General features: G+C 35.6%; 7 protein-coding genes, 1 non-coding gene and 1 pseudogene across 12 annotated transcripts in view; 6 read left to right on the forward strand and 3 right to left on the reverse strand.

The window, feature by feature from the left end:
* Positions 1–8428: 8428 nt before the first annotated feature.
* Positions 8429–9067, reverse strand: LOC148252899 (uncharacterized; annotated as a pseudogene).
* A 1655-nt stretch (positions 9068–10722) lies between these two features.
* On the forward strand, positions 10723–24526 carry LOC110821923 (Transducin/WD40 repeat-like superfamily protein). Its single transcript, XM_088208253.1, has 10 exons — positions 10723–11225; positions 11461–11557; positions 13074–13135; positions 13506–13568; positions 14352–14411; positions 16410–16466; positions 18464–18506; positions 18788–18865; positions 23484–23965; positions 24067–24526. Exons 1-10 carry the CDS (start codon positions 11130–11132, stop codon positions 24154–24156), a joined length of 1128 nt encoding a protein of 375 aa, XP_088064379.1. The 5' UTR covers positions 10723–11129; the 3' UTR covers positions 24157–24526.
* On the forward strand, positions 19913–20018 carry LOC148252900 (U6 spliceosomal RNA). The gene has a single exon (XR_015813758.1). It is a non-coding gene; the product is annotated as a U6 spliceosomal RNA (small nuclear RNA).
* Positions 24527–25575: 1049 nt separating the features above from the next.
* IRX1 (cellulose synthase family protein) lies at positions 25576–30687 on the forward strand. The gene is made up of 13 exons (XM_022051888.2): positions 25576–25898; positions 26001–26077; positions 26549–26600; positions 26689–26830; positions 27245–27511; positions 27635–27980; positions 28069–28206; positions 28406–28531; positions 28610–28822; positions 28903–29149; positions 29225–29424; positions 29507–29860; positions 29943–30687. Exons 1-13 carry the CDS (start codon positions 25721–25723, stop codon positions 30528–30530), a joined length of 2928 nt encoding a protein of 975 aa, XP_021907580.1. The 5' UTR covers positions 25576–25720; the 3' UTR covers positions 30531–30687.
* Positions 30688–32166: 1479 nt separating this feature from the next.
* Positions 32167–34006, forward strand: RLP51 (receptor like protein 51). Its single transcript, XM_022051889.2, has one exon. The coding sequence runs from the start codon at positions 32391–32393 to the stop codon at positions 33609–33611; it is 1221 nt and encodes a 406-aa protein (XP_021907581.1). The 5' UTR covers positions 32167–32390; the 3' UTR covers positions 33612–34006.
* A 626-nt stretch (positions 34007–34632) lies between these two features.
* LOC110821910 (Rho termination factor) lies at positions 34633–38633 on the forward strand. 2 transcript variants are annotated; one of them, XM_088208254.1, is made up of 3 exons: positions 34633–36100; positions 37547–37888; positions 38097–38633. In XM_088208254.1, the coding sequence occupies exons 1-3, from the start codon at positions 36013–36015 to the stop codon at positions 38414–38416; spliced, it is 750 nt and encodes a 249-aa protein (XP_088064380.1). In that variant the 5' UTR covers positions 34633–36012; the 3' UTR covers positions 38417–38633. The 2 variants fall into 2 exon arrangements, with proteins under 2 accessions (XP_088064380.1, XP_021907569.1); XM_022051877.2 differs by having other exon boundaries at positions 34635–36100; positions 37530–37888.
* Positions 38634–40857: 2224 nt separating this feature from the next.
* LOC110821911 (large ribosomal subunit protein uL5) lies at positions 40858–43028 on the reverse strand. The gene is made up of 5 exons (XM_022051878.2): positions 42885–43028; positions 42660–42767; positions 42519–42561; positions 42204–42399; positions 40858–41234 (listed from the first exon to the last, which is right to left on the reverse strand). Exons 1-5 carry the CDS (start codon positions 42885–42887, stop codon positions 41033–41035), a joined length of 552 nt encoding a protein of 183 aa, XP_021907570.1. The 5' UTR covers positions 42888–43028; the 3' UTR covers positions 40858–41032.
* An 18355-nt stretch (positions 43029–61383) lies between these two features.
* Positions 61384–64083, forward strand: LOC110824361 (uncharacterized). Its single transcript, XM_022054960.2, has 2 exons — positions 61384–62602; positions 63422–64083. Exons 1-2 carry the CDS (start codon positions 61950–61952, stop codon positions 63639–63641), a joined length of 873 nt encoding a protein of 290 aa, XP_021910652.1. The 5' UTR covers positions 61384–61949; the 3' UTR covers positions 63642–64083.
* A 776-nt stretch (positions 64084–64859) lies between these two features.
* LOC110824372 (Leucine-rich repeat protein kinase family protein) overlaps positions 64860–70570 on the reverse strand; it is a 9285-nt gene continuing 3574 nt past the window's right edge. For all 4 annotated transcript variants that reach the window (XM_022054980.2, XM_022054969.2, XM_022054987.2 and 1 more), the window contains 9 exons: positions 70189–70260; positions 69760–69903; positions 69586–69657; positions 69444–69503; positions 67084–67157; positions 66850–66996; positions 66423–66761; positions 65789–66180; positions 64860–65465 (listed from right to left, as the gene is read on the reverse strand). In XM_022054980.2, the coding sequence (XP_021910672.1) occupies positions 65148–65465; positions 65789–66180; positions 66423–66761; positions 66850–66996; positions 67084–67157; positions 69444–69503; positions 69586–69657; positions 69760–69903; positions 70189–70260 (1618 nt within the window). In that variant the 3' untranslated portion in view covers positions 64860–65147. The remainder of the gene's footprint in view (positions 65466–65788; positions 66181–66422; positions 66762–66849; positions 66997–67083; positions 67158–69443; positions 69504–69585; positions 69658–69759; positions 69904–70188; positions 70261–70570) is intronic.

The raw sequence follows: 70570 nt of genomic DNA on the forward strand, positions 1-70570 counted from the left end.
GAAAGTAAAAATATTAGAAAGTAGACTGAGGGGTTCATCCTCCAAAGCAGGTAGTTCTACACCCCTGGTACCTCTAAGAAGGTAGATTCTAGGGTTTAGTTCACAAGATAAGAGGCCTATAATGGTAACAGAGATATCTCCTAAACCACCATCAACTCCTGGTAAGGCACCGACCTGCCGTTCTTGTGGAAAGAATCATGGTATTCAGTTGTGCCATTGTGGCACTTGATCCTATTTCAAGTATGGTACCCAACAACATCTGATGCGTAGCTGTCCACTTATGAAAGAACAACTAAAAGCTCAAAGACGTGGAAGAGTGTACACATTTACTGCAGCAGATGCTGAAGTAAACCCAGACGTGGTTCAAGGTATGTATCCTGTCTTAAAAAACCTAGCTAAGATATTAGTAGATCCTGTTTTCACACACTTATTCGTGTCACACACTTTTGCACCACGATTGGGTGTTACACCTGCTTATTTAGGGCATATCTTGATAATATCCACATCAAGCGTGGAGATATTACTTTCTGATATTATCTATAAAAATTGTATAATAGAGATAGCTGGTAGGGAATTAAAAATAGATTTTGTATTTTTAGATGTAGAGGATTTTGATATAATTATAGGAATGAACTGGTTAGCAGCTCATTACGCGACTTTAGATTTCTGTAACGAGAATGTTATATTTAATATCCCTAATGAAGAAACTTTTACTTCGTACTTAAACGGTATTATTTACAATATAATATAGTTATTTAAGTTATATAATTTATTGAGGTTAACATGTAAAAATTGACGTGGTAGGTGATAAAGATAAGAAAATTAATTTTTATGATGTGTTAGTGGTCCGTGAGTATCCAAATGTATTCCCTGATGAACTTTCAAGATTACCTTCAGACCGTGAAATAGAATTTTTCATTGATTTACAACCAGGCACCCAATCAATCTCTATTGCTCCTTACAGACTGGTGAGACCTGAAATAGAAAAATTAAAAAAACAATTAACAGAACTTCAAGAGAAAAAATTCATTCGCCCTAGTGTTTCTCCTTGGGGTTCTCTTGTAACATTTGCCAATAAGAAAGATGGAACCAAGTGAATATGTATTGATTATAGACAAATAAACTGGGTCACCATCAAGAAGAAATGCACTTTGCCCAGAATTGATGACCTATTTAACCAATTGCAAGGAGTGCAGATCTTATCTAAGATTGATTTACGATCCAGTTACCATCAAGTGAAGATCAAACTCGAAGATATTTCAAAGACCACCTTTAGAACTAGGTATGACCATTACGAATTCTTGGTTACCTTTTAGATTGACGAATGCCCCGACGATATTTATGGACATGATTTATCGGATGTTTGAACCTTGGTTAGATCAATTTATTATTGTGTTCATTGATGATATATTGATTTACTCCAAGAGTCGAGAAGAACATGTTGAACACTTATGCAAGTTTTGAAAACTCTTTAAAAGGAAAAGTTATATGCAAAATAGAGTAAGTGTGCATTCTGCCTCGAACAGATCGTTTTCTTGGGTCATGTGGTTTTAAAGACGAACTATCTATGGATCTAACAAAAGTTGAGCCTATCATGGGATTAGAACATCCCACTACGGTGAAGGGTTTCTGAAAATTTTTGGGTATAGATGGGTACTACCACCGATTTGTGAAATGATTATCTAAGATTGTAACTCCTCTTACCCGACTTATTTAGAAAGATGTTAAGTTTGAGTGGATTCTAAACTGTGAAAATAGCTTCAAAGAACTCAAAGACTGACTTATGAAAGCTCTAATACTAACACTACCTAGTGGATCAGGGGGTTATGCAGTATATACTGATGTGTCAAGCCAGGGTTTAGGATGTGTGTTAATGCAAAATCATAGAATCATCGCCTATGAGTCAAGACAATCGAAGAATCATGAACGAAATTACCCAACCCATGACTTAAAATTAACTGCAATTGTTCATGCCCTTAAAATCTAACGTCATTATCTATATGGAGAAACGTTTGAGATTTATACTGATCACAAAAGTCTAAAATATCTCTTCATTTAGAGGAAACTGAACATATGACAACGTAGATAGATGGCCTTCTTAAGGATTATGATTGCAGGATATCCTACCATCTAGGGAAAGGAAATGTGGTGACTGATACACTAAGTTGCAGTACCTCTGGCATCATTGCAAAACTAGTAGCTTTCGAATGTAAGACTCTAGAGACCCTACAGGAATTATAATGGGGTGTTCACAAACGAGGAATGTACATAGCCAGTTTGAGAATTGAGCTGACATTGATTCAGAAAATTAAAGATGCTCAAGAAAATGATATTGCTTTAGGAACCTTGAAGAAAGAAGCTGAACAAGTTTAAGACTTGACTTCAGAGTTCACGATGATGGGTTGATTCGATTCAGAGGAAGATTGTGCATTCCTGATGATCATAACTTAAAAAGACTCATATTAGAGGAAACACAAAATTTTAGATTTACTATACACTCATGCATCACCAAAATGTATCAGAATTTATGACATCAGTATTGGTGGAATGGAATGAAGAAAGATATCTCTGAATTTGTTAGTAAATATCTCACATGTTAGAGGATTAAAGCCGAACATCAAAAGCTAGGGGGATTACTCCGACCTCTACCAATTTTAATGTGGAAGTAAAAACACATCACTATAGATTTTGTGATGGGTTTGCTTAGAACCAAACCGAACCATGATACTATTTGGGTGATAGTGGACCGAATAATAAAGTCAGCTCATTTCCTGTCAATGAAAGCTACAGATCCTCTAAATAAACTAACCAGACTATATATTAAGAAAATTATAAGACTTCATAGAATTTCGGTATCAATAGTTTCATATCAAAATGCTCGTTTCACCTCTAGATTTTAGACAAGTCTTTAACAGACCGTAGGCACCACTTTATCATTCAGCACAACATTTCACCCACAAATGAATGGTCAAATAGAAAGAACCATATAGACATTAGAAGATATGTTTAGGGCTTGTGCACTAGAGATGGGAGAAAATTGGGACGACTATCTACCATTGATTGAATTTGCCTATTACAATAACTATCAGCCTAGTATTAGTGCAGCTCCATATGAAGCACTTTATGGCAGACCATATAGATCTCTTATGTGTTTGGAAGAAATTGGGGACATAAAATTAATTGAACCCGAATTAATTGAAGAAACTACCTCCAAGATTATCTTAATTTAGAAAAACCTTCAAACTGCCCAAAGTAGACAGAAGAGTTATGCATATAACCATAGAAGGAGTTTGGAATTTAAAACACGAGATTATATGTTCTTGAAAGTGTCACCAATGAAGGGCCTTATAAGATTTGGAAAGAAAGGTAAATTAAGCCATCGCTTTATTAGACTGTTCAAAATACTAGAGAGAATTAGATCTACTGCTTACCGATTGGCATTGCCACAAGAATTGACTAGCGTTCATGATGTATTTCATGTATCCATATGACGTAAATACCATCCTGATCCATCACATATAATCCAATTCGAAAAGGTTCCTATTAAAGAATATTTGTCATATCAGAAAATGCCAATAGATATATATTGGACAAACAGGAGCGTGTATTGAGGAATAAGACTATTCTGATGGTCAAGGTACTCTGACGACATCATTCGCCAGCGGAAGCTACTTGGGAGACTGAAGATTCGATACGAACTCGATTTCTTCACCTGCTTTAGAGACATATCAAATTTAGAGGACCAAATTTGTATAAGGAATGGAGAATTTGAATATCCACCTAAAGATAAAAAAAAAAAGAGAAGAAATATAAATAAGAAATAAAATTAGAATTTGGATTTAAATGAAAACATGTGAGAAAAAGGGGGGGGGGGGTAAAAACATAAAAATGGAGAAGTGGAAGGGGGCAAAGGAAATTAGGAAAATGGATGGCTAAGATTCGACCACTGGAGGAGATTTAAAAGAAAACAGACGGCTCAGATCTAGTCATAAAAATCCAAGGGTTAGGGCGAACGGGTATAAAAGGGGGAAAGAGGGTGGCCGACCAGGAAGAAGGGAAGCCGAGAACGGTCGCGCAAGGGGAGAAGAGAAGAGAGAGAATCACGAAGGAGAAAGAAAAAGAAAGGGAATCGTGGCCGAGGAGCACCATGTGATGGCATAATCTAAAACTGAGACTGTTCGGATTTTTCGAGCACCACACCTGAGTTAAATGCGTTCCTTTTCTTCTTTCGGTTTGTGCTTTTGAGCAAACGGGTGTTCATGTGTATGTGTGTGCAAGTTTGGGAGCTAAAGGACCGCGAGGTGATCGAGAGGAGGCGACCGGGACCCAAATCGAGGCCGAATCGCCCCACATCAGAAAGGTAAAGCGTTTTCATGTTTTTTGTGGTTATTGAGTGGCGATGGAGCGAGGACGCTGTCGTGTTGGCTGAACGGGCTCGGCCAGGCAACTCACTCGCTCAGGAACCGAGGGGCCTTCCTCGGGTTTGGGAAAGCCGACCCATTCAGGAAGTCGAAGGGTTTTCCCCGAGCATGGGAACTCAATCCATCATTTTGGGGTTCCGATTCGTTGTCCGGAAGCTGAAAAATCTTCCTCATAAAACAAAAATTCGATTCGCTGAACGAAAAACCAAAAGGTTTTTTAGGTACGAATCTTGATAATTTCGGGTATTCCGTTTGGTAGTCATTGAAACGCATAATTTGATAAAATTAATTTTTAGTATTTTGAAATATTTTAATTAATTTATATCGTGTGTACAGAAAAATTAGGACATTCAGGAGAATTCAGGAAGATGTGTAGGAGAGTAAGTGTTTCTACATCTCAACCGGGTTTAAATTTTGAAAAGTGCATTCATTTCATAAAAATTATCAATTTTAAAATTTGAACGAACATTGACCCAATTTTTGATAAAAAAACAGAACCTAAACTATAATTAGTAAACCTAAGCAATTGGAACCCTATGAGGAAATGAAACCAGAAAGCAAACACAATTGACTGGGAGTTATTTGAACTGATGAAGTATGAAATTGAAAATTAAGAAAAGTCCCAATTAAGTGAAACATTTAAAAAAAAAGAAATAAAATAAAAAGGTAAAAATAGAAAGAAAAAAATTATTGAGGTTATGGAATGATCATTTAAATAAATTAAAAATTTTGGAATGAGAGGATAGGAATGAATAGGATAGGGACTCTAAATACCTTCTCGTTTAGTCTGAATCAAGTAGGTAAGTGTGTGTGTGGTTAAAGTTTAGCAGACATGGTGAAACTGCATATGGATAGAGTCTGAAACCTAATCCAGAAGTAGATAAACATTTATGAGTGTAGGTCACATAGAAAACGTACATGTTGTGGCCATTATAAGATTTATGTGTGTGCTATCTATGCAATGGGGGGATCCATTTCGTCTTTTCTTAATGATGACATAAACAACATCGCGCGATGAAACCTTAGAAATGATATTTCGAGTTTATCTGTGATCTTTTGTGTGTGTAATTATATTTCGAAATGACGATTGATTATCTATGACTTTCGGGAGTATGAGAATATACATCTGAGGTTTGTATATGATTCTCAAATTTATAAGATCGATCAGAAAAATGTAAAATAGTAAAAATAAGAACATGAATTTGACACTGAAATATTTTTATTACTCTTGTTCTTATCGTGCATTTTGTATGAAATTTTATCTGAGTTGAGAGAACGATAATAGTTATTGAGTTGGTGAATCTCATTAAATTTCACCCTTATATTTTTTATAGGAGAATGAAGAGCCAGCACCGCTGCGAGATAAGTAGAACTTATAAAAAGGTTCTTGTTTTTATATATTTTGTATATATTCGAGAAATTTTATTGTATTCTATTATATTTTAAATTTCGAACTTCATCTTTTGTATATAGTTACTGTACATATCACATAAGATGTTAGGTTGTTGTATTATATTTTTTTATTTATGTATGTATATATTTTATGGGCCCACTGCAGAAATGACATGAACAGAAATTGCGACTCATATCAAGTATCGGGGCGTGACAGTTTTTCCTCTCTAATTCTTAACATTTGCTTCTGTATAATTTTTTTTTCAATTTGATTGATTATTTGTATTTGACAAAGTGAGAATTGCTATTTTAAATGAAAAAAGTAAAAAAAAAAAATTGAGACAATAGCATTTTGTGTGTGTGTGTGTGTGTGTGTGTTTTCTTTTAAGTTTTAAATTTTTTGATTAATTTTAATATTTTATTAATAAAAATTTTAATATATATATATATAATTGGGTATTTATACAATGTGAATAGGTGCACAAAATTATTCACTAGAAGGGTTTTTTTTGGTATTTCAGCCAAAATTTAAAATATAATTTTAAAAAACTTTATAAAAACAATCCGTCTGTTTCGTTCTTTTGTCGGGTGACTCCCCTCAACTCTTCTCTCTTTTGTAGTGACGTTCCTCTTCTAAAACGTTTTTGGTTTTGGACGATGGAGGATTCAGAAATGGTGATGGAGAACCTGGACTCTCTCTGGTTCTTCGCCAATGTGCTTTCCCCAAGAAATGAAGAAGCACAGCTGGATCCTCCTACTGAGGAGAACGCACTAAAAGTAGAACTATCTCAAACACAAACCATGGCCCCAATTTTGCAGAATTGTGAAACCCCCTCTCCAATTTCCCTAATCTCTGTCCCAAAAGAATGCCCCAAATGTAGAGAGATCGGATTGAAACCAGTTCAGCCACTTGGAGAAGTGATGAAAGAGAATGGGGAGGAGGGAAAGACGAGTAGGAGGAGGAGAAAGCGGAGAAACAGGAATATTGTCGGAGAAGGTGGTGGTGGGTTTGGTGTTGATTTTGAATTTTGGAAGACAGATTTTTATAGGCGCCGAAGTCATTGGCAGCTTAATGAAAAAGAAGCTGAAGCATGTGAGAGGTTTAAGAGAGACTTGGCAAGCGAGACTTTGTTGAAAATGCCGCCAATGAATGATGGAATAGCCATGAAAGAGCATCTGAGATCATGGGCTCATGCAGTTGCCTGCATTGTCAGATGAAGTTCACAAAACAAACTTGTTGCAGGTTCGATGATTCTTCTACCTTCGGCTTTTAGATTGTAGTTTCCTTTTAACAGATTTTTGGGCTTGTTTTCTTATAATTAATTATGTTGTATATGAGTAAAAAGGAAATAACTTTTATCATAAATTGATTTTAAGTTAGGTGGAACCTTTATGATTTCAATTGATTTTGGTCAAGGGTCTTATTTGATTTGCTTAATAGAAAAAAAAAGAGAGAAATGCTTCAAATATTTAATTTTTTAACCTTTCCTTTTTTTTAAAAAAAAAAAATTTAAATACATAATACAAGATTAGTCTTCCTATAATTTAATTTTATTTAAATTGATATTATTAGTATTTTTATACTTTTAAAATAAGTTAAATTGATTTTTTTTGCCAGTATCATGAAATACCGTTTACCGTTTATATTGATGTTAGGTAGCCGTTAACATGATCAGGTAGCTTAATATTTTGTTTAATGAATCTTTGTGCGAGTACAGTATATCTATCATGTGTTGTCACTATTATTAAATATTATTTATCGTTTATATTGATGTCAGATGATCGTTGATATGATCATGTAGCTTAATGTTTCATTTAATAAATCTTTGTATTATTTTAATATATCTATCATGCGTTGCCATTATTGTTAAATAACGTTTACCGTTTATATTGATGTCAGGTGGTCGTTGACACGATCATATAGCTTAATGTATTATTTAATAACGTCTGTATGAATATAACATATTTATCACGTAATTGTTATTCTGGTATTTATTAAAGATTTATTTTTTTAAAACACTAGTTCTTCTACATACACTACGTATATGTTAATTTATTTTTAGAATTTTATATAACAATTCGGTAAAATACTTTTTCAATGTAACAAAAAGGAATTTATGTACATAAATCTTGCATGTCTCAAAAAAATTATTGATTTTTATTTAAAAGTTTTATTTTTTAAAAAACTAACACATTACATATTGCATCGATAGCATAGTATATAATATTAATATCTAAATAATTATGACAATTATAAAACATATAAACCTCTATAAAATTTATGGTACATTATGTTGGTAACAAATATGATATTTTATTGATACTTAAATGCGTAACATTATCACTCATTATAAATAAGTTAGAGATACGAATAACACATCAGATGTAGACCTCCTGATAACCTCATGATTTATATATTATTCAATCAACTCTTTACATGTTCTACAAATTTTAAATAAAATTAATCAAATAATTAAAAATTATATAAAAAATAAATTTGTGTGTTTCTATTATTATGAATTACCATAAGTGCTTAAACACTTGATATAAAGAGCAATTGAGGTATTAAGAGGATTTGTCTATTCTTTTCCAATATGTTCTTATTGTTGTGTCCATTATTTTGATTGGTATCTCATTTTATTGTGCATTTTTTCTGAATGTTTTGATCTTTCATTCCGATTCTGATATTGAAATGATAATGTATAAGATAAAGTTGAATTAATGTAATAGTAGGTAATAATAAAATAAGATCTATTACTTTTAACAAAAGTATTAAATACCTTTTTGAAGACATTGTTTCTTGTTTTCTTTGTGATTTGATTGTTCTTTCTCGATCAAGATTTTAATTTTTTTTGGAGAATTTACTATTGAGAAAGCAACATAAAGTTGACATAAGTAAATACCGACTGAGGTAGATATAAACTAACTTTTTAATGATTGACTTGGTTTACATTATAGTGTAACAAATTATTATTAAAAATTGTTTACGCTTGATCATAAATAGGAACTCATATCATTCGAATTACTACGTACTATCAAATTTTGCTCATTTTTATTATCTTCATTTGAATAATATGCTTCTCCAATTTGGTGATTATGAATCTTGTTCCATTATACATACCAAATAAAATATTTATATTTCTTAGAAGCATAATTGACACACATCTTTTTGTCAGTAAAATATGATTTAGAAGCCCTGATATCTTCAATATGTTTAAGAACTCTGGTGGATGTAATATTGATGGGTCTTTCATGTCTTATAAACTTTTAGATACATCATCAGTGTTTTTATATTTATATATTAATTTAAAAATATTATGTAAAAAAGTTATTTATGACATTAAGTGCATTATTTAATGAAGTTAAAATAGTTATTTTTTATAAATATTTCATATCTCCTGTGTGTTTTTAGAATTGATGATATGTTTCATTAATAATATCTACAATTAAGTTAGTTAATTGAATGAGAAATTTATCTGAAATATCAATCCAACTTTTTTCTTTTTCTCAATCTCTTGTTATTGTAGGATTTTTTATTGCCTAGTTTGATAAACCACTTATTAAAGTATTATTTTTTTAGTTATCTCAGTAGAATTTCATTTATTTTTCTTGATTCTGATACTTTTTATCTACACTTCTATTTTTTAGGAGAATGGGTAAGATTTATTTGAAATTGCCTTCAAGTAAGACAATTTTTCTTCAAAATAGTTTGTATGAAACATCTTTGCTCCTTCATCGTAAAATATCTTTTTGTATTGTATTGTATGTACAGTCTCAAAAGTGTTGCAATGACCTACTGAGACTTCATCTCAAATAATTAGTGAGTAGTGATAGATGAGTTTTGATAATTGTGTTTCTTGTTTAATTTCATATCTACCGTTTTTAAACTGTTCATAAGAATCTCATGTCTATCATGCATTATTATTATGTATTGAAGAAAAAGGATAAAAATATATACAATAAATTCGCTTGAAATAAAAGTTAGAGGCAAAATGATCATTACACAAAAATAATTAATAAATATAAAATTAATAGCGAGTTCTCCAAATTGATCATGTGAAGGGTGATTGAATGTATTTTATATGAATATTATTTTATTAGTAAAGAAATTAAATTAAAGTTAATGCATTGATTATTTAAAAAACAAAAACTCAAATAAGTAAATTGGATACAATTGAAATGGCAAATATAAAAGGGGAAAATTTTGAAAAGTAAAACCTAAAACACAAGCAAAGGTTTTCTCCCTGTTCTTTATGCATCTAATTAGATCTTGATTTCTTCCTAGCTGTGATATATATATATATATATACATGTTACACATCATGTTTTATTCTATCTTCACTAAGTTTCTTGCTAGTTGAAAACAGGAAGAACTATCGACCATGTTTGGTTCTCTTTGATAATTTATATAATGTGATTTTTTTTTTTTAATCCAAATTAACAACTTGTTTGTTTCCTCGATATAACGATATGACTAAACTTTTAATGTAACAAGTCGTATTCACGATAACAACTTTTCATTCTATAGTTGATTAAACTACGTTTTTATTAATGACAATCGCTTTTTTTTTTTTGAATTAAACTTAAAATAAGATGAAACTGAGAATGACAAAAAAAAATTCGTGACTGTCCCAAACCATCCGGTTAGTTGAAAACTGCTGTGGGTTTTAAACGAGTTCGAACTAAACCAAATTGGATTGAATCAAATTTTACCTATATGGCGGAATCCGACTCGACAATGTAAATATATTTATATTATATTTTGTAAAATTAAATATATCTATTTTATGAATGAATTAAAAGGCCAAGCCATTTATTTAGGAGGAGGGCCTAAAAATTGGGTAGCCCATAACAAATTAAAGAAATCCAATACATGATTTATATTTACGTCTCCTTGAAACTTTATTCTTCATCAGCTATTTCCCGTTGATCTGTTCGCTCACCCACTTAGATCTTCTCTCCTCAAGGCCCTCACTTTCCTTAATCTCTCATTCAATCCTTTCTCAGCCGCATCGTATTGATACAATACCTGATGGGGGCACGGGATGAGTTTAAACTGAAACCTGGATGGTCTGAGTAAAATACCTTTTTCGTTAAATAACCCCAAAATTTTTGTTCCTCATAACCAGGTCGGGTTTGAGTTTGGTAATCCGACTCATTGTCATTCCTAGATGGAGCTGAGACATATTGGTTAAGCCCACCTATCAAACTTAAGCATGCCCATTCGACCAAACCCACCTTCGCTCAGCAATCAACATGTAGAGGCAGAGGAAGAAGAGAGAAGCCACCATTGAAGAGAATAAAGCAGCGGTTCCAATGGCAGAGCCACGAAAATTAAGAGGTCACAAAGCTACAGCCACGTGCTGTATTGCCTCGCGTGACCGCCCTGGCCTTGTTGCCACCTCCGGCGAGGTATTCCTCTATCCATCTTGTATCTCTTTGATTGGTTGGAAATAAAAGAAAGAACGAGAAAGGAAACTTGGCCTATGAGAGAGCTTGGAATTTATGGGCCGAGTTTTCTGTGACTCATGCGTAATTGAAGTTGCAAAGTTACTCGAGTTTATGATTTCTCTTTATCTAACTAAATAATTGTTTACTGAATTGTCTTATGCTTTTTTTTCTTTTGGCTTTGTTTTGATGAAAATAGGATGGTTGCATTTGCTGGTTTGATATGCGATGCAAAGATGTGCAATTTATCATGGATGTTAGCAATGATCCTATTTCATCGTTGTCTTTCAAGTCAGGTGAAATATTGTGCTAAATGATATCAATATCTCCATTGTTATTTTTAGGTATATTACTCGGTATGATACTGGTACCTAGTGAACCTTGATTGCACAGAAGAAGAATAAGCAATTTTAATTGTTCAGTAAAGTTGGGTGGTAAAAGTTTTCCAAAGTGCAAATCTCTAGCAAAGAGGCCCAAATTTTCATTTAGATTCTGTCGTCTCTCATCACATTCAAGGAGTCTGCATGTGCCTTCATAGACCAGGAGGGTAGGAATTCAAGTGAAGGTCAACAAGACTGAGAGATACACTCCTTCATGGGATGGACTTGATAAGCTTGGTCAATAAGGGTGAAGTTTTTTGGAATCCAAAATGCAGGACTTGCAGCTCTAGGACCATCTTGAGAAAAATTTACAAGTCTTTTAATAGAAACTTACTCTTCCGTCAGGAGAGGGCTAAATTTTATTACTTAAATCCTAGCACTAATAAACTTGAGAAGTGTTCAACTAAAATTTAGAAAGTTGTCTCACATTGTGTGAAATAAAGGCTTCAAAATATTATTGTTTGCTGGATTTTAGAATCATTGCCCCAAAAAAGCATGTGAAGCTTGGTAGATAGAAGTTGTTGAATGGAGTTAATGTTTTGCTTGTCTGGTGCTGAGTTGTGCCTCAAATTCTGAGAGAGTACCGTTCTCAAGAGGTCCTAGCATTGGGATACATTATCTTTGAGCGTGGGTTAATTTTTATCATGGGGATCTTCTTGTAATTTTGAGTTTTTCTTTCCTCTATATAAAGGAGTAGCCCTAGTTGTAAGAGACTGTTCTTCTATAGTGAAAAATTTCATAAAGGGCTTGGCAGAGCAGGCACAAAAATGATGTTAAACTCATTGTGATCTTTATCTCTCTCTTTTTACTTCAATCTGCATGTTCTGTGTGAATAATATCTCTAGATTTAGTCACTGGATAACTTTCCTTGATTGCACGACTTCAAATAGATTTTTACTTTTCTTAACAAAGGAAATGCAAAAGAATAGAGTTGACGTTGTCTTCCACTTTTAGCATTATTGAATGTGAAAAGTTGCTTATCACTAGAAAAATGTGAGCAGTTGCTTATCATTAGAAATATGTGAAAAGTTGCTTATCACTAGAAATATGTGAAAAGTTGCTAATGTAAACATCCAAGTCAACATTGGTTTAAGACCTACAGTTTATGAGCTACCCACACAAATTGATCTTTTTGTGCACTGCAAGTGAAACACATTGGTAATAAGTGTGCACCATGGGTGAAATGCATTGGTAATGCTTGTTACAGTTGCATCTTAGATAGCTGACCTTTGTACTTGAAGTGAATGTATGCTAATAAATGTATTTTTGGGACTAAAAAATATTTTTATATATTGTTTTTGAGTTTCAAATGATATGGGAAACATATACTCTCTGAATATGATATTTATGTATGTCTTTAAAAATTTATTAGATTTTGAAAAGATAAGTAAGAAGTTGATGCATTTCTGCGACTGAGTGTTGCATGATGCAGGAAATGAAGATATTATTTATGTTTCATCAGAAAAGGAAATAAAGTGTTTCGATTTGCATAAGGTAATCCCTTCTCTATCACATTCTTATTTTGGATTATTTTGCAATTTTTCAGCATGTCTTTTTATGAAATAAACATGCATGAATAATATTTTTCAACCTTTTCTAAATCTATATCCCACTGCCTTCCACATTCTATCCATCTTTTTTGTCTTGCAAAGCTGCTTTTTTCTTTTCCTCCCAGTTATGTGCTTTAGTGTAATATTTAATGTAACCCTAGAATTGGGACTTTTTTTCTCTTACAACTTTAGTTTGGTGTGTTGTTTACATGTATACGCATGTGCATATGTACATTAATGTTTTTAGATGAACTTGTGTTTATGTGTATCTTTATATTTAGTGCAATTACTTATAGGTTGCTTTTCTTTTGTAGCTGGATGGTGCTTCTTGGAAGCCACTGGGAAGTTATAACTATAACAAAGATGAGATTAATCAGGTAAACATTGTTTTATAAAATGAAAAATCTTAAATTGTTTAAGCGTAAAGATTTATTTGTTTTGGAATTTTTGCTTCTCTAACATTTTGGCACATTATTAATGTTCCTCTAGTGAGAGAGAGAACAATAGCAAGCCATACAAGACAGATGGTCAATGCCTAATATTTAATGGGGGACCTCAGAAGATACAGTGAGCCTTAGTCCAAAGTGATGGAGCTAAAAATTGTTCCATAACTGGGGAGATTGAAACCCATCTTAAAGACTTCATTCCTTTCCTATGTTACACCAACAAAACCAGCAAACTTAGCATACTCCATCACATTTTTGTTGATTGTTCCTATTATGCCCATGCGAAGAAGAGGTAATGAGAACTTTGGCAAAAATATCTTGCCCCAAAAGTCTTAAAGACCCTGTCCACAGCCTTTGGCTTGCAAAGAATTGTAGGATCTTAGTGACAAGATCACCCCTTTCCAAGAGCTGTGGGAAACAACTACTCCTTTGGCTACTTTCTGCATTAAGGCCCATGGACATTGTTCTTAGCATCATTGACATGCATCGAAATTGGGAAGTTTTTATGTTGAGGAGCTAGTACTTTTGTTTTGCTTTACTGTTTCTAATACACATTCTCTTTATCTTAAAAAATGTTTGCTTCACTGTTTCATTACTATCTTGTGGAGGATGTCTCATTCTCCTTATTTGTACTCTTTTTCACTTTCTCTCTTAATAATATTTCTTCTTTTATCAGAAAAAAATCTCAAATGATGTCTAATTCTGTATATGCAGATTGCTTGTAATTCAAGGTCATCTTTTCTTGCTTCTGCAGATGATACAGGTGATGTTAAGGTATTGTATGTTTTTTTCACTGGTTTACATTCCATGCTGTTATATGTTTCTCTTTTTACCTTTATTTTTCTTGGAAGTAAAAATTAGGCTATCTGATGAGAACCAATAGTACAATATAGAGAAATAGAGGAAAGTATGGTAAAGAGAATAGTATAATATATAGATAGAGGGAAAAAAGAATAAAAATGAAGACTTAGAGAGAGAAAAAAAGAATATTGAGAAGGCATGAAGAATTAAAGATAGAGAAAAGTATTAGGTAGACACGTGAACTAATTTCACTAGAACATTATCAACCCAAGCTTAAGATAAGTTGTTGGTTAGAAACTATAGGTTTTCATTTAAAAAGGAAAATAACTAATAGGAAGACATCCAAACATACCTTAATACTGGATTACGTATCGATCTTCTTGTCACAGATCGTGGAAGCTAGATTAAGCGGAAAAAGTTTTTGATGTGTTTTCTTTATTCGAGTAGAACTCCTAGAACTCCTTGACCGCTTCCCAAATTTCATGTGTCGTCTTGTACAAAAAACAAAATTTCACTGATATCATTTATCATGGATTAATCAACTACGACATGATCAGATTATTTTCAGCCTTTCAAGTTTAGAATTTTGGATCTTTGGCGCTCGGTGATGACTTCTCCGATGAGACCGTTAAATGTAGTTGCTTCCATTTTACTTGTAGCTGGTGATAGGAATTTGAGTAGTTTTTGATTTGAATGGTTTGCGAAAAATAATTCCATCAGAACGAGATGTGGCTTAGAGGTCACTGGTTTTTTGTTGTGGTCATCTTGTATTTGGTCATCAACAAGAGAAAGACAAATTTTTTTTTTAGGTTTAGGGATCTTGTTTTGATACTATGAAAATTGAATTAATATTTAATTTATAACATCTTATAGATATAGGAGAAAGTTATGGAGAGTTTTAGTAGGAACTAAATACAAATTAATCCCATAAGAGGAAAAGGTCTCCTAATTATGAAAGTCGACTATGATTCTTCTTTATAGTTATTTTAAAAAAATTTCTTCTTTATAGGGAGATTTCCCTAAAGATACTAGTTTGGATAGGAATTGAACTTCTATAAAAAGTCGGATTTCTACAAAAATAAAGAGAGATAATATACAATAGAAGTCCTAAAAACAATTCTTAATTCTCATGTATAATCTATTCTTGAAGCCTTTTTATTCACAAATTAAAATCAATAAGGAAAATTATAAACTATATTTTGGGCTTGGAGGGGCATTAGTGGTAGTAGGAAACAACTGGAGATTGTCCCGTTAACTATATTTTGGGTGGTATGAAAGGAGAGGAATAAGAGGGCTCTTGATGGGGTTGAGAATGCTGATAGTTTTGATATCTTTAAGAATAGATAGTTCTAGACCCTTAGTCTTTTGTTACGGGGTCATCCTCTTTGTTCTATGAAGATATGGCGAACTTTTGTTGATTTTGATTGATTTGTAAATTTTTGTACATGAGCGGTACTTCCTTAGTGCATATAACAATATACTATTCACTCTTTTTATTTCAAGAAAAAGAAAAGAAAATGATAAACTAATAAAATAGGAAATTAGAAGTTTCTAATTTCTAACAATACTTTAAATCTATCTAAATGAACTAAATAAACTAAAATAATAAGAATAAGAATCAGAATAATAATTACATGGATTTCTCTTAATGCTGAGCCTGCTCCAGGTTGGATCTTATTCTGCGTCATATTCATTTTGTATGAATTCCTTTTTTTTTTTTTGCAAATAATTTTGTAAGCCATTTGAAATACAATGTGAATGAGCAAGAAGATAGAAGTTGAGAAATGATGTAGCACGTTATCTGACAGCAACAATGACATGTTCCTTCTGTTGATTAGGAATTGTCATCTGTAGTCGCAGTTTTTTTTTTGGGTATCCAATATTTGTTGCAACTAGAACTCTTTCTTTAAATATCTAACCTCTTGAAAACTGTTTCTTTAAGTATCTAACATCTAATGATGTTTATGACAGATCATTGACATTCACCAGCACTGCATCTACAAGACACTAAGAGCTGGCCATGCAAGTGTATCCACAAATCCATATTTAGGAATTTATTTCTCATTTACCTTCATCACGATCCATGCATTCTTCAATCTCTTGCAAAAGGAAAAAGAAATTGTTTCGATCCCCAGGATTGAGGGGGCAACTAATCTCAAATATTTTAGGCTAACCAGCTTTGTGGTGGTGTATCTACAAGCTTACACAAGAGTGCTTGCTAAAAAGGTTCAGCAACATTGTGGGTCTTGTGGTGGGTGAGGCACAATAGGCTTTTGTTGGGGCTGCAGGAAGGAAGACAGATTCTTAACGTCTCTTGGTCACTAATGAAATGGTCATCTCTATCTTTAGGAATGGCGAGCAAGGTGTTCTATGCAAACTTGATATTGAGAAAGCTTATGACCATCTTTCGTGGTCCTTCCTCTATCTGCTTAAGTGGATGGGATTCGATGACGTATGGTGTTAGTAGACCATAGTGTCTCTTTTCATTAATTTTCTGTCCTTAATAATGGTGGGCCATCGGATGTTTTCAAGCCTTCCAAGAGTCTAAGGCAGAGGGAGCTTGTTATTTTTTATCTTAGTCATGGAAACTTTTGACTTTGTAATTCTAAGAGCGAGAGAGACCGGCCTGTTTGAGGGGCTTTGTATGAGGATCGGTACTAACAAGACCCAAATCATCATCCTTGATTTAAAACGCACTCTCTTATTAGGTTGTAGAAATTTTTTTTCCCTAGAGTACCTTGGCCTCTCTCTTGGCATCGAAGTAAAGGAGAAGGCCACTTGGGATCCCCTTTTTCTAGAAATGGAAGTGGTTGTGTGAGTAAAAATGGATCTATCTCTCTGAGAGTGGAAGCCTCACTCTAATTAAAGTGCATTCTCCAATCTTTTGGATCTACTGTATGTTCCTTTTCTCTATTCACGTGAAATTAGCAAAGAGTATTGAATCTATTGCAGGTTTTTGTTGGGTGATTCCAGAAGCAAAGAAAATATCGTTTGGTGGCTCAAATGCTAAAAGTTGACTTCCATAAATTGAATCACAGACTGCCAGTAACTTGACTCTGAGCTTTTGAAGGCTGGTGGTTTAGATCCAAAAAAAAGTTGTTAGATTAGTGGTACTTGGACACAAGGCGTTACACCTCTTCATTCCTCGTCCACTAGGGATAATTGGCTTAGGATCCTGCCTGCTTATTTTGTTTAAGGGTCATCCTGTTCTGGATGAAGTGAGTTTTGCAGATCTGTTTGATCTCTTCACTCTTAGTAGAGCTCTTCTGTATGTGTGTGGCACTCCTCTGGTGGCTTGTTATAATTACTTTTTGCTCTCTTAAAAGAAAAAAGAAAATTTTGCCAATTGTATGCTAACTATTATGACATTTTTTTCTGCCATTCCTCACCTCCACCCCCCCTGACACTCCAACCCCACAACTTTTTGGACCCAAACTATCAGCAGTCAAAAATTTAAACTCAAGTTATTAGTAGTGTGTAAGATGAATTCTTATACAGTGCTCAATATCTCCACATTGAAAAGGTATATGATCATTGACTTTCAAATAAAAACTTAAATCATACACTACCAATAACTTGAGTTTGAGCTTTTGACTACTGGCAGTTTGGGTCCAAGGAGTTGTTGGGTTACTGGTAAGCATTGTACTTGTATTGACTTAGGACCCTGCTTATTTTGTTCAAGGATCATCTAATTCTGGATGAGATGAATGTTGCAAATCTATTTTATCTCTTCACTCTGAGTAAGAGCTCTTTATACTTGTGTGGTACTCCTGTGACGGCTTGTTATAATTATCTTTTTCTCTCTTAAAGAAAAAAAAAATTTGTATGCTAACTAATATGACATTTTTTCTGGCATCCCTAATTCTCTGATTTCAGAAAGCCTGTTACTAGAACAAACTGTGAGTCAGCCTCCCTTTTATTTTTTTTTACTGGTTACCTCATTTAAGATTTTTCCCTGTTCTTTCACCTCGTCATTGCAAGCTAGAGATGCTATCATTCTTGGTGACCTTTACTGTACATTCTAGATCTGTAGCAGTGTTCAGTTCATCCCTTGGAGACCATGGGAAGGTACTTTTAAGTTATTATCTAATATATTTTTCCTAATGTTTGGACACAATAGAGAGACATGAAATTTTATTTACATCTAAAAGTTCCAATTGCTACCATAAAGTTTCTTCTATCCAGCTGAAACTATAGGGAATTTTGATTGTGTATTCGAATGGACTTGTTAAATGAAGACATGCAACAATTCTGTCAGAATTACATCTAGCTTGTTTCACTCTATTATGTGAATTGTGTTTTGTGAAATTTCTTTTTCTGAATGTTATTTATGTTGTGTGCTTTGGCAGTTATTACTGGAGGCTTTGATTCAAAATTGATTATGTGGGACTTTTCCAAAGGTCACCCTTGCAAAATTTTGGACTTTGGTAAGCATTTTTTGTTTGTCTAAGTTCCATGATCATGTGTTTCCCCTGACTCTAATTTGGTTTGAGTAGTTTGGGAGTGGGAATTGCAGACAAAAGCTATATCTTATTATTACTGAACTCTTAGAATTGTGAGTTTGCATTTTATCATATCGTGTTTTCACATTGTGATGCCCATGGAAATCAAAGTTTTACATTATGAGTGACATTTATGCATATAACATAAACAAAATGCTTCTTAGTTTCCATCTAACTTTTATAGACCATTTGGTTCAACCTTATTCTCATTACACTTTACTCATAGATATTAATTACTTGATATGTAGAATATAAAATTTTCGTATTTGGTAATGATTGAATCAATTTTCTTTAATGATGAATTTCTATTTTTACTTGTGAAGATACTGATTACAAATCTACCTAATTTGAATTGAACATGAAATCAAAACATTATTCCCATTTAACTTCTTATTTCATTTATATTATATTTATGTTCCTTTCCAAAGAGCTCACATTTGAACCAAATGTAGCGTACTAGTCTTATGGTTTGACAAAATCATTAGAGTTTGGCTTGTTTTTGGAGTGTTATATTTGGCTGAAATAGCAATTAGGTACCAGTACAAGAGTAGAAATGAGCGAGTTCAGAGATTATAATTCAAACATTAGCTTAGTGATCTAAGTTTTTTAGGAATATAGCACATTAATAAGGTAGTTTCCCCCTATTAAATCCTAATGACAATTTATGTATTTTATAGAACCTGATCTGTTGAAGTGAGTTAATTTTTTATTTTTAACTTTTCTTTATATGATTTCATGCTAGCTCCTTTTAGCTTAAAAATTAGTTTGAAGGTTCTCTCCTTTTAATTGAAACATTAACTTTTTTCTCCAATTATATAATCTTTTCTTCTGTCTTGAAATCTCTCTCCACAAACTGGTTCTCATTAGCGTTCTTACTAACAGTAACCCTTTGCTTGGATTGAGAAGAGAGAGGATCAAGAAAATGAAAAGTAAGGATATTCATTTTCCTTCTATTTGTGTAGATAAAAGAAAATTATCGTTTAAGTGACATCCGATAGGATTTGAGAAATACATAGAATATCAACATGGTCTCTCTGAAAGAATGACAAGCACATATCTAGAAGTGGCCCAAACTTTTTTTTAAGAAAAAAAAGTAATTAAATTAAGGGATGGTGAGCGTCCCTCACTTTTCCTTTAACAATTTATTTTTTTATTGGCTAAATCCAGAGAAAAGAAGAGAAGGAAAACAATTAACAAATTTTAATATCATCTCCTAATTCATCCTTGATGGTCTAGCTTACATTAATAAGGTTACAACAGACATTTTCATAATTTTTTTTTTTTTTTTAATTACTTTTTCCTTATACATCTGAACCAAACAAAAATACTATCACAATTTTTTCTGTATCTTTTTTTTTCCTTCTCAATTTTGTTAGTCATTTAAATGAAGAAAACATCTTTCCTTTGCCTTAACCCCATTCTTCTGTTTTTCTTTTTCCCCTTCCATCCTTTCATTTTCTTTTATTTTCTCTCCTTTTATTGGGTTCTATCCCTGTGCCCTAAATCTAGTTATGGGTCCTTGAAGAGTAAAATAAAACGAGGTTGAACCAGATTTTCTCTAGTTTTTTCTTACTTACAGACCTATAATTTTTTGAGATAAAAGAGAGAAATGCTATTGAAATGGACGCCAAGGGGGTGTAAACCATATACAAGTAACAGGATTTACATTTCAGTGAGAATGTTTACAACAGAACCTAAATCCTCAAAAGAGTCAAGATTGTGGCCAAGTACAATAGTACCAAAAAAATGCAGCCACCTATCTTTGATAAAGGCAAAGTGGCGGATTCAGTTCTGTCATTCAGGTATCTATAGAGGGATTTAACTGTAAAAGAGCTTTTTTTTTTCACAATTTCCAGTTTAATCTATCAGTCCTTACAGGCCTATGATGATATCTTAAATAAGGTTTATTAAGAGAGAAACCAAAACTTTTCTTAAGTTCAGTGCGGAAGAAACTTAAAATTGATATTCTGCATATCCTTTAACATAGAATAGAACCCATATGTACATAAGTGCCTCCTTAAGGATAGAGACTACCCCCTTAAGACTAACAACTGCCTGGAAGTATTTGGACATATAACTGCCACAATCTACTACAACAACTGACTAACAGGTTATTTCCTATACAAGGAACTACCCAAAAACTTATAAAAATAAAATATTTTTTTCAACCATCAAGTCTTCCTAATCCATCTAAAGAAAATAAAAAAATCTTACTAAATTTCCCATGAGAGAATCTCTTATAAACTTGGTAAAAGACTCGGTACACTGTGCTACTATAGTCTCTGGTTCACCCTTTTGAGGACTCATAACAGTACTCTCCTTCCTGAAATGGTGCTTGTCCTAGAGTGCAAAACTAGTATAGCGAACCAGCAGATAATCAACTAGTTCCTATGATGCCTCAGCCGAAGACAAGCTTTCCCAATGAATAATAGCTTTGCATTTGCCTCCCTGAGTGCAAAAATCCAGCACAGCTTGAGGAGTAGTAATTAGTACTCCTTGATCGATTACTTGTGAAGCAAGCAGAGGGGATGCTCTTCATGAAATTCCTTGAGACACAAAACAAAGAAAACAGAGTGCAATTTGGAGTGGGCCAGAAGTTCCAGACGATAAGCCACTGAGCCTGCTAACCACAGGAAAAGGCCCGTATAATATGAAATGATCTGTTGGAGTGCCTTGTGCCCAAGCAGGTTCAGTGGTAGGGCAGCAAGCATAGGAGAACCAAAATAACCTGGATTAAAGGGGATATCCCAGTATACAGAATCATAATGAGCCTCATGACATCCTGTGGTTCTTGTATGAGCTCCTGTAAATCATGGAGAACTTGATCATGTGTACCAAAATTCATGGTCAACCACATCCAGAGGGGAAGGACCATCACAAAAATACAACAATTTTGGAGGAGGGCAACGATGGACAACCTCAAAGGGAGTTTTACAGAGAGAAGAATGATAGCCAGTATTTAGTAATGTTATGCAGGCCACCAGTCGACCCAATTCTTTGGTCTATCACTAGTGAAGCACCTCAAATACATTTCCACTATACAGTTCATCACCTTAATCTGTGATTGGATTGGGAACTGAAGAAAATGAGAGCTTCACACCACTTAAACGAAAAAATTATTTCCAAAAGATGCTGGTAAAAATAACATACCAATCATTGACAATTCATTCTGGTAATCCACGCAATTTGAAGGCATTATCAAGGAAAATATGAGCTACATTTGGCAAGTCTGATTTTTTTTAAAATATAAAGCTGTTTCGAGGTTACAGGAGGAGGGAACAGGTTTGTGGGAGCTTAAATTAATGACTACTTTCTTATAATCAATAGAAAGGCTTCAAAGAATTTTGTAACACAAGATCCTCTTCTGACAAATAGTGAGTGATGGAGATGAGGAGGTCAAGAGTGTTTTGGGTTTTTGCAGATTGGATTCAATGGAGGTCATTCTTCATGGTGTGGTAAAATTCAGACTTACAGTGGAGTAGCCAGGTATGCGATTAATCATGAAAGAGTTCAGTCTCTTGCAATGCTTGGTGGCCAGTCAAGGTTTTATTTGACCTTTTTTTAAAAAATAAAAGGTATAAAGTGTATATTAACACAAAGGCACCAAGGAGATGCCACATATGTACAAAAATATTTATAAGGTTTTATTTGGTTTGAGGAGCCTTCATAGTGTGTGCGAGAAGATTGTTGCTTGACTCCAGGGGAGAACTAGGGAGTGAGCATGTTGCCTTGTTGAGCTTCCAGGTTCCTGCATCACCTATTATTGCTAACGGAGGAGATACATTTGATCCATTGATATGATCAAGTACATTAGAACCTTGGATCACTGGTAAAAGAGTGGATTTTTGGATAAAATTAAGTGAAGTCTAGGGTCTTGCTATGTTAGAAGTGTCAAAGCTGGGATGGGAAATTTAAAAGGGGATTTTCAGATAAGTGAATTCTAGGGTCTCACTATGTTAGAGATGCCAAAGCAAGGATGGGAATTTTTCAGATCATAGGAAGATGGTGATGGGCTGGCAGTTTGGAAAGGAGAGAAAGCTGCGGTAGTTACTCATTTGAAAATTGAATTAGGAGACCTATCATACCATGTAAATTTAAAAATAAATTCAATTTGCAAGTAAAGCCCACACCTTCAGGTAGAACTCTTGGAAAAGGATAAATACAGTATGTGTTGCAAAACTAACAGAATGTAATCTTAGCAAATAGCTTCTTTCTTTTGAATTATAAGTAATTGGCTAACAAGTAGATTGCAAGTTGGTTCACTCTGCAGGAAAGGAAAAAGGTTGCAAGTGCTATCCTCTGATATAGTTTATGTTAATAGTGAACTGTATGCAAAAACATGTTATCCTGATTAATTTATAATTTCATGCAATGAAATGCTAGTTGATTCTTTCAATTTTTACGTGAGCCAAATGGAGTTTTCAGCGCTATACTTAAATTATTTCGCTATTTTTCTGAAGCAAATGGAACTTCAGTATGGAAATTTTTTAATTTACTCCTGATAATTTACTAGGTCTTATTTACCATCTTTTACGGACTGCAGGTTTGCCAGAAATGAATGGTTGTAGTACTGCAGGCCAATGTTTTAATCCTGCTTTTGTCCATGCACTAGCAGTTCCAGATGTCGATATGTCAGATAAATTAGGTAGAATATGTGTTGTAGCTAGGGGTGATGGTGTTGTAGATGTGATTAATATTGAATCAGAACTTACTGATGTTAAGTCCAAAAGTTCAATAAAATCCAGGAAAGGAACTCAATCAGTGTCAAAACACAGAATTCCTGGTGATTTAGGAACTTCACATCAGAATGGAAGAAAGCGATTGCAATTGGATTACTCATTTGGTGGGCATACTGGAGCTGTCTCTTGTGTGCAATTTTCCATGTTTGGGGAGAGGGGGAAATTCATAATTTCAGGTGGAAATGATAAGTTTGTGAAAGTATGGGATTGTTTCGGATGTCTTGATGCAGGTCAAACTAGCAGCACTACCAATCCTCTTCATTTAAACATCAGTTTGAACAAAAAGGTCAGTGTTGTTTATGTGTTTTTTGTTTTTTGTTTTTTTAAGTCTGTCAGTGTTTTTGGAGTATTCCATTTACATTTAAATCTTGGAGCTTCTATGGATAGGTCAATTGGCTCTGCACAACTCCGTCTGAATCTGAAAACCTTATTGTCTGTGACACAACAAAGGTCGTTAAGGTTTTTTCAGTGTCATAGAACAAATGAAAATGCAACCAATACAACTGAACTCTGGGTGATTGAAACTCCTGTTGCACATGCACCATTGAGGTTACGGGAGATGATAGTTTGAGGTTTTGATGGCTCCATTCTGATTTTCATTCTAAGGGTTTCATTCAGGAGGTGGTAGTTCAAGGTCTCCATCGAACTATTCTGATTTTTATACTCTAAATTTGCATTTCCATTGTTATTTCAAATATGTTACGAAACAAGGAGCCTTCCTGGCATTGTTTATGCAATATCTCTATGTATATATTTTATAGAAAAGCAAAAGCATGTATTTTTAAGCTAACAAATATAGTACCATGACATATGAGCTTAATGACTAAAAAGAATCAGTTTAAATGCACGGTGAGCATCTTGAAAGACTGGTGTTTTGTTAGAAGACAAGTAGTTTTGAGTGTAATTGATATGCAGAATGCTTTCCTTTTTTTTTTCTATTTTGTTCTTCTCTCCCCATCTGCGGTGAGAAAATGTATAATTTCTTCCCTCAAAATAATGTTATTTCATTTATGGCAGATTTTATTTACTTACAAGACATGTATATACCAGAAATATAATAGTTCTTACGTAACATGCAACTATTACACTACATGGTAGGTCGAGTCAGAAGTATTTTATTGCTGCGATTACTCGGGAAAATTGTAGCCATGATCATGGCTGATGGGTTATGAATCAGAAATGTAATTTTTATATTGAAGACTTATATCCTTATTCATTAAGATGTGTTTCTATTAATTAATCAAATTTTTATTTAAAATTTTGATAAATGAAAAATATATAGTTATGTGTATATAATTGTAACTGCACTAATTTTATTAATATTTTTTTTAAAATTTACTTAAAATATGAGTTCATTTGCAGATTTGTGAAATTTTCTTGTTAAGACTATATATGGAAGAAATGCATTGTTTTCTAAAATTCATTTTGAATTTTGTTTCTATTTGACATACTTCAAATGTTTGTGTCGATATAAGAAGTCAGCAAATCAATAAATTTTGTTCATACTTATTTTTGTAACGCATACAAATAAGCATTTTATTTAAAAAAAAGAAAAAACCCTCAGAGCTCAACGAAAATATATGATTGTTCTTACCACTCTTAGAAAAAGAAATGTTTGATTTTCTTAAGAAGAGAATTTATAGTGTGGCCTCAGTTGATGTTAGCTTCTATCTCCAACAAATATAAATATATGTATACATATACGTAACTTGTATCCTACACATTCAACAATTCTTGCAGACACATAAAAGTTCTTTTTCTTTGTTGGTATTTGTTAGTTAAAGATGTATCTTCTCCAACCGAAACTTTCCTTGCACTTCCCGCAAAATTTCAAATGTTTTTCTTCCCAAAAAAAAAAATAATCTCATCTTTCTTCCTCTTCATCCTTTTTGAATCTGCACACAACAAAAGATGACACCAACTCCTCACCCTCCAACCTTACCATACTCAACCTCTCTCCCAATTAAAGCTCTGGTTTTGATCATATAAACCCATCAACCTCACACTTGATCAGATGCAGTGAGCAAGTCCATCACCCAAAATGATGCAATCTGGGATTCCCATCTGCAACACCTGTGGTGATCAAGTTGGGTTCAATCCCAATGGTGACCTCTTTGTGGCTTGCCATCAATGTAATTTCCCTATTTGCAAATCTTGCCTTGATTACCAAATTAACAATGGCCGTAACGCTTGCCTGCGCTGTGCTTCTCCCTTTCATGGTATTTTTATTTTCCCATCTCTGCAGCTTCTTTTCTTAGTGCCTCTTAATCTTCTTCTTCATGCCTTGCCCTTCTATTGATTGCATGCTTGTGGACTTTCAGACGACTTGTTGGATCAATTTGAGCCAAAGGCATCCGGAAACCAACCAACAGTCTCTGCCCATCTCTCTACTCCCCAGGTATGCTTATTATCCTGCAATTCTCTTCCCATACAATATTATTTCTGATTTCTAAGCCCCCAGAAAATATAATCAAAATGCAGTGTAAAATGAGTTATTTCCTTCTAGTTGAAGTTTTTTATTTAATATGATATTGTAGCTTTAGTTTATGCAAATTTAGTACTCTAATCTGTTAAGTGCTCCAGTTACTTACCTATCAGTGGAGTGTTAAGATGCAATATAAACATAAATTAAGCTCATATTATGTAAACCTAATATTCTGGCATGTGAAGTACTCTAGTGGTCATGTATAATTCTATTTGTGCCTTAAAGGAGTGTGAAGAGATATAATACAAATAATAAATTGACATATTCACTGCTAAGGAAAAGAAAAAAACTTATCATAAGTAATTAATTGATATCAGTAATTTCCTACATTGCTTGAAACCTGATGACATTAAAGCTTCTCTAACTTGATCATGGTTTCTTCAGGATGCCGGAATTCATGCCAGACATATCAGCAGTGTGTCCACCGTGGATAGTGGTGAGTGGCTTTCTTTATATGCGTCTTAGTAGCTATCTTAAATTAACTAGAACCATCACTAACCATTTTGTTTCAAATTTTCATGAAGAATTAAATGATGAATCCGGGAATCCAATCTGGAAGAATAGAGTGGAAAGTTGGAAGGACAAGAAGAGCAAGAAGAAAAAGGCTGAGGCTAAGGTTGAACAAGAGGCCCAGGTTCCACCTGAACAGCATATAGAAGAGATGCCGTAAGCTTTTTCACTGACCTTTCAAATAGTAAATAAAAGTTACACATGGAAGGCGTAGTGGTCTAGAATCTAATTTGTGTAGATCTTAAGAAAATTTTAAATAGTAAATAAATTTTTTTAATACGTTAAAAGAGATCAGTTATTTTCGCATTTACTTAAATTTTAATGTACTAATATGGGATTGCCTGAGTACTAATGGAACTTTTTGGGTCAGAACATTTAGTGCCTAAATGACTTGTAAGGGCCTCAATCAGAGGGTTCCTACCTTTTGTAGCACCCAAGGTGGTGCTTCAATAAGTGTCTCAAAATGTTTTCTTTGCATTTGCAAAATTCATGCGGGTTTGAATTTATTCTATTTATGTCTGAATCTAAATTGCTTTGGTGTCACTGAAAGAAACGTAATTGGTTTTGCAGGTCTGTAGAGCTAGCAGAACCGCTTTCGACTGTGGTTCCACTCCCACGGAACAGGCTTACACCATATAGATTTGTGATCATTATGAGATTGATCATTCTTGGTTTTTTCTTTCACTACCGAGTAACGAATCCTGTTAATAGTGCTTATGGTCTGTGGCTCACCTCTGTCATATGTGAGATCTGGTTTGCTTTTTCATGGGTGTTGGATCAGTTCCCTAAATGGACTCCAATAAATAGGGAAACATTCATAGACAGGCTATCTGCAAGGTACAAATCTTTCTCCTATTAAACTTACGAGCTACCAATGTGATAAAATGTACATTTTTTAAGAAAGAAAAAATGCAAAAACTGATATTTAAGTATCTGAAATGGCTTCATGTCCCATTCCAGGTATGAAAGAGAAGGCGAACCCTCTCAGCTTGCTGCTGTGGACTTCTTCGTGAGTACAGTTGATCCATTGAAAGAACCGCCATTGATCACTGCAAACACTGTGCTTTCCATCCTTGCTCTGGACTACCCTGTAGAGAAAGTCTCCTGTTATGTATCTGATGATGGTGCTTCAATGCTTACATTTGAATCTCTCGCAGAGACAGCTGATTTTGCCAGGAAATGGGTGCCATTCTGCAAAAAGTTCTCCATTGAACCTCGAGCTCCAGAATTTTACTTCTCGCAGAAGATTGATTACTTGAAGGATAAAGTTCAACCTTCTTTTGTGAAGGAACGCAGGGCAATGAAAGTAATCACTTGAGTTTCTTATACTTGATTCGATAAGTCTGTAATATTTAGTATCAGTCATATGATAGATACATTTTCATTGGTTGCAGAGAGACTATGAGGAGTTTAAAATTCGAATAAATGCTTTGGTAGCAAAGGCTCAAAAGACACCTGAAGAAGGATGGACTATGCAGGATGGAACACCTTGGCCAGGAAATAACACTCGTGACCACCCTGGCATGATTCAAGTTAAATCATCCAGTGATTTTTAGAATTAATGCTTTTGAATTCTAAATTTCAGTGAATTTTTTTCTTTCATTAAATTAGTTTTGATAATATATAACAAGTCACTTCTACTAGCTTAAGCTTTGGGAGAATTTAATTTATGTACTTGCAGAAATTTCCCTTGTCCAGAATTTGATTTATAACATAAGTTGTCTCTTCCAGGTATTCCTCGGAAGTAGTGGAGCTCATGATATTGAAGGAAATGAACTTTCACGATTAGTTTATGTGTCCAGAGAGAAGAGACCAGGCTACCAACACCACAAAAAGGCTGGTGCTGAAAACGCTTTGGTATGTATATGAATGAACAGACTATTTGGTTCATGAAGACTTAAGTCTAGAACACTTAGAATGACTGGTTTTCTACAGGTGAGGGTGTCTGCAATTCTTACCAATGCTCCCTTCATCCTTAATCTTGATTGTGATCACTATGTTAACAACAGCAAGGCTGTGAGGGAGGCAATGTGCTTCCTGATGGATCCACTAGTTGGTCAAGACGTGTGTTATGTTCAGTTTCCTCAGAGATTTGACGGAATAGATAGAAGTGATCGTTATGCCAACCGTAACACAGTTTTCTTTGATGTAAGATAATTTCATAGTCATGATGTCATTCCATTGCTGCACAAGGCATCTAACGGGAAAGCTTTAAATTATGTACTCAGATCAACATGAAAGGGCTTGATGGCATTCAGGGACCTGTTTATGTGGGGACAGGTACTGTTTTCAATAGACAGGCACTATATGGCTATGGACCTCCCTCTATGCCCAGATTACCCAAGTCTTCATCATGTTGTTCGTGGTGTTGCTGCTGCCCCTCCAAGAAGACAAATAAAGATGCCTCAGAGGCATACCGTGATGCAAAAAGAGAAGAACTTGATGCTGCCATCTTTAACCTCAGGGAGATTGACAGTAAGTAAAACATTTGGGCGAATAGAAGTTTATGTTTCATATTTCTTAAGGTATGTCTTGGCTTTGATGATGCAGACTATGATGAGTACGAAAGGTCAATGCTGATATCCCAGATGAGTTTTGAGAAAACCTTTGGCTTGTCTTCAGTCTTCATTGAATCTACCTTGATGGAGAATGGAGGAGTAGCTGAGTCTGCCAACCCATCAATGCTTATCAAGGAAGCAATTCATGTCATTAGCTGTGGGTACGAGGAGAAGACAGAATGGGGAAAAGAGGTGGCTTACAACTTTGATGTTCTTCCTCTAATTTTCAACTTTTATGAGATTTTACTCAGATTTCTGGGTTGTTTTTTGTTAGATTGGTTGGATATACGGGTCGGTGACGGAAGACATCTTAACAGGTTTCAAGATGCACTGCAGAGGATGGAGGTCAATTTACTGCATGCCTTTGAGGCCTGCATTCAAAGGGTCTGCACCAATCAACCTTTCTGATCGTCTCCACCAGGTTCTCCGGTGGGCTCTTGGGTCAGTAGAAATTTTTCTGAGCAGACATTGTCCCCTTTGGTATGGATTTGGAGGAGGCCGCCTCAAGTGGCTTCAGAGAATGGCATATATAAACACCATTGTATATCCTTTCACTTCCCTCCCTCTTATTGCTTATTGCTCATTACCAGCAATTTGCCTTCTAACTGGAAAATTCATCATACCAACGGTAAATTTTCTCATCAAACTCCTTTACTTGAACAAAGTGAAATAAACTTTTTTCTTTTAACTCAACTTACTACTTTGTCCAGCTCTCAAATTTAGCCAGTGTCCTCTTTCTGGGACTCTTCATCTCCATCATCGTTACCAGTGTCATGGAGTTGCGGTGGAGTGGTGTGAGCATCGAGGACTTGTGGCGTAACGAGCAATTCTGGGTGATTGGAGGCGTTTCAGCCCACCTCTTTGCAGTCTTCCAAGGCTTCCTGAAAATGTTAGCTGGTCTGGACACCAACTTCACTGTCACAGCAAAAGCAGCAGATGACGCTGAGTTTGGCGAACTCTACATTGTCAAATGGACAACACTTCTGATTCCCCCAACAACCCTTCTCATTGTCAACCTTGTAGGCGTGGTTGCCGGATTCTCAGACGCATTAAACAAAGGATACGAAGCTTGGGGACCGCTTTTTGGCAAAGTGTTCTTCTCCTTCTGGGTCATTTTTCATCTTTACCCATTCCTCAAAGGACTGATGGGTCGCCAAAACAGAACTCCCACCATTGTTGTGTTATGGTCAGTGCTCTTGGCATCTGTTTTCTCACTTGTCTGGGTCAAGATCAATCCCTTCGTCAACAATCCAGACAGCTCAACCATAGCTCAGACCTGCATTTCTATTGACTGCTAGCTACTTATATTGCCAATTACTATTCCATTCAACCCACATACGTTTGTGCTTCTGCAATATCAACACTTTTGGATATATATATATATATACGTATGTATATAATTCATAGTGTTAATTAAAGTTTTGATCATCATTATCCTTTTGGACATGATTACTATGTTTTGTAAAGATAGATAAGGAAAGTTTTTATATTTCAAAGGCAGAAAAAGAGAGAAAGACATGAATGTTATTGGATTTCCTCCATTTTCTTTTTCCGGTTTTGCAGTGCAATTGTAATATTTCTATTAAAGAGTAATGACACAAAGTTTATTGTGCTCTCTTACATGCTAAAATAGATTAATTCATTAAGTTTTTTTTCTTTTTTTTAAAAAATAATTAAATTCACTCGTTCGTATAATTATATTAATTTTTAAACTTAATTAATAAAAATAGACTTCATTATCATTCAAATATTTTATACATATAATAGACTTCATTATAGCACATATAAGATAACTCCTAATAAGAAATTTGCTTAAAAGTTTAAAACTTTTAACAACCCAAATCATTTCCCCTCTTGGGTGGTCCTAAACTTGGTCTCTTACCCTCATTCAAACTGTGGTAGCTAGTGCTATAGGTGTTTCTTAATTACTAATTAATTAAAACCTTAATTTAATCCAATCAAACTTTATTTCAATTGTATTTAAACTTAAGCATAGCACAGGGTAATTAATGTAATAATACATATCCATAAAAATATAGAAACCAAGTTAAAGAGCAAACTCCTAGGCTTCTTAAATTATCAACTTGAGAAAGGAAACTCTTGTCTTGGTGAAGAATTTAAAGACAAAAACAATGTTTGTCATCTTTTAAAATTATTGTATGTTTTCACCCATGAAAAGAAAAATCTTATGAGACATTCTTCCATGAGTTTTTCTTTCTTTTGGCAAAACCTTCTCATACATGAGTACATGATACTAAATGTTTTGCCGTACGAAGATAAATACTTTTACCTTAAATGTAAGTATATATTATTGGAATTATTAACCATTCTATTAAATTTTTGGGGGTACCAGGAGGTTTTTAGCAGAGGAGGAAAATTAAAAAAAAAAAAAGTTTTAAAAAGGATGAGGATGAGGATGAGGATGAGATGGTGGAAGATGGCATAACTTGGGTGTTAAAATTGGGTGTTGTAATGGAAAAGCAAAAGAGTGATCAGATCAGATCTGTGGCATCAAATAATGATTACCAAAAATTTCAGAAAAGAAAAAAAAAGATGAGGCACAAATCATTTCCTTTTTGTTTCAGCCATAACATGATTATACTCTTGTGATGTACACTTCATTTTCTTACCGTAATAATAATAATAACTTTGATATTGAAACATAATTTTGTTTATATTTTTGACTTAATTAATTCTGACTGTTTGGACATTAATCAACGAAGATTTCTTAATTAATAAGAAGAAGAAGAAGAAGAAGAAGAAGAAGAAGAGGAAGAACACATGCCTACCGCTTTGCTTTTTTACATTTTTATTCCACTCATTATTTTTCATTTCATAGCTATGATAAAACCATGTTTTTTACTGTCATTATAGTGATTTAAAATTTATATTCTTTTTATCGCTTTCAACATTTTTGCAGGAGAGACGGTGCTGCTGAGCTACCTTTAGTTAATATATATACATATATATATGTATATACATGGATTACGAGATTTTCTTGGGAAAAAGAAAAGGAAAATAAAAAAGGGTAATGGTTTTTGTAATTACATGTAAATTCCAGATCCAAAAGCTGGAATTAAAGGGTCACATGCTCTCTAAAAATCTACCCCTCTCTTCCTCTTCTTCTTCGTCTGCTCTGTGTCCAGTTCAGTTCAACCATGAAAGTACCGCCATTACTCCTCTTTATCTTCTTCTTCCTCTCGACTGCCACTGGGAGCAACACGACGCTGGACCCCAAACAGCTGAGAGCTCTCCAATCACTCGACATTCCAACCTCCAAGGATCCCTGCACACATACCAACACTTCCACCTCCTCCCTCCTCTGCGACTCCTCCTCTCCATTCCGCCATCTTCTCTCCCTTTCCCTCTCCAACTGCTCATCTGATCTCTCTCTTTCCTTCACAGCTCTCAAATCTCTCGCTTCTCTCCAATCCCTCCACTTCCTCTCCTGTCCTCTACTCCCTCCTCCCCGCTTTCCTTCTGACCTCTCTCTCTCTCTCCTCTCCTTCTCCGCCGTCCGCTCTTTCCGCCATCTCTCCGGCGTCTTCCTCTCCCGCTTCGTTAACCTCACCGACCTCACCGTCTCCTACGTTCCCGTCAACACCTCCGGCCTCTTTGTCATCCTTGGGAACATGCACAAGCTCACTTCTCTCACCATCTCCCATGCTTCCCTCTCAGGATTCATACCCAAACACCTCCATCTCAATCTCACTCACATCGATTTGTCCGACAACAAGCTCAGAGGAAGAATACCTACTTCGCTTACTGTGCTCGACGACCTTCAATTTTTGAATCTCTCGCACAATGCGCTCTCCGGCGAGATACCTTCCCAGTTCGGCGACTTGATCTCGCTAACAAACCTCTCTCTCGCCTCCAATTCCTTCTCTGGATCGGTTCCAGATTCTATATCGGCCATTCCCGGCTTGGTTCATGTCGATCTGAGCGGGAATCAATTCAACGGAACGGTACCCAAGTTTTTCACGGAGGTGAGGAGCTTAAAGCACTTGAATCTGGAGAACAACGAGTTCCATGGGGTTCTGCCCTTCAATGCCAGTTTCATAAGGCGACTGGCTGTGTTCAAAGTCGGAGGAAATGGAAATTTGTGTTATAACCACTCGGTTTTATCATCGAAACTGAAATTAGGAATTGCTCCGTGCGATAAACACGGTTTCCCACTGTCGCCGCCGCCGGCGAAGGAGTCAGGAGACGACAGCGAGAGTGATGCGTCAGATTATGATGATTCTGAAGACGATTCATCAAGCAGGAAAGAAGAACATCACCACGGACCAAATAAGGTAGTTCTTGGGGTGGCAATTGGGCTTTCGTCTATTGTGTTTCTCATCGTTTTCCTGGTTCTTCTGTCAAAATGGTGTGGGTGAAATTGAAACTGGAAGAAATAGTAAAGTTTCTGGAGTTTCAGGTGATTAGGGTTTTAGATTATTGGTAGATTAGGGTTTTATTTAATTTGATTTATTATTATAAAATCATCACACGAAATTGATTATGGATTATGAATTTGAATTATGATGGTGAAGAGAATAGTGGCAGAGGGAAATCTAAACAAAAAGAAGGAGAGAAAAATAGTGAATGGCTGATTGGCTGTGTCATTTTTATTCTTTTAATTTTCTTGCCGGTGGATTTCCATTTTTATTAGTTGTAGTCACGGATATATATATATATATATATATATATATGAGTCTGTACAAGTATGTAATATTATTTCCTTTTTTAACACTCTTATTTATTCATTTTATAAACCCTAGCTTTTAAGTCAGTTTGATTTGTTTTGGCCCCTTCTGTTTTTTTCCATTTAAAGTTTTTAATGCTATGTTGTGGAGTAAGTTTTGTGACTGATTTCAGGTAGAATATGATGTAAGTTTTATTTAATTTTGCACACAATTTATTTTTATTTAGATATTCAAAAATATACAATTTTAATTTCCCAATCCGAGTAGAAAAATATATGTATTATAAAAAACTAATATCTATATATAAATTAATATATATTTTTTTTTATGTATGTATTTATACAGCAGGTTAAGTAGGATTTAGGTATACAACCACTCCCAACTACCCATCTTTAGAAACTTGACTAAAAACTCAAATTTCAAATAAAGGCACCTATTGGGGGGGGGGATGAGACGGGGCCACAAAGCAAAGATAATACGCTCAAGTTGCAGATTGAATTCAAAATATCCTGTCTAACTCACTCTGCACTAAAAATTATGAAAGATGTTTTTTTAATATATGACAATGCAAACCAAACTGTAAAAAAAAAAAAAAAAAAAAAGGTCATGACATTTGGACTAGAATGTCCTTCAATTCGATATGAAACCTTACGTACCTCGGCAGCATTACTATTTTATATATTCGTGCCACCAACTTCTCTGAGTCAAAACCACCAAAGAGACGACTTGGTCATGGTCATAACACAAGACCGTGCACATTTGTACCAGTAGCCAAGGCAAAACAAAAGGGTGTTATTAACAATGGACTGATGACATCAATTGATATCCTTCCCTCGCAATTTCATGGAATGATCTGACAGCATCCATCATCAGCTACGCATTCTGGAGCATATCCTCTGATCATCCAACTCCATGACACACAACACTTCTCTCGCTGCCAAAGACAAGCTTTTACTGTAAAACCATGAGTCATAACACAATTATCATAACCCACAAAGAAAATGATAATCATAGCACAAAAACAACATTCATGCCCACAAACAGGTTTTGCTTCAAGATCCACCTCGCTCAGTCCATTTATCAAATAACTTATCTGCACTCGTATCTTTCCGTCCTTGGAGTGCAAAGCAGTCAGAGAATTTACCACCCAATTGTAGCCGCCAGAACCCGATTTTGAGAAGCATCCGTGTTCCTGTTCTCCTGTATTTATACTTCTGTACAGCTGCCAAATACTTAAAGATACGAGAGAAGGTAAGATAACTGGGTTAAGTGTCCATCATACACACTCTACCTCTATGTACTCGTTTATCGCGAGATTCCAAAGAAGTACTTTTACCTTCATGGTTCTATTTAAAAACTCACCTCGCTTCTCTTAAATCTCCACAATTCACCTACATAAACACAAGTTTTGTTCCTAATAAAGCTCTATCCATTACAACCAAATTAGCACAAATGAATGGATGAACTTCTTTCTGCGTCTTCCAATGAATTACTAGCGGCCAGTTGCCCAACCAATTTCGAATTTTTCAGACGGGTAAAGAAACTCCATAACGTTCCCAAGATTACCCACTTCACAGAACTTGCAGATTTGGGCCTGCAATCGTAATCTACGATTCTATGACCAACAGTTTTCAGTGAGGTGGATATGGTAAAGATTAACCAAACAAGAATGGATCTTGAGAATGGTTTATCGCAGATAAACTCAGTTAAAATTTCAAAAATCTCTCTATGTGGTTTTGGTTACGGTTAGAAGCAAAGAAACAGAGGCTATATTGAGCATTTGGCATGGAAATCATCATGATTCGTCCTGTTTAACTCCTGGAAAAAGCGGGAAACTTTGAAACAGATAAACTAAAAATGGCCATATTAGATTTTTCACGGCTGAACTGATGCGGCTTTTAGCACGTGGGTGCACGCGCTGACGAAAGACGTGGGACACCCATTTCTAGTGTTCTCGCTTTAATATTGTGCGCGTGTGAAAATAGAACACGGTTTACACCATCTTACATAGGCGATGGTAGGAATCTTGTGAATCTAATCAATATCCGTTTGGTTTGTCAGAATCCCAAAATTTTCCTGCGAAAATTAAATTATGGGTGCTCTCCTTCATTTTCCTCCTTGTTTCTCTTTCAACAAGCAGCCCAAGTTACGATGGGGAGAACCCACTTTCCTTCTCAGAGGTAATACAGTTTTCTGGTCAAATTTGTTTATGCTTACTGCTTAACGAGAATTGCAGTTAGTGGGGATGGATATAACTGAATCCTCCTATACTTTGAGGTTCTAGTTTTTTGTATGATGAGATTCGTTTTCGTTTATGATCTGGTTTGATTCTGCTTAGTATCATATCTATAGTCCAGGGATACTAAGATGCAAAAGGGTTTGGTTTAATTGCTAATCAAACATTATTAACTATGATCTAGTTGTGTATATCGATAAGATTTTTTTGGTAATTAAATGTTAAAAATAATAAATTAAGAACTGAACCAAATAGGCTTTCTTTTCATATATATATATATATATATTATTGTAATTGGATGGTTAAAGATTAGGCATCCAACTAAACCTGACTTAAACTTAGAGAAGAGAGCGGGTTACCTCATTCTGTAAGTATAGATCTAATGGTCTTTCAATGGTTCTGTTACAAAACCAAGTTTCAACTCCTTCAAACTGGAAAATTTTCTCGCACATTCTGTTTCATGGCTTTATTGCTTTGTCCTGCGTAATATTTAAAATATGTTGTTGAATGATGCTAGTTTAAGTGGATTTTGTGTTTTGCTGATAATGTGGGACTTGACTTTGAATCCAACTCATTCAATTGCACCTTGGTTTCTGGAACTATTGGTAGGAATGTTCTTGCAGATGACAATAACATACTAGCTAGTTATATAATCCATGGCAAATAACTTTTTTACAACCACCACTGCAGACCTGTTTATTGTTTCGGGCTACCAACATGGGACCCAGGGAAAGCATAAATCAGAGGCAGAAGCAGCTTAACCTAAAGAAAAAGAGAAGTCAGCTCTAGTTTCTAAGTTGGTTTCTACTTAAACTCTAGTTTAATCGGATATATTGATGGAATTGATATTAGAGCTCCTCTTGGCTTAATGTTTTACTTTTTCATTAATTTAGAACGCTAGAGATAGGGAGTTGGTTAACTCGTAGACAGATCTGTTACTCGAGTTCTAACAACGGGAACATAAGAAATTAGCACTGGGCCAGGAGGTAATTTGGGACTTCCAAAAATTCCATCGATAGTTCATAATCTTTTTAAAGACTTACCAGAAGGATTTTGTTCCTGTCGATGAGAGGCAAAAGGAAATGATTGCACAGAATGATTTCCTCTCTCAAGAGCTCTCTGTGACTGAGGCAGTAGGAGATGCAGTTGCACCAGTTGTGATGATGAGAAACCTGAATAAACTTATTAACTAAGAAAGTATAGCTTTTATTTCATGTCTATATTTTGTTTATTATTTTTCTTTCTGTATTAATCCTCATGACAGGCCTTCTCATCACATGGTAAGTGTACTCTTAAACATCAGGATATGAATATATTGTTGGCAGACATGAAACTGTGCAAACTAGAGACTGAAGAATCATTTTTTGATGCAGCTTATTCAATTTGACAGAGATTGCAGATGGGTGTTCTACTCTTCCCTCTCGCAAGGCTGCTTCATTTCAGTTTACTGTTTCTAGCAGAAGATCTGATGGAAACAGAAGAGGCAACCCTTCACAAAAAAATCCTGCCTCAGAAAGAAAAAATGAGGGTCAGAATAAGAAACCATCCGAGAATAAAATAACCAGTTCATCCAACCAAGAGGAGATAATTGCTCTGTTCAATCGTATACAGTCTTCAATTTCGAAGAAAGAGCCAACAAGCAGTAAGGAAATAAATCCAAAGCCATCCGAGAAAAAGCCCTCAGCTGATTCAGTTTTGGATCTTCTTCATCAGTTCAGGAAGGGAATACCTGGTAATGTAGTTTGCTGTCCAATTATAATTGCTAAGCATTCCATATTTACAACTTCGGATAGACTAAGTTATTAGCTTTCAACTATGCTCTTATATCTCATTCAGGACCAAAAGAAAACTGCTGGGCTCTTCTATCTCCTTCTTGGCCGTTCCTTTTTTCTCCTTATAAATTTTTAGAGCTTTGCTTGATATTTTTTTTAGCTTTGCAGACACAATGACAGAGAAGGCAAGGGAGAATAAATTGAAATGGAGAAGAGCAGTTGCTAAGGAGCAGAAGATACTGAACAAGGAAACAGCTGTTGATTTCAGATTGTTTCGACCGCCATCTAACTTTGTAAAGAGGTCTCCGATTCCATCTCCATCAGTCCCAAGAGGAAAGATTCTTGAGATGAAGAAAGAACCTAAAGAGGATGCAGCTGCAATTGAGAAATTGAAGCTTCCTGAGTTAAAACAAATAGCCAAGTCTAGAGGAATCAAAGGTTACTCCAGATTGAAGAAGAGTGAGCTTGTGAAGCTTCTGAGCTCATAGTCAGCAGAATTTTAGTGGCTTTTCTACTTCGATTAAACATGGCTCTACAATTCTTTTTCTGCTCTATCCCACTGAAGCACCTTTTGTTGCTCTGTTTAACCACTAAGAATGGCTCTAAATCATGGATGCTAGTGCAGTAAAAGAACTGAGTACCCAACTTTCTGCATTGTAGGATTTTCTTTTGTGCATTGGCTAATTGCATATGCTTACGACTCTAGTCTCTTGTTCTATCAGCATTTGCCCCATGAACCTCACCTAGTTGCCAGCATATCCTTTTAAAAATCGACACAAGATTTCATGTCATGGAAATTTTTTAATCAAAATTTCTTTAACTTTTTATAATATTTGAAAGCATGGACAAACAATATAATACATCAAACCAAGATTCATATACATCATAAGATGGATACAGTAACCTGATCTTCTATACGCCTATCATAAGTCTTCTTTCTTATTGCAGATCCATTCGCCCAGGAATTCAGCATGTTAGTTTGTGTGTACTCACACGAATCTATAGTGTTCATGTATTCAGTTAACATTGTTTTAGTAGTCTCTCTTTCAAGAATATTGTGGTTAAATATCGATTATTGTTCAAAAAAACCAACATCAAAGGTAGGTAGGTGACTTGTTAAACGCTTGAAAATAGGTTTAAAATTGTTGAAAGTTGAGATTTTTCTAGACACTCTGTTTCTGTCTTACATTTTTTTCATTTTCTATATGAATGATTGTCCTTTTTGGGATTATGATTTTGTAAAGGTTATTTCAGATACTATCGTAGTTCAGCTACTCCCACGTTTTGTACTGCTGTCAACAGTTATGATATGTATATATTTTGCCAAATGGAAACGTATGTTCAATTATGACATAACGCATTCTTTGTAAGAGTTTCTTCATTATCTTCTTCTTATTTCTCTCTTTTTTTTATCTTTTGTCTTTTCAGTGTTTGAAAATCCATCAAATGGTATCGGAACTCTCTTCTTGAGGGACTTGTAAGTTAAAGGAAATTAACGTTGAAGTGCTCGTAAGGTGAGTAATCAAACACCACAAGAACAAGAAGGATGGCGTCTACCAGCTCTATGGGAACTGGTCCTCCTGTTTTTAGTAGGGAAAATTATTGCATCTAGACTATTAAAATGAAGATATATTTTGGAATTTAGAGTTTGTGGGATGTAGGACAGAATGATATAGAACCACTAGAAATCACAGCCATTCTGACGTTGGGCTCAGATGAAGAAACATGAAGAGGATTTTGCAAGAAAACTTAAAGCACTAATTTGCATATGTTCAACCTTATCAGATGTTATTTTCACCAAAATCAAGAAGTGTGAAACACCCAAGGAGACATGGGACAAGTTGAAGGCTGAATTTGAAGACAGTGAGAGAGTAAAGGCCGTCAAACTCTTGACCCCTTAAAAAAGAGTTTGAACTGTTTAAGGATGAAGGATGATGAAAACGTGGAGTACTCCTCAAAGTTCCTGGAATTTGTGAATAAAATAAGATCGTTGGATAAGAGTGTAATGATCAAAAGATTGGCAATAGAAGAATCGTATGATCTAAAAGGCCTCTCCGTTGCTGAACTTATTAGCAAACTGCAGACACAAGAACAAAGGACCATCATGAAGGATGAAGCTGTATTAGAGGAAGCCATTCAATAAGGCAGAAATAGAATCCACCTGAAAGACTGGAAGAAACAAAGAGCTGAAAGAGTTGGGAAAGGGAAGATTATTGGCAGTTCAATTGATGCTGGTAAAAATGGAAACTTTTCAATGTGCAACTTCTGTCAAAGGGATAATCATCAAGAAAATGATTGTAGGCATAAAGAGAAGAATTCCATTCAACGCGGGCGTTGCACGAAGTTTAGTGTGAAAAATTGCAGAATAAAGAAGAATGTAGCCCAAACTCAACCACAACAATAAGTCAATTTCACTGATGAACAAGAAGATGATGATTGTGATAAGCTGTTCATGACTTTCAGTTTGATGGATAAAGAAAGAATCAAACTTCAAGTTAAATGGGAATATGAGTTCAGGTAGCTTACTGCAGATCAAAGGAACACGTTTCAAAACTCTCAGAGTTCCACTAGGAGTATTCAAGAAAAATCTTAAGGAGAAGTGTTGAAGTGGTTAAGATTTTTCTAGATACTCTATATTTGTGTCTTATTTTTTTAAAAAATTCTATATAGATGGTTGTTCCTTATTTTTTTATTATGATTTTGTGAAGGTTACTTCCATATCTTGTAGTAGTCCAACTGCTCTCATGTCTTCTGCTACTGCCAACAGTGCTAATATATATCATGTGACCAATTGAACTTGATTACCGAAGCAGCCCATTGAAGAGTGACACAGGCAAAAACCTCACACGCCCATTATATGGTAGAGATGAATCTTCATCATATAATAGTAACTCTACTTTTCCTCACAAGCACTAATTCTACTCGCATATGCTAATCAAGAGATAAATCTTTTATCATATAACAGAAATCATAAACAGCGCTTCAGATTCTAGCAACTCATCGGGAAATCTCTTCAAGGAAATTGTAACAACCCAGTAGTAGAAACCATCCGAAAGGCAAAGAGACAACAAACTAGTAACAAAAAAGGTAAGAAAAACAACTCTCTAAGAGCCAGCAATTGTTTGGGACTTGTTTAGGATGACACCTTCATACTTGACCTGGAACCACTTCATTGCATCTTCCTTGGTAACTCTGTGCTGAATTCCAACACGAGACTTGCAACGGCGGCGGCGACCTACACGGTATCCTGGGCGTTCCAGCACCACATAGAAATCCATACCATAGATACCAGTTGAAGGGTCATACCTATAAAAGAAAAATGAAACCCAAATACTTAGTTTTACAATATGTCTCATTACTAATGGTCCAAGCTCGGAATATAACGTGATTTATTACTAGTCCATAATCTAGAAGCCAAAAAAACCAGGAAAAGAAAAGGTTCTTTTAACTCAATACATATGTTAAAACCAAGTGAAATTGGAAGCACGTCAGAAGAGAAGACACACTACAATAATCAGATATGTTTTGTGAACTTAATTTTTAGCATTATATAGCTGCAGGTGGGGAACTTGAACCCATGCCTGTAACAAAGATATAGATACATTACCAGAACTTCAATAAAAAAGTTTTTCATAAAAAAAGTCCTCTAGGCTCTCCTAGCATCAACTACAACCCAAACTTCAAGGTCTCACTGCTCAAATCATGATGAATAACTAGAATTATTACACAAGGTTATGCAAGCAGTTTGAGCACAATGGCAATTAAATTAATTCCTAATTGTTTAATCCATTTAACTTGTTGATTTTAAAAGCATTTCTTATTAATAAAAACTAAAGAGTATAATGGCCAGAGACTTTAATTCAACTTGGAAAGCAATCATAACACCCACTAGGGTCCCTAACACATTTTGCTCTCTTAACCTCCTTAAACAGCCCAAGTGCTTCGAACAAGGAAAGCTCTTCAAATCCTCAAATTCACTTATGAAATAGTTTCCAGTCTTAAACCTTTCTTCTATCCATTCTCTTCAACTATTGAATAAAAGAACTTCTTTTAAGCATACACCATTGAAGACAAATGCACAAGTGCGTTATGATCAACACGACAATTCACAAATCAGTAATCACAGAACGCCCCATCTAAAACTAAAGGGCAGTTCAAATAATGAAAGGTTCAAAGAAAATTGAATATACTTTACTACATGATCACAACGAAAACAGAAACAACCAAAATACTGCTAAAATAACTATAAAAATTTTTTTTAGAAAACTAACTCACTTGATACCCAGATCAATGTGCTCCTGAATACCAAACCCGAAGCAGCCAGTGTCACTAAAGTTCCTTCTTAACAACTCGTACTCCTTCACCTTCAAACCACTCTCCAAAAGCTGCATCGCTTTCTCTCCCCTCACCGTCACGTAGCAAGCAATCTTCTCATTACGCCTGATCCCAAAAGACCTAACAGTGTACCTCGCTACAGGCACCAATATTCAATAAGTATCAAATAAATATAACAGAATAAAAGAAGAAGCCCAAAACACAAATCAGATAAGTAAAAGGAGAAATGGATCAATCTTGTTCTTAGTAGCATACCCTTGGAGAAAACTGGAGTTTGGCCACTTAGTTGTTCCAAGACCTATCAGTTGAAGAATAAACGATGAATGAGAAAGGAGGTTTTTGCACGTAACTACCAAATTTTAATTTCTGTTTCATTTTCTCCAGAAAGAAACAGACCTTTGCCGCACGAGTGAGACGATCCCCGCTCTCACCGACGGAGATATTGAGTACAAGCTTCTGCACCTTTATCTCCCTCATCGGGTTTGAAAGCTTCTTCTCTGACGCCTGATATCAATAACAATGACAATAAAAGGGATCAGTGATACCTAAACATACGCTTATCAAATATATACATTTGCTGCTTAAACAAAATCTTAAAGGAAACAAAGAGAGAGGACAGACCATTGCAGTTTCCCCCCGGTGCAGGACTACGAAGAAGAAATCAGAAGAAGTGAGATGGAGCGGCGACTGCGGGGCGGGCGATGGCGGAATTGAAGTAAATATACAAAGGGAGTTCTAGGGTTTTAAAGAAGACATGCGCAATGACGAAACTGCCCTTATAAGACCAAAAAAAAGAGGAACATGGATGATTATTGATTATTTTTTTTATTTTTTTCAAATAAAATATTAAACTTATTAATTTATGTTAAATTTATAAAAATCCTTCGAATTTTTAAAATTTAACCAAAAAGTCTTTATTTTTTAAAATATTATATATTTTTATCCACAATTGACAAGTTAATTTGTTAATTTTAACTGAAAGAAAAAATAATTTGTAACGACCCCAAAAATGTGAAAATGAAATGAGTATTTAAACACATAAAATGCGGAAGTGAGATCAAAATTTCAGTTAACATCCCTTACACAAAAACCCAAAAACGTACTTAAAATATAAAAGATTAAACTAACTAAAAGAGAAACTCGAAAATAAAACTATAAGTATGACTACAGAGTCTCTAGGCATCCCATTCGTCGTCCTCCTGCGGAACGGGCTCGGGAACCATGTCTTCCTGATCTGAAATGGTTAAATAAGGAGTGAGCTACACTAGCCCAGTAAGAACATCACGATATCTCACCGTCACGGAGGTAAATGTGGGTAGAAAAAACACAAAAGACCAATGGAGCATGATTTACAACAAATCCTTTTATTTATGATAAAACCTTTACCATCCACTTACCTCGGTGGAATTCATGAAACCATATAAGAAAAAAAAATAACATTATCACAATCATGGAATAATATAAGCTGTAAAACATAGCACTTATCACGACTTTTGTAATTCAATCATTATACAACATATCCTTTTCTCATTTACCAGCCTACTAGTATCCATGGGGGTCCATAGGGGTCCCGCTACCCGTTAACCTTTAACATTCATAATCAGTTTCCAGGGCCGTCCCCATACCCCGTCCGGTATGGGCGCCAAAACCATAAACCTCAATACCCCGTCCGGTATGAGGGTGAAACGGGTCGTCCCCATACCCCGTCCAGTATGGGCGCCAAAACCATAAACCTCAATACCCCGTCCGGTATGAGGGTGAAACGGGCCGTCCCCATACCCCGTCCGGTATGGGCGCCCAAAACTATAAACCTCAATACCCCGTTCGGTATGAGGGTGAAACGGGTCGTCCCCATACCCCGTCCGGTATGGGCGCCAAAACACATAAGATCTCCATACCCCGTCCGGCATGTGAGACCACAATTCCGGTAGGGTTCCCTACGGACCCGGTCCGTCCACCATCTCCCAGGATATCTAGTCAGGCTGACCCCATCATACAATTATCAGTCTACACAATCTTTCATTTTCGTCTTCCTCAGTAAGCATTATCAATTCACATTTTAAACAAGCAAATCGTAATTCATGCCAAACAGACAACATACGGTATCAGTTTTTCAGTCATTCAACCCATAACCAATAAAAACGTAATATATGCACACGAAACTATAAAATAAACACATCAAACCTCATACTGCATTTAAAGCTGTAAAACAGGCCAAATAACAGTAAATCATCAATCACACTAGACTCGGGCTCCATTAGCAACCTTAAGCAATTTCACACATTCGTTAATTCAAGAAATACCGTTTTATCATTTTGAACTTTAATACTGTGATAGGAAATAGGGTGAGGGGTCCTTACTTATTTTCGGGATCCGAATACGATTCACAGTGCGCCTACAGGCCGTCCCTAATTTTCCCTGAATTTTTTTCGGGGGACTGAAACACACTAACGGTACCTGCACGTGTTCCAAAAAATCTCAAATTAGGCTCAGGGCCCCTTTTTGGCCAATATTGCAACTCCGGCACGGCGGCGATTCGCCTTGATTTGGCCGTTTTTGGCCGTTTCCTGCCAAATTCAGCCACACTTACATTGATCCTTGCGATTAAACAACCCTAGGGCCCTCGGGGGGCCAAAAAATTACGAAAAATCGAAGCTTACCGGCGGCGGTGCTCTCCGGTGAAGTTCGTGTTTTGGTAATTCGGCTCCGATCAACCTGTAGAGAAAAGAATGGTGATCACGGTGATATAAAAATTGCATTAAACGGAGGCCGGGAAGGGCCTCATCGGAGGCAAAAACTAAGGAGGGGCGCGGCGGCGCCGCTGGGTTTCGGCCATGTTTTCCGGCCGTTTGGCTAGGATTTTGGCTCCATTTGGCCACAAGAAAAATCAGCGTGGAAAAACGAATCGGGGGTATGAAATTTACCGCGATCGGCGGTCGGAAATCTCTCCGGTGCGGCGGCAGGTGGTGGCGGCCGGCTTCTGGTTCGTCTTCTCCGGCGAGGGCAGGCGGCTAGGGTTTTGTGGTCTGGTGTGGAGGTTCTATTTATACCCTTTTGCCTTTTGATCTCAACCGTCCATTTTGATTTAATCTGGGCCGTCCGTTTTTTATTGAATCTGGGCCGTCCGATCGCGCATACGCGGATCGCCAACGTGGCCCGTCCCGGATCGACGTGGTCTTGCCACGTGGCAGGTCCCGGTAGGTCGGGACTGCTGACTGGGTCTGCTGACATGGCCTTTTTTTTTTTTCTTCTTCAATTTCCCGGGCGCTACACATTTCCTTGCAAATGTAACTCCAGCACCCCAAAGAGATACACTATGTCGGATGAACCCACTATTCTGTAATTTTTTTATCTGTATCCTCAGTTCTTTCATCTTTACACAATTCATACGGTAAAGGACAACTGAGATAAGGTGGGTGCCGGGCTGAAGATTTATGGTAAATTTAACTTCTCTATTCACTGGTAGTTCGGGTAGTTCATCAAGAAATACATCCATAAATTCTCGAACCACATGGATATCTTGAATGCAAATTTCTTTCTTAGATTTGCCTAATGTAGAAAGGAACAATAGAGTTAAAGCGTACTATAAACAATACAATTGTCATGAGGGAATAATATCTAAAAATTTTATTAATTTGTAAATGACTCTTTATTAAAAAGATTGAATACAAGCTTCTTATGAAAACAATCTACGGTGGCGTAATACGCTGCTAAACAGTTCATCTCCAAAATTACATCAAATTCCTCTGTGTCTATTTCTATCAGGTCTAATGTAATACCCTTAATTAATTTTAATGTAATTAAAATTAATGTATAAATATAATTTTTTAATTTTTATTTAATGTAAAAATGAAGAAAAATAGGTGGAGGATGAAATTGAAAATAATTTTGAAAAAAATGAGTGAAAATTTGAGTATTCGAAGTGTTTTTTTTAAAAAAATTAGAAACTGGGGGTCAAAATATAATTTGATAAAATTGTGCCACATAGGATGCCCAATAAGCAGCTCTGACGAACCGGAGCGTGCTGTATGATAAAACACGCTGACACGGTGCCACGCAGGATTCCACGCTGGCGATCTACGTGCCCGCGATAAGATGATCCAGATTTGTTCCTGCGTGCATGGACAGTCACAATTAAACGCGATGAACGACCCACATTCACTCTCTATTTAAACGTGATCGGACGACCTAGATCAAATCGCAATGAATGGTGCAGATTCACTTCATATTTAAATGCGATCGGATGGTTCAAATCAAACGCAATGAATGGCTCAAATTAAAAGGAGATGGATATAAATACTCTTCTTCACACCAAACCCGAACCCTAGTTGTCAGACCCTTCTGCCAGAGAAGAAAGCCAGTCGCCGGAAAGGGAGTCGACCGCCGCCTACCGCCGTACCGGAGCCGCCCCCGACTGCTAAAAGAGGTAAAAAAATTTCCATTTGCTCGAAATTCAGAACACCTCCATGGCCAAATCGGAAAAAAAAAATTTGCAGATGAGGCAAAAACTGAGGGCAAAGCCCTACGGTGCTGCCGCGGGAAAAATAAAAAATCGCCTTCAATGAGGCCCTTTTTGATTCCCGTTTCGTGTAATTTTTTCACCATTGTAATCACCATTCCTTTTTCTATAGGTTGATCGAAGCAAAACACCCAACCGCGAAGGTGAGCCGGCAGAGCCGCCGCACCAGAGAACCCCGACGCCGGTAAGCTTCGGGTTTTTGACTTTTTTCGACCAACTGAGGTCCCTTAACGTGTTTTCTCACAGGAATTGGTACAAAACTAGCCGAATTTGGCAAAAAATAGCCAAAAATAGCTGACCCGAGGCAAACCACCGCCATGAGAGGCGGTCCCATCGCCAGAGCACAGGGGCTGAAATTCTGGAATTGGCCAAAAAGAATTCCTAACACTAATTTTGAATTTTTGGGGGTATTTTTAGGTACTTGAAGTGCGTTTTAATCCCCAAAAGAAAATTCAGGGAACCTAAGGATTGCCAGTAGGCGCAGTTAAAAGGTAGCATTTTGGACATCAATTTGAGTAAGAATCCATCACCTTATTCCCTGTTATAGAATTGAAATTTAATTTTAAATAATATAGTATTTTGTGAAACTTAAAAAATATTCATAATTAATTACAAGTTACTAATGTAGCCGGAATCGGTTATTTATTGTTGTTTGAATTGTTTAACTGATTGCCTGATTTTACAGTTTTTTGAATGCATGATAATATGCTGGAATTGATATGATGATGCGATTGTGTTCCTTGATGCATACATTGCTCGTTTTATGTAATTATGGTTAAATTGAAAATTGGAAATTAAAGGTAAACGAAAAATTATTTAATTAAGTAGATAGATGAACGACAACCTTACTGGATATCTTGAGAGATGGTGGATGAATCGGGTACATAGGGAACCTTACCGTGAATGTTACCTCGTACCAGACGGGATATCGATGATTAGTAATTTGGCACTCATACCGGACGAGGTATGGAGACGGTCCGTTTCACCCTAATACCGGACAGGATATTGAGGGATGGTATCTTTTTACGCTCATATCGGACGGGGTATGGGGATGATCCGTTAATTTAAAAAGTTAAAAAACAGTTCACGCGTAGTGGGGACATCCCTATAGACCCCCATGGATACCAGTAGGCTGATAAAAAAGAAGGTTGTTGTTCCGATTGATTTCATATGAAATTATGATGTGTTATGTTATTGACTCTATAGGTTGTTTTTGAAAATCTCGTTATGGTAAGTATGCGGTAAATGATTTTATTTATGACAAATGAATTTACTTAAATTAAGAACTCCATTAATTGTTTTTATGATTTTTACCAACCTTCATTTCTGTGTCGGTGAGTAGTGTGATATTCTTACTCGGGTAGTGTAGCTTATTCTTTCATTAACCATTTCTGATCAGAATGATCAGGATCCAGAGTCCGATCCACAAGAGAGTTGCGAGTAGGATGCCCAGTTAGTTATTTTCCGTTTATTTATTTGATTTTTCGTTATTTCTTTTGAAATGATCATTCCCGTAGCCCTATTGGAAAATCTGAATTATTGTGTAAGGAATGTAAATTCTAACTATTTATTTCGCTTCTGAACTAAATTTATAATTTATCTCCTTCAGAGTTTTCGGGCCGTTACAGTTGGTATCAGAGCCGTGTTCTTCAGAACCATTCCTTATACAAAATCCTTACAAAACACCAAATATGAACTATCACCTAACCATTTCTTGTCAAAAAATAAGTACAAAGACACAAGGAGATGAGGTCCCTTACTGAATAGGGCAGCCCAAGATGGGTCGTTTCGAGAGGATGTCGATTGGCTCTTCGAGATTTTAAAGAGACTCATCTCTGCCCAGTGGGCCAGGGAAGTGAGGAGGGAACTGTCTAACCCTCCAACACTTTAACACTAAGAGCCACCCCTACAACAAGAGGATTTAACGCCACTTTGATGCAACCTTACTCCTCCATCGTACCATCTGACACCGTCACAATACAATTCGGAGCCACCACCGTATCACCCAATACCGTTACAGGGCCATCCGGTTCCTTCCCAATAATATACAGCCCCTCTTCTATGGGACTCAGTTTCACCATGATGGACTTGATAGAGACTGACATGGGGGACCTGATGTATTTTTAAAAATGAACTAGTTAGCGACGTATCACGCCACCGTGGATTGTTTCCACGAGAAAAATTATATATAAGCCTCCTAATAAAGAGTCATTACAAAATAATAAAGTTTCAAATATTATTCTTCCATAACAAATTCCTTAGTACATAGCACTTTAACTTGGTTGTTTTCTCTATAATATAACAACTTAAAAAAATTTGTATTCAAGATATCCTGGTAGTCCGAGACTTTCCGAATATATTTCTTGATGAATTTCTCGGACCACCAATGGAAAGGGAAGTTAAATTCAACATAGACCTTTAGTCTGGCATGAAGCCTATCCCAGTTTTCCCTTACCGAATGAGTCATGTAGAAATGAAAGAGATGAAGAAATATATCAAAAAATCGAGGGACAGTGAGTTCATCCGACATCGTGTTTCTCCTTGGAGTGCTGGAGTCCTATTTGCAAGGAATGAGGGATGAGATTTGAGGTTATGTATCGACTACAGAGGTCTGAACATGGTCACGATCAAGAATAAGTACCCACTTATCAGGATTGATGACCTTTTTGATCAGTTACAAGATGCCTAGGACTTCTCCAAGATAAACCTGCGTTCAGTTTACCATCAAGTAAAGATTAAGGCAGAAGACATTCTCAAAACAACTTTTCGAACCAGGAACAAACACTATGAGTTCCTGGTCATGCCATTTGGACTAACTCACGTACCAGCTATCTTCATGGATTTGATGGACAGGATTTTCAGACAATTCCTAAATCAGTTTATCATTGTATTTATCGTTGATATCTTAGTCTATTCAAAAAGTAGAGGGGAACACATGCATCATCTGACTCAGGTTTTACAGGTTCTCAAAGAGAAGAAGTTGTATGTAAAGTTGAGTAAGTGTGGGTTCTGCCTTGAGCAGAATACATTCCTAGGGCACATCATATCAAAGGATGGAGTGTCAGTGAACCTTAAAAAAGTTGAGGCAGTGCTCGACTGGAAAAAATTGATCTCATTCAAGGAGATTCATAGCTTTCTAGGGATGGCAGGTTATTACTGCATGTTTGTGGAAGGGTTTTCTAACCTAACTGCTCCTCTGACTCGGCTCACAAAAAAGAACATCAAGTTTGAGTGGAACGAGAACTGTGAAATGAATTTTTCAGAACTAAAGAAACGGTTGACTACTACACCTGTGTTGGCCTTACCGAGCGGGTTGGGTGGATATACGGTTTATAGTGATGCCTCCTACTTAGGGTTGGGTTATATTCTGATGCAGTATGGGAAGATCATAGCTTATGGGTCTAGGCAGTTGAAGAGTCATGAGAAAAACTACCCCACCATGACTTAAAACTTGCCACAATTATTTACGCCTTGAAAACTTGGCACCACTACTTGTATGGGGAGACCTTTCAGATCTATACCGATTATAAGAGCTTGAAACACATATTCACTCAAAATGATATCAATATGCATAAGAGAAGATGGATAGAACTCTTCAAAAACTATGATTGCAACATTTTATATCACCCGGGTAAGGGCACTGTGGTAGCCGATGCACTCAGCAGAAAAAATGCAGGTATATTAGCTCACTTGATGGTTTCAAAATGTAGGATAATAAGGGCTGTACAACAGGTCCGACTTCAGGACCTGAAGAGAGTCACCTGTTTGGCTCACCTGACTGTTCAACCTGAGTTGATCCAGAGAATAAAAGAAGCTCAGTCCGCCGATCCACCCTAGCAGCCTTCAAGAAAGATGCAAAACAGGGAGTTAATTCAGAATTTTGAGTCTCTACCGATAGGTTGTTTAGATTTCAGGACAAGGTATGTTCCAGGTGACAGTGAGTTAAAAATGGATATCATGATAGAGGCTTATATCTCAAAGTTTATCATGCATCCTAGAAAAACTAAGATATGTCAAAGTATGCGATCCCGATTTTTGTGGAACGGGATGAAAAGATATGTGGCCGACTTTGTTTCTAAGTGTTTGGTATGTCAGCAGGTCAAGGCAGAGCATCAACACTCAGACAGGCTACTTTAGCCATTACCAATACTGGAGTTGAAGTAGAAACATATCACAATGAGTTTCGTGATATGATTGCCTAGGACACGCTCAGGACATGATGTCATCTAGGTAATTGTTGACCTACTCACCAAGTCTTCCCACTTCTTAGCCATCAAGATGACTGACTCCTTAGACAAGGTATCAATAATGTATATCAGGGAGATAATCAAGTTACATAAAGTACTAGTGACAGTAGTGTCCGACAGGAACCTCAGGTTCACTTTTTGATTTTGTTCTAGTTTTCAGTAAGCCATGGGAACAAAACTGTCCCTTAATACTTCCACCCTCAGATCAATGAACAATTAGAAATGATGATCTGCACACTTGAGAATATACTCCGAGCTTGTATTCTCGAATTTAGGGGCCATTGGGATGATCATTTACCCCTGATAGAATTCACCTACAATAATAGCTACCAAACAAATATTGGCATGACTTTGTACAAGGCGTTGTATGGCTATCCATACAAATCGTTGATATATTGGGAATAAGTAGGTGATAGAAAACTGTTCAACCCAGATCTCGTAGAGGAGACTACAACCAAAATAGTTAAGATCAGGAAGAATATTCAGACAGCTCAGAGCAAGCAGAAGAGTTATGCAGATACCCGAAAGAGGGATTTAGAATTTGAGAAAGTTGATCGGATGTTCTTTAAGGTCACTCCTTTAAAGGAAATCAGTATGTTTGACAAGAGAAAAAAACTAAATCCCCTGTTTATTGGGCTATTTGAAATCTTAGACAGAACTAGCCCCGCCACCTACAGACTAACACTACCTCTAGAACTTTCTAGGATCCATAATGTGTTTCATGTATCCATGCTACGCAAGTAAGGCCTGGACCCTTCTCATGTCTTGGCCCACGAGCCTCTTTCATTCCAAGAAAACCTGTCCTACGAGGAAGTACTAGTCGGTATTGTGGAACGAAAGAGTAGAGTATTCCACAACCAGAAAATTTCCTTCGTTAAGGTCCCATGGCAGAATCACACACCGGGAGAGGCTATAAGGGAGCTAGAATCATACTTCAGAGCCCAATATCCCCAACTGTTTGATTTTAGTGAGAGAGAGACAAATTTGAGGGACCAAATTTCTTTTTAAAGAGGGGAGAATTGTAATACCCTTAATTAATTTTAATGTAATTAAAATTAATGTATAAATATAATTTTTTAATTTTTTAATTTTTATTTAATGTAAAAATTAAGAAAAATAGGTGGAGGATGAAATTGATAATTTGGATTCTGGGGATGTTTTTGAAAAAAAAATCAGAATCTGGAGGTCAAAACACAATTTTAAAAAATTAATCCACGTAGGACACCCAATCAACAGCCCCGACGAATCGGAGTGTGCAGCGTGGCAAGGCACGCTAACATGGTGCCATGTGGGAGGCCACGCTGGCGATCCGCATATCCGCGATCAGACAGTCCGAATTCGTTCCCGTACGCATGGACGGTCCGAATTCGTTTCTTCTTCAGATGCGATCAGAGGTCACGATTAAATACGATGAACGGTCTAGATCCACTTCCTATTTAAACCCGATCAGACGGTCTAGATCAAACGCGATAAACGGTCCAGATTTAAAAAAAATAGATATAAATATCCCTATTCACACTAAACCCTAACCCAATCCACTAGATCACCCTCCCCCCCTGGAAAAGAAAGCCAGTCGTTGGGAAGGGAATCGACCGTCGCCTGCTGCCATGCCGGAGCCACCTTCGACCGCCAAAAGAGGTAAAAAAATTTCAATTTGCTCAAAATTCAATTTTGAACACCTCTATGGCCAAATCGGAGCAAAAGGACTGGCGGATGAGCCGGAAACTGTGGGCCGCCGCAGGAAAAAGTAAAAACCGCCTACGATGAGGCCTTTCTCAATTCTCATTTTGTGTAATTTTTTCACCATTGTAATCACCATTCATTTCTCTACAGGTTGACCGAAGCAAAATACCCAATTGTGAAGGTGAGCCGGCAGAGTCGCCGCACTAAAGAACCCCGCCGGTAAGCTTCGATTTTTTTACTTTTGTTTTTGCCAACCAAATCCCCTTAACATATTTTCTCACAAGAATTAGTACAAAACCGACCGAATTCGGTCGGAAAAAGCCGACCTGAGGCAAACCACCGCAGGAACATGGCAGAGTCGCTGTGTTGGAATTTTGAAATTGGCTAAAAAGGATTCTTAATACTGATTTTGGATTTTTTGGGGTATTTTTAGGTACTTGAAGTGCATTTTAATCCCCAAAGAAAAATTTAGGGAACCCGAGAACCGCTATTAGCCGCAGTCAAAAGTTAGCATTTTGGGCATCAATTTGAGTAAAAATCTCTCACCTTATTCCCTATTATAGAATTAAAGTTTAATTTTAAATAATATGGTATTTTGTGAAACTTAAAAAATATTCATAATTAATTACAAGTTACTAATGGAGCCGGAACCGGTTATTTATTGTTGTTTATTATGTTTAACTGATTGCCTGATTTTACAGTTTTTCGAATGCATGATAATACGTTGGAATTGGTATGATTATGCGATTGTGTTCCTTGATGCATGTATTGCTTATTTTATGTGATTACAATTAAATTGAAAAACTGAAAATTAAAGGTAAACGAGAAATTATTTGATTAAGTGGATAGATGAACGACAGCCTTACTAGATATTCTGAGAGATGGTGGACGGACCGGGTACATAAGGAACCCTACCGTAAACATTGCCTCATACCAGACAAGGTATCGAAGATTAGTAATTTGGCGCTCATACCGGACGGGGTATGGGAACGATCCGTTTCACCCTCATACCGGACGGGGTATTGAGGGATGATATCTTTTGGTGTTCATATCAGACGAGGTATGGGGACGGCCCGTTAATTAAAAATATTAAAAAATAATTTATGCATAGTGGAGACATCCCTATGGACCCCCATTGATAACAGTAGGCTGATAAAAGAGAAGATTGTTGTTCCGATTGATTTCATATGAAATTATGATATATATTATGTTATTGACTCTATAGATTGTTTTTAGAAATCTCGCTACGGTAAGTATTTGGTAAATGATTTTATTTACAACAAATGAATTTACTTAAATTAAGAGCTCTATTTATTTTTATGATTTCTACCAACCTTCATTTCTGTGTCGGTGAGTAGCGTGGTATTCTTACTAAGCTAGTGTAGCTCATTATTTCATTAACCATTTCAGATCTAGAGCACCAGGATCCAAAGTTCGATCCACAAAAGGGTTGCGAGTAGGATGCTCAATTATTTATTTTCTGTTTATTTATTTGATTTTTCATTATTTCTTTTGAAAGAGTCGTTCCCATAGCCCTATTGAAAAATTTGAATTATTGTGTAAGGAATATAAACTCTAACTATTTATATCGCTTATGCACTAAATTTATAATTTATCTCTTTTGGAGTTTTCGGGCTGTTGCATCTACACTCAATTTTATATATGTTATTTCTACGATACAAGTTTGTATATGACCTCCCTAGTAATGTCTTATTATCAAGAATAGACACAAACAACACAGAATAAAGATTTTCATATAATATATTCAATTTTTTTACAAAAATATGTGAGACAAAAGAATGTGATGCTTAAATACCCATATCGTGTTGATATGGGCCGTTTATTCGAGGAGAGACATAGCCCTCTCTCGTCTGTTGGATCTCTCCTATTCGAAAAATGAATCTGGGCTGCACGATCAGATTGAATTTGACCATTCGATCGTACCTAAAAAGGGAACCCATCTGAGCCGTTCACGTGTGCGGGATGAGATCTGGGCCATCGGATCGTTGGGCACGCGGATCGCTTGCAAGGCTTCCCGTGTGGTGCTAATGTCAACAGGGTTGCCATGCAGTGTGTTTTGGTTCGTTAGAGCTGCTGATTGAGTTATCCTACGTGGCCGAACTTTTTCTTTTTACATTTTAACCATCTGTTTACAATTTTTTTTTTAAAAATACTTCCCGAATTCAAAATTTTACTTTTTTTTTCTTAAAATTGCTTTCAATTTCGTTTTTAATTCATTTTTCTCAAAAAATTCAATGAAATTAAATTAAAATAAATAAAATTACTTATTAATATTTTTTAAAAATGAAAAAAATCATCCTGAACTGATTTTCGAACCTGGTTATTACACGAGGTATATTAAATATAAGTTATTGCATACATTATTTATGTATAGAAGACATTATATATTTAACCATAAAAATTTAGGATAGAATTAGTTAAAAAAAGGTAAAGATACGTCTTTATGAAATGATTATAATTATAATTTATTTCCTTCTAGAGATTAATATATTTTGAGTTAACAAATAAATTAAGTTATAATTATTTTTAGTCAAGTTCTTGGTACATCAATAATACAAACAAAAATTCAATCCCTTTACATTTTATTTTTACGTTAGACCGAATTAAAAAAAAAATTCAAAACCTAAATTTTGAAAAAAAAAATTAAAAATTTTTAGTAATATTTTAATTAACAATTTTTTTTTTTTCAAAAAATAAAATTTTGACCTATTTTGAGATTAAATAACTTAAGATTTTATATGCACTTTTTAATTTATTTGATTAAAATAATAAATTTTTATCAAATTTAATAATTTTATAAATTTGATAGATAATTTTTAACATATTCAAAAATAAAGAATGATTTGAATGTGTCATTAAGAAATATGTCTGTTCACATATGAAAATTATTCAAAAATCTCCCACTTGAATCAAATATTTTACTTTATAATTGTATATTATTTTTATGAACTCAATATTTCTTTTCATCTTTATTAAATAGTATCTCAATATAATCTAATTCATTAACTATGTAATATAGATCAAAACAATCTCTTATCACATTTATTCATATAACTAAATCTATCAATTATTATATAATAATATAATCAATTATATTTATCAAGTATGAACGTTTAGAATGTAAATTATATACTGTAGCACCCGGAAAAAAAAAAAAAAAAAAAGGGGGGCCACGTCAGCAGGCCCGGTCAGCAGTCCCGGCCAACCAGGGCCTGCCACGTGGCAAGATCGCGTCACTCCGAAAGGAGCCACGTTGGCGATCCGCGTGGGTGCGATCCGACGGCCCAGATCAATCGCGCGATCGGACGGCCCAGATTCAAACGCACGGACGGCCCAGATTCAATCAAAAACGAACGGCCCAGATTAAAACGAAATGAACGGCTGTGATCAAAAGGCAAGGGGTTATAAATAGAACCCCCACACCAGACCACAAACCCTAGCCGCCAGCCGCTCGCCGGAGAAGACGAACCAGAGGCCGACCGCCGCCACCCGCCGCCACTCGCCGCCGCACCGGGGAAATTTCCGACCGCCGATCGAGGTAAATTTCATACCCCCGACTCGTTTTTCCCCACTGATTCCTCCTATGGCCAAATCGAAGCCGAAATCCCGGCCAAACGGCCGGAATACGCGGCCGAAGCCCAGCAGCGCCGCCGCGCCCCCTCTCGGTTTTTGCCTCCGACGAGGCCCTTCCCGGCCTCCGTTCGATGCAATTTTTATATCACCGTGATCACCATTCTTTTCTCTACAGGTTGACCGAAGCCAAATCACCAAAACACGAACTTCGCCGGAGAGTCGCCGTACCCGAGAGCGCCGCCGCCGGTAAGCTCCGTTTTTCCGTGATTTTTGGCCCCCCGAGGGCCCTAGGGTTGTTTTCTGACAAGGACCAATGCGAGTGTGGCCGAATTCGGCCGAAAACGGCCGAAAACAGTCAACCCGAGGCGACTCGCCGCCGCCAGCGGCGGCGCCGTCGCCGGAGCACGGCGGAGCCGCCGTGCCGGAGTTGCGATTTGGTCCGAAAGGGGCCCTGGGCCTAATTTGGATTTTTTTGGAACACGTGCAGGTACTGTTAGTGTGTTTCAGTTCCCCGGGAAAAATTCAGGGAAAATTAGGGACAGCCTGCAGGCGCACTGTGAATCGTATTCGGATCCCGAAAACAAGTAAGGACCCCTCACCCTATTTCCTATCACGGTATTAAAGTTCAAAATGATAAAACGGTATTTCTTGAATTAACGCATGTGTGAAATTGCTTAAGGTTGCTAATGGAGCCCGAGTCTAGTGTGATTGATGATTTACTGTTATTTGGCCTGTTTTACAGCTTTAAATGCATTATGGGGTTTGATGTGTTCATTTTATAGTTTCGAATGCATATATTACTGTTTTATTAATTATGGGTTGAATGACTGAAGAACTGATACTGTATGTTGTCTGTTCGGCATGAATTACGATTTGCTTGTTTAAATGTGAATTGATGATGCTTATTGAGGAAAAAGGGAAATGAAACATTGTATAGACTGATAATTGTATGATGGGGTCAGCCTGACTAGATATCCTGGGAGATGGTGGACGGACCGGGTCCGTAGGGAACCCTACCGGGATTGTGGTCTCACATGCCGGACGGGGTATGGAGATCTTATGGTTTTGGCGCCCATACCGGACGGGGTATGGGGACGGCCCGTTTCACCCTCATACCGGACGGGGTATTGAGGTTTATGGTTTTGGCGCCCATACCGGACGGGGTATGGGACGGCCCGTTTCACCCTCATACCGGACGGGGTATTGAGGTTTATGGTTTTGGCGCCCATACCGGACGGGGTATGGGGACGGTCCTGGAAACTGATTATGAATGTTAAAGGTTAACGGGTAGCGGAACCCCTATGGACCCCCACGGATACTAGTAGGCTGGTAAATGAGAAAAAGATATGTTGTACAATGATTGAATTACAAGAGGCGTGATAAGTGTTATGTTTTACAGCTTAGATTATTCAATGATTATGATGATGTTATTGTTTTTCTCATATTGTTTTCATAAATTCCACCAAGGTAAGTGGATGGTAAAGGTTTTCATGTTAATAAACGAGTTTATTGTAAATTATGCTCCATTGGTCTTTTTGTGTTTTTCTACCCACCTTTACCTCCGTGACGGTGAGATATCGTGATGTTCTTACTGGGCTAGTGTAGCTCACTCCTTATTTAACCATTTCAGATCAGGAAGACATGGTTCCCGAGCCCGTTCCGCAGGAGGACGACGAAGGGGATACCTAGAGACTCTGTAGTCATACTCATAGTTTTATTTTCGAGTTTCTCTCTTAGTTAGTTTAATCTTTTATATTTTAAGTACGTTTCTGGTTTTTCGTGTAAGGGATGTTAACTGAAATTTTGATCTCGCTTCCGCATTTGATATATTTAAATACTCATTTCATTTTAATATTTCCGGAGCCGTTACATATACAATCTGATATCTTATCATGCCTATTTTTAATTGATTCTAAATTCAAATGATAAAAATTAAACAAAATATTTTCAAAATTTTATATATAATTATAGTTAAAAAAATACTTTTATTTCAAAATTTCAATAAACATAAATGAGTTTGGTAAGAAAAAAATAATATAAATAATTATTGAATATTTATAAATAACGAACCAGAGGTATATGATATAGATTTTTTTAATAAATTAAATATTACTATTGTTCACCCACCTCATCATCTTCTTCAGCTGCTGATATATGTGAGAAAGAGAGAGAGTGAAACGTTAGGGAGGGAATGAGAGGTAGCCAGCTCAAAGCTAATCAGTGGGACGAGATTGCCGATGAGACACTGCCGCTTCCAGTCAATATCCTCTCATTCCATTCTTTCATAAATCTGTCCACAATACCGGTAATATTTTTTGCAATGTGATCGCAAATCTCACATATTCTGCAATAATAAATACAAGAAAATGAACAGGTGAATTGCAAATTTCACGGAAGAGTCCGATGGCAAGAACTTGAGCGTAGACTATGAGACTATGCATGCATGGACAAATGTGTTTGTGCCTATAGGGTGGTTTCTAAGCAAATATAGCTGTCCCAGGAACTCTGACGAATTTCTTGCCATGTTCTTGCCATTGAACTCGTCCTTGAAATTTGTAATTCACGTATTCATTTTCTTGTATATATATTATTGCAGAACTTGTGAGATTTGCGGTCACATTGCAAGAAATATTACCGGTCTTGTGGATAACAGATTTATGGAAGAATGAAGTGAGAGGAGATTGACTGATAGCAGCCGTATCTCATCGTGTAGCAGAATTTTTCTTCTTCTTCTTCTTCTTCTTCTTCTTCTTCTTCTTCTTCTTCTTCTTCTTCTTCTTCCTCTTCTTCTTCTTCTCTCCTCCTCTCTCTCTCTCTCTCTCTTTCCCACGCTACGCCTCTCTCTCTGTTCCCCATCTTGATAACTGGTGTAGAGTCTTGCTTTGCAAGTGAAGTTGGCAAGGATTAAAATCAGTCTTGAATTGGGAGTTTCCTTTTCTTCTTATTATTCTCTTTCTTGTTGGTTTCTATTATTTTCTGCACGCAGCATATTCTTGTTTGGGTGGAATTCCACCGACACTTCAGATTTCCTTTTCTTTTTCTTTTTCTTTTCTTTTTTTTTCAAGAACCATCTCAGAAAATTGTTAAGCTTTTTATATTTTACAGTGAAAATTTATTTGGAAACATATCTTTCTATTGCTTTGTTTAATTTTGAATTAATTCAAAGATTAATATTGACATGTTGTATCCACTGCTTCATGAAATTAAACTAACCTATCTAATAATTTTCCCCATTTCCTTTACAGTTTGATGCATTAATATTTTTTGAAATTTAATTTACATATTGTATGCATTTTATAAAAAGGAATAGTATATATGTATCTTATAAATATTCAATAATCATTTATATATTTTTTCTTATCAAACTTACTTCTTATTTATATTTACTAAAACGTTAAAATAAAAATATTTTTAGTTATAATTACATATAAAATTTTGAAAGTATTTTGTTTAGTTTTTATCATTTGCATTTAAAATCAATTAGAAGTATGCTTGATAAGAGATCATATTGTATATAATTTACATTTCTACACATCCATATTTGATAAATATAGTTGATTATATTATTATATGACCATTGATGAATTTAGTTATATGAATAAATATGATAAAAAATTATTTTGATTTATATTACATCGTTAGTGAATCAAATTGTTTAAAAATATTATTTAATAAAGATAAAAAAATATTGAATTCATAAAGATTAACGTACAATTATAAAGTAAAATATATGATTCAAGTGGGAGAATTTTAGATAATTTTCATGTGTGAACCGACTTATTTTTTAATTATATATTTAAGTAATCATTTATTTTTGAACATATTAAAAATAATTTATAAAATTTAAAAAATTTATTAAACTTGATAAAAATTCATTATTTCAATCAAATAGACTAAAACATGCATATAAAATCTTAAATTATGAAACTAATAGATTCAAACTAATCTCAAAAATAAAATAAAGTTAGTCATTTAATCCCGAAATAGGCCAAAATTTTATTTTTTTAAAAAAAATTGCTAATTAAAATATTTCTAGAAATTAATAAATTTAGGTTTTGAATTTTTTTTTTAATTCAGTCTAACTTAAATATAAAATGTAAATGGACTGAATATTTTTTGTTCTTATTATTAATGTACCAAGGACTTGACTAAAAATAATTTTAATTTAATTTATTTATTACTTCAAGATATATCATTCTTTAAAAAAAAATAAAATATAATTATAATTATAATCATTTCATAAAGACTGGTAAAAGGTATGAATCCGTTTTCTAATTCCCTTTTTTTAAAAAACTAATTATATCCTAAATTTTTATAATTAAATATTTAATATGTTTTCTATACATAAATAATGTATGCAATATACCTTGTATACATAAATAATTACCGTAATCATTGCCAATTAGTGGTGGTGACACGTGTACATTTTTTTAATGGGACCTCTAATTTATTGAAATAATATTAACTAAAATTTGGTTAATGTAAAAACAGGATTAAAGTTATTAAAATAATTTATAGAAATAAGACTCGTCTTATTATTTCATTATTTAATTAACTAATTAATTTTATTTTATTAACTAAGTAAATAATAATCACATAATCAATTAAATAATATTTAATATTTATACGATATTTTAAAAAAAAAAAAAAAAAAAAAAACCTTTGACCATAAGCTTGGCCCGGCCGATCCACACACGGTTCTATTCACCTCCAAAAGACACCATATATATATATATATATATGTATACATATTGAAGAGCAAAAGACACCATATATATATATATATATATATTATATATATTGAAGAGCAAAAGACATAATATGTGTATGTACATACATGTACTATAGGGTATAGGAAAAGTTAGGAAGCTCTAAAAAAGAAAAAAAAAAAAAAATCCCAATACTCAGGCATCTCTCGAGCACATCACATTCTTTTCTTATAAATTTCAAAAGAAAAAGGTGAAATTAAAAATGAAATCTTTTTTTTTTTTTTCTAAGATTAATAAAAACCTATTTGTTAATAATTTATTAAAGTAAATCCAAATTAATCATTAATTAACGATTAATTAATTACTCATCATTGAACATCTCGTCTCCCTCTAACTCTCTCCACTGTTTCCGGTTCCTTCTTCACCTACCCTCCCTCATTCGCACTTATCTATCTCCTTCAACCCGTAGATGCCCACCTTTGTATCTATACAGTCAACAACTTGTGGAGGTAAATTAAAAAAGAAAAAAAGAAAAATTCTTTGTTTTCTTCTTCTTGGAAAGTAAACGGTTTTCTTGTGAGGTGATTGCATTATAGATATTCTGTTGCGTGGAATGGAAGTGATCCAATGGAACTGGTAGAGGATAAGGATCTGGTTTCGGGTTGTTTCCAAGAAAAATCAAAGGTTCAGTTCGCTGTTGGCTTGATGAACTCTTTAAACTATCCTTCAATCTTTTGCTTATTCTTTGTCGGGGATTGCCTTGTTGAGCTAGTGAGTAATTGAATGATATCCACTCATCATATCGTTTATGTTCTTATCTTATTTCGTTTATTAGGGTAGTAGATATACTGATTTCTGTTTATACGCTCTTGAAACTATTGGGGGAGAAGTTTTATTGTTTGTTTCTGGCTTTTTAAATTCCGAATTCTGATTAATGGACCAAGAAATACGTGATAATCTGAATATTACACACAATTCAGATCGTGCTAATGAGAATTCTGTTAGTGAGTTTGTGCTTGAGACCGTGATAGTGGTGAATTCTGAACAAAATGGTGATTTGGGGTTAAGTGAAGGGTTTGTGGAGGGAGGAGATAGAGCAATTGAACGGGAAATGGAAAAGGAGAGAGGAATTGACATAATTGGTCAAGTTGATCGAGGAAGTAGTGCCGGTTCAGATGTTTCTGTTCATGGCCTTGTGCCGGAAACTGTGATAGTGATAAATCATCAGGAGGCAACTTCTATTAACAGAGAAAATGAGGACATGGGAGTGAGAAGTAATGAACTAGGTTCAAGTAAGGCAAAGGTTGACAAGCTCAAAACAAAGCTTGCTGATGTAGTGAAGAATTCTGGTTTGATCGATGTGAAGCCTGGTAGTGGTGGAGGAATAGGGTTTAAGGAGGTGTTTGAGGGAGAGAGGGTTTGCAGGATTTGTCATTTGAATTCTGAGCCATCTTTGAAAGCTCATGATGCTACTACTAGTAATGCTATCGTTCTGGATCTGATACAGATTGGTTGTGGGTGCAAAGATGAGCTTGGTATTGCACATGCTCATTGCGCTGAGGCCTGGTTTAAGCTTAGGGGAAACAGGTAATTCTCTTTTTCACTGAGGATGAATTGCCTGTGTGCTCTCTTCATTAAATTTTCCTTGTTATTCAGTTTGTTTACCTGCTTAGTCATGCAATTCAATCCAGGTTCTGATTTGCCAGGGTTTTCTAAGATACTCTTCTTTTTTTCTTTCGCGTTGGAGAAGAAAACTTATTCGGAATTTCCAAACTATCTTAGAAATTATTTCCTTTCTTATTGTAATTGAAACGAATAATTTGTAACCACAGACTGTCTTTTCCTTTAACTGTGATGTGCTCCAGCTTCTGCCTTCATCTTTGTATAGAAATAAATCCTAACTGGATAGTGAAAACATTTACAAAGTGAAGCAATGAGATCCCCAATCAAGCAATATAGCTTTTGTTTATTGCTGCACCCTTTTTGCCACTATTGATTCCTGAATTCTTAGGGGAAGTAAATTGTGATCCCTGTAAAAATCGCTCTTGTTGATAAAGGTAGTGAAAGAAATCAACTTGATAACAGAACCATAACTTTCTAGCCCAGCATTATTATCAAATGATCCGGATATAACTGAGACGCATGTTTGGAAATCAAGGATCTGATGTAACCCGTAATCAAATGATCTCGTAAACTAAAAAAATTCGTCATCCTTTTCTTTTTACTGCCATCTTTATCATTTTTTTTTCTGGGACAGGTATATTTGCTCAGAAACCACCCTACAGACCACAAACACATAAGTCCATGCATAAATAGTCACTTAATCTATGCTCATGATGTTGCCATCGAACTCTTACTGTGAAATTTGCAATTCACCTATTCATTTTCTTCTATTTATTATTGCAGAATCTGTGAGATTTGTGGTCAGATTGCGAAAAATATTACCGGTATTGTGGATCAGAGATTTATGGAAGAATGGAATGAGAGGAGATTGACTGGTAGCAGCAGTATCTCATCAGATAGGGGAGGAGGATGTTGGCGCAGCCAGCCATTTTGTAACTTCCTGATGACTTGCCTGGTAATAGCTTTGGTACTGCCATGGTTTCTACGAGTAAATATGTTCTAGTACATGGTTTCACAGAAATCAGCGCTCTAGATATTGTTCAAATGCATCATCTGTTTGGCTTCTGCGAAAATTTGGTAGGATTCTGCAGATGCCTTTGTGGCTAATACTCAATATCTGAGGCTCTAGAAGTCAGCCATCTTAACTGCTAGTGCAGAATCTTGCTTTGCTAGTGAAGTTGGCAAGGAACAAAATCAGTCTTGAACTGGGAAAACTCTTTTTCTTCTTCGTTTTTTTTTCTTCTAATCTTTTTAAATTATTCTCTTCTTTCTTTCTATTATTTATATATACAGTGTTCTTCTGCATATAGAATATTCTTGTTTGGGGGGAATTACACCCACATTTCAGATTTTCTTTTCTTTTCTTTACTTTTCTTTGAGAACCATCTCGGAAAATTGTTAAGCTTTTTTACATATTATAGTGAAATTTTATTCGGAAACATATCTTTCTATTGCTTTGTTTAAATTTGAATTGCTTCAAAGATTAATATTGACCTGTTGTATCTCACTGCTTCATGAAATTAAACAAAACCTATCCTAATAATTTTCCCCATTTCCATTACAGTTTGATGCATTAATATTTTTTAAAATTTAATTTACGTGTTGCTGTATCTCTACGTATTTTATTTAAAAAAATAGTATATATATATATATATATATATCTCTCTCTCTTTAGTTATATGTCTGTTGTATATTTGTATCTACATGTGCAATTTCGGATATGTTAGAGAGAGAATAAGAGGTCTGCACAAGGCCAGAAAAGGTCTTGCCACTCCCTGCAAACATACTTACAAGACTAAGCCTCCCGAGTATTTAATTAATACTCGTGGATTTCCTGGATGACCTCTTTACCACCCTCATCATTTTCATCGTCATCCTCGCTAATTGGTTTACTGTGATCAGAATCAGGCGACTCATTTGCAGAGAAGGGATATAAAAAATATTGTATTTTTCGAATTTTTTGATATTTTCCAGTTAAGAGAAACTTACCCTAACCAAACAGTCTTGTATGTTAAAAAAATCAAACAGTAGGGTAAAAAACTTACCCTAACTATTATTCACAAAATATTCAGATCTAATCCTCAAGCTTGAGTTGAGTGAGTTAAACCTCATTTCAGATATTTTTACCAACTAAATTCACCACCATATTGCCAATAAATTTCATTATGCAGGAAATATTCATGTATGTATATACACAAGTAGTTGACATGTGAAGAACAAATTAAAAGAAAAAAAACAAACTTTGCAAATTAGTTATCAACAGAATACAGTCTGTTTATGCTCTTGCCTTTTTGTTTCCAAGCTTATACAGAGACCTGACCGATTCTAAACAGGAGAAGCAAAGTTACGTGACTTCAATATTTCACTGGAAGCCAAATCAATTATCCAACTAACAAACCCTAACCCTAATTGTTTGGAGGTTCAGAATCTTACAAACATTAACGTTGCTAACAAACAAATAGTTCGAAGCAAAACTTCTTTACAATCAAGGCGTATAGATACCTCCTTGTCATCGAGGTCCCGAAAGCTCCATTGCTTCCATGATGAATGATGATTCGTCTAGTACATTGCTGTAATTCCTTGAGAAGCTACAAGCATTCATCTCTGAAATGTTGGTTCCAACTTGCGCTTCCTCCATACCTGACTGCCCAACAAGACTTTCCAGGATTTTCAAAACGTCAGACATCTTTGGCCGGATGTTAGGATGCGACTGAGTACACTGTAAAGCCAACTCAACTGCTTTTTCCAGCTGGGAACCGTCGTAACATCCTTTCAGGTCTCGATCTACAAGCACTTCCAGCCTCCTTTCCTCTTGCAAGGTTCTAACCTGCAGAATTCAACTTAGACTTATAAATGGCTAAATCATCTGTTGATCATGTGGCATACACCAAAATATTCATCACGTATACATGATCATCACGGAATTAACCAGTCCTACATCAAACAATAGGTAATAAAATCAAATACGAAAGACAGGACAAGTTTAAGACTTGAGTTTAAAACAAACAAATTTCAGAAAAAGAAAATGTCCAATTCACTATCTAATTCACATTTAGATCCACATTCTAAATATGAAATGTGGATTTGCAGATACACTCCAACTTTTTTTTGGATTTCATTTGTCCAAAACAAAGCGAAAAAATTACTGACCCATTCAAGAATCATTCCTTTCTGCACCTGACCATTTCCAGCATCTAATGCCTTTTGCCCTGTTATAAGCTCCAGGAGTAATATACCAAATCCAAAGACATCAGTTTTTTCAGAGGACTGTCCAGTTAAGAGATACTCAGGAGCTATGTGTCCTACAGTTCCCCGCACGGCAGTAGTGACATGTGAATCCCTTCTATCTAATAGCTTAGCAAGCCCAAAATCCCCAACAACGGCTTCAAAACTTTCATCAAGTAAAATGTTTGCAGCTTTGACATCCCTGTGTATTATTTTGGGATTGCATTGTTCATGCAAGTATAAAAGTCCACGTGCAGCACCAGTGGCAATACGTATTCGTCTGTTCCAATCCAAAGATGGTTTTTCTCGGCAAGTCTCTGCCAATGAGAATCCAAACGTAAGGACATGGCAAGCTACATTGCAATGAATATATATATATACATATATATATGTATATATATATATTCATTGCAATGTAGTTATATATTTAAATGTTAAAATTCAGAGTGATCCATACAGTTGAACTTCTATGAATTCCAAGGCTTTGCAATGAAGACCATCCAAAGAAAAGACCAGATAAGTAAAGAGAAAACGGAACTTTAACGGAAAAAAGATAAACCTCTCAGGCGGTCAGCAACACTCCCATTTGGCATATAAGGATAGACAAGCAACCTCTCATCAGGGGTCAAACAGAATCCATATAAACGTAACAGGTTACGGTGCAGAGCCAAACCAATCATCTCAACTTCAGTTTGGAATTGCACTTCCCCAGTGTAATTTGGATCTTTCAATCTTTTAACTGCAACAGTTGTTCTATTCGGAAGAAATCCTTTATAAACTATCCCATATCCACCTTGTCCTACAATGTTTCTGGAACTAAAATTTCCCGTGGCAGCTAGTAGTTCACGAAATGAGAACCTCTTCAAGTGACCAATATCAAATTCATAATCTTGCTGCACTGTGAATTCATAACATCAAAAATTGTCATGACATCTATCCTTGGATACAAGCTAGAGAAATGAAAGACAAGTCTAATCAGGAAGTACCATATGATTTAAAGAGGAGATGAGATCTGTACCAATGCACCCAGCAAACAAGAACCAGCACTGAGACCACAAATGTGCAACTGATGCCTATGACAACTGAAATCACCCATTTGTGATGACTGCTAACCTTTACAGATGGACCAGTTACTGCATTTGAATCATCTAGCCTAGTAAGTATTCATGTCATTTAAGTGCACAACAGCAAAAGGGTTAACAGGGTTGCATACATATTACCATTTGCTGGTTTCGCTACACCTCTGCAAAGTTCCTCTGATGAAGAACTGCAAAGAAAACTGTTCCCTGCAATACTATATGAAACATGTACATCTTCAAATATCTAAAATATTGTTCCATAAACATAATGAATAAGCCACATAAGAATCGAGAAATAAAAAAATAAAATTTCCCTGCAAGGCAACAAATGTAACAATTGGGCCAAACAAGTTGACTTCCATGAGCCAAGAGAAGACTGTAGAAAAGAGCCCTCATAACTGCTAGTACTAAACTGCAATGATTTAGCAGAAATATCTTTTATGATATTTAGTATAGAAGAAAAGGCGCCACTTGACTGCAAGAATCATATTAAAAGTTTTAATATATATAATATCAACACTCCCGTTTTTCATTGCCTTTGATAATGGTACAAGGATTGTACTTATAATATCAAAAGTTACCATTCTTACACAAAAAAAAAAAAATTGATGTGAGCATGGACGGTATAAACCATTCCAACCATAATTCAAGCCAAGGAGAGAAAGAAGGCCATGAGTTGGACTTTACAAGGGGCCAAGAGAAAGAGAAAGATATGGCAGCCAAGAGAAAGATATGGGCGGCCAAGAGAAAGACATGGACTGCCAAGAGAAGAAAGCATGCGACAAAGTCCATTCTAAAGAGGAGACATGTGGCCATGAGTGTTCAAGACAATAATCAAGTAATTTGGATGGACTTGGACCACTAGAAAGAGCATTAGGATGCCAAGTGGGCCAATTACAAGAGGAAGAGCCAAAAGACTCAAACAAGCCTTCCAACTCTTTGCTCAAAAACGGATAAGAGAGAAAGAAGGGCTTGGATCAAGCTAGGAAGCCCATAAGGGGATGAAAGCAAGCCCATTCGGCCAAGGGCAAGATGGGACATGCATCTTACTTCAATTAGAGGAAGGAATTGAGGGAAATAGGAAAGAAAATCTTCCCATGCATGAAGATCCTTCCCAACCCAAGAACGATTCTTTCCCAAGTGGGAAGTTTCCTCTTTCTTCTCCATATCATCCTAAAACCTTAAGCAAGATCATCCATTGAAGGGAGAATCGGCAATTACTCGAAAAATCTTCCTACATCAATCTCAATCTTCAAAAAGAGAGAAAACCAGATAATTTCATCATTAAAGACAAGATATCCCACAGATTAGGAAGGATTTGAGGAGATTTGGAGGCAACCTTGCACCTCATGGAGCTGGCCCTAAGTTTCCCTATTCTTCACTCAAAAACCTCAACAATTATGAGAAGACTTCACTGTTTAAGAGGTTTCCTCAAGATGATGACATATCTACACTATTTTGGTTATAATTTTCCTAATTATAATTTTATTTTTATTTTACTTTTGATTTAATTTTCCATATAATTTTTACAATTAAATTAGGAAATTTCTTTCCTCATATTACATATGGCCTACAACTATAAATAAACTTTCAATTTATGGTTGTAATCATCAAGTGTTCGACAATAAAAGTATGAAGTTTTAGCTTTTAACAAGTGAAGTATTCTTCATCATTCTCAATGAGTGAGGAATTAGTTCAACTAATCAAGATAACTCTTGTGATATTTTATCAATTATTAATTTCCTAATTACCTTACTTTCTGTCACCTATTGATAATAGGTTACATAGGGAGGGTTTATTTAAAAAATGAATTTTGGTGCTAATTGAAATTGTGAGTTTTGAATTGCGTTTTTAATCATGGGTTTTGCAAACTTTCTAATTAGGGAAATGATTTTTCGAAGTAAATGACAAATCAAATCAACAAGATTCGGTAAGAATCCTCCTAACTAGTGAGAGGATTTTTCAGAATAAGTAGCAGACCATATCAAAGAGATTTAGTCAACCTGGGTGCCATATTTTCCAAATTGTGAAGTAAATATTTCTAATACAACTACAATTACTCGATCTTCAGCATATATATAATTGTTTAATCAATTATATATGGTTTAATCAATGGCTCACAGTAAAAAAGTTTCATAAATGGATTTGCAAGACAAGCATGTGATATATCTATCCACAATCTTGTAGTAGAATGTTGAGTACTGAAATCCTTTATTACCATAGTTCACTTCATGGGATCTACTTTCCTTTTTATTCTATGAATGTCATTTCCATTTAATGTAGAAATCCCTTCGTTACAGAATTTTCCAAATTCTGTAATGGAAAACCTTTCTATACATACAGTTACAAAGATGGGGATCCTATGGTAAGTTTGGTGTTTATAGTTTTTCCTTGACATGGGGACGTTATAAATCCACACGTATATTATCTTTGTAAGATATACAAAAGTTGACATATTCTCTTCAACAACTATGATAACCTCTTTTTGCCAAGGATCTTACCTGTAATCTTTTGCTAATATTTTTGGTGTAGGACCACTCAGATTATTGAAAGATAAGTCCCTGTAAAATATCGTTAGATGAAAATAACAATCGTTAAAGAATTTAAATCTGGGAACACATTTGATAATGGAATGACACGTACAAGAATGAAAGACCTATGAGATTAGCAACAGCTCTAGGAATCTGTCCACATAAATTGTTTCTGCTGAGCCGCCTGAAAAGCTTGGCATGGTGAGGAATTAGCACAGTCATACAAAGTAAATGAAGGAAAAAAAAAATTAGGGGGATGGCTTAACTAATTATAAATAATACTCACAAGTAACTTAGATGGGTTAGGAAACCCAAAGTACTTGGAATCTCCCCAGAAAGGTGATTGCCTGAAAGGTCCAGGGTTTGAAGGTCCAAGAGCTTTCCAATTTCGGCAGGAATTGGACCAGATAACTGATTATTCTGTAACAACCTGCAAAAATGTACATGAAGACGAACAATTGGTGGATGCAGAAGAAAAGTTTTCTTTCTCCTCTTTCCTTGGAGGGTGCCAGTTTCAAGCAACAACTGTTTAGGCCCCCATAGCTTTTACTTTTACGTTTCAAAAGAACTTTTTTAAAAAAATGAAACATTTCAAAAGCACTTTTGTAACCAAATAAATAAAATAAAAAATGCTTTTGGCAAAATTCAATAAAAGAAAAACATGTGAACACTGCAATAATGGCAAGAAGATTCTGCAAAGTCAAAGCATACCCACATTGTCCTAAGATGACTCAAATTCCCAACACTTGGTGATATTGTCCCTGATAATCCAGTGCTTGCCATTTCACTACACATATCAACCACAATGGCAAAATTAAACGCACATGCGTAAGTAAAGATAGTACCCTGAAGTGGTTTTAAACACAGTCACACCATGACTAACATAAATTCCGCAGATAAAATATTTAAGGACAAATTACTAAAAGTATTTCTGAGACTTAAATATTCAACAAAAAAATTGACTGCATATAGATAACATGCAAAAACATGGCTCATCCTCTTCATATTTTAAATACGATGACAAAAGCTGACTATACATTGTACACTTTAAACTTTTGTTAGTCATCAAGGATCAAAAAAATATATGTAAGCAAAAA

This window comes from Carica papaya, chromosome 7, assembly GCF_054855325.1.
Source record: "Carica papaya isolate Zhongbai chromosome 7, ASM5485532v1, whole genome shotgun sequence".
Lineage (NCBI taxonomy): Eukaryota > Viridiplantae > Streptophyta > Magnoliopsida > Brassicales > Caricaceae > Carica > Carica papaya.

Excerpts from the sequence above, each read along its gene's own strand:
- IRX1 (XM_022051888.2), top strand. The coding sequence starts at position 25,721 with ATGATGCAATCTGGGATTCCCATCTGCAACACCTGTGGTGATCAAGTT. Across the intron at positions 29,150-29,224 it reads TAACCTCAGGGAGATTGACA|ACTATGATGAGTACGAAAGG; the intron begins GTAAGTAAAACA and ends TTGATGATGCAG. Across the intron at positions 29,425-29,506 it reads AGACAGAATGGGGAAAAGAG|ATTGGTTGGATATACGGGTC; the intron begins GTGGCTTACAAC and ends GTTTTTTGTTAG.
- LOC110821923 (XM_088208253.1), top strand. The coding sequence starts at position 11,130 with ATGGCAGAGCCACGAAAATTAAGAGGTCACAAAGCTACAGCCACGTGC. Across the intron at positions 11,558-13,073 it reads ATCGTTGTCTTTCAAGTCAG|GAAATGAAGATATTATTTAT; the intron begins GTGAAATATTGT and ends TGCATGATGCAG. Across the intron at positions 13,136-13,505 it reads AGTGTTTCGATTTGCATAAG|CTGGATGGTGCTTCTTGGAA; the intron begins GTAATCCCTTCT and ends TTTCTTTTGTAG.
- RLP51 (XM_022051889.2), top strand. The coding sequence starts at position 32,391 with ATGAAAGTACCGCCATTACTCCTCTTTATCTTCTTCTTCCTCTCGACT.
- LOC110821911 (XM_022051878.2), bottom strand. Across the intron at positions 42,562-42,659 it reads GTCTCACTCGTGCGGCAAAG|GTCTTGGAACAACTAAGTGG; the intron begins GTCTGTTTCTTT and ends TTCAACTGATAG. Across the intron at positions 41,235-42,203 it reads CACATTGATCTGGGTATCAA|GTATGACCCTTCAACTGGTA; the intron begins GTGAGTTAGTTT and ends TTTCTTTTATAG.
- LOC110821910 (XM_088208254.1), top strand. The coding sequence starts at position 36,013 with ATGGGTGCTCTCCTTCATTTTCCTCCTTGTTTCTCTTTCAACAAGCAG. Across the intron at positions 36,101-37,546 it reads ACCCACTTTCCTTCTCAGAG|AGATTGCAGATGGGTGTTCT; the intron begins GTAATACAGTTT and ends TCAATTTGACAG. Across the intron at positions 37,889-38,096 it reads GTTCAGGAAGGGAATACCTG|ACACAATGACAGAGAAGGCA; the intron begins GTAATGTAGTTT and ends TTAGCTTTGCAG.
- LOC110824361 (XM_022054960.2), top strand. The coding sequence starts at position 61,950 with ATGGACCAAGAAATACGTGATAATCTGAATATTACACACAATTCAGAT. Across the intron at positions 62,603-63,421 it reads TTTAAGCTTAGGGGAAACAG|AATCTGTGAGATTTGTGGTC; the intron begins GTAATTCTCTTT and ends TTATTATTGCAG.